Raw genomic sequence first — 57274 nt, 5'->3', positions numbered from 1 at the left:
TAATGTTCTTTCCTTTGTGTATTTTAGGGCAGTAAAGACCTCCTTTCCTTATGCTTTTTCTAGAAAGCTATTCTAGCAGCTAGTCTTAGCTTCTCTTATTGCGTGGAAGTATTGATTTTTAGCTTCTTTATATGCTTCTAGTCTAGAGCTTCTAGTAGGTTGTTCCTCTTAAAGTCTTCCTAGTTTTGCCATTTTTTGTCTTTTCTTTAGAAGCTCTTTATTCCACCAAGGTTTAAAGAATTCACAGGTTCTAGACCTAGGGATAGCTTTCTCTGCCGCTAGCTTTATACAGCTAGTAAGATCTATTACTAGATTATCTACTAGTGTGCTTAAGCTTTTATCCCTAGATCTATAGGAATCTTCTAAAGAGGCTAGGGGGCCTTTTTCTCCTATCTTTATATAGGGGTTTTCTCCTACTAGTTCTTCTAGTACTAAAAGTTTCGCTTCTAGTTCCAGTTCTAGAACTTGCTCTTTTAAAGAAGTAGAGAAAAGTTCCCAGTTTGCCTTTTTTATAGAGAAAGGAGTTTCTTAAAGGGGGTTTAGGTATCTTTGCGTCTCTCTAGTAAATAGAGAAAATGCTATAGTCTTATAATCAGATCCTATTTCCTCTATTATAGTCCAATTATCCTAGGTATTTTCTTGAAAGTTTCCTAAGTAGAAGGCTAGGTCTATAATAGACTTTCCCCTTATATTAGATCTATAAAAGGTCCCTTTCTATTCGTCTAAATTTAGTAGTTGGCAGTTGTATTTGTCCAGCCAGTTTACTAGTTCTTTAGCCTCTCTAGAAGGATTCCTAGCTAGCGCGTTCCACCGTGTATAGTGTAGGTTATAGTCTCCTATTAGTATAAAAGGGAGGTCTATTTCTAGTTCTAGAATGGTCCTAGAGATAGTAGTCGTACTACTTCTCTGGGTTCTAGAGTTCTTGTCTAGTTGTCTCTCGTTATAGATATTAAATAATAAAAATCTTTTAAATTGGCCATAGATTTCTAATGCTATAATGTCTGTATCTTTATAGATGTTCTCCCTAGTTCTATATTATAGGACACTAGAACTAGTTTTCCTTATATAGATAGCTACTCTAGGGCGAATAGCTAGGTTACTAGGGAGGAGAAGGTTAAATATAGGATATAGAATAGAGAAGTATGATCCTTTTTGTCTGTCTTTCCAGGTACTAGGTTCTTGTACTAGGATAATATCTATTTTTCTCCTAAATCCTATTTCTAGTAGGGTTTGTTATACTTTTTGTCTTTTTCCTACATTGTGTTATATAAAGGAGATTTCTCCTCTAGCTTTAGAAACTAGAGAGATCTCTTCTTCTTCTTGTATAGAACCTTCTAAGCTTATACTCATTGGTGTACTAGTTTAGCTGCTTTAAGAGACTCGCAGTCTTTACTATTAGTAAAGTGTTTTTCTTTACAATTACTGCAAAGAGGGGTAGTATGCTCGCAAGGTCTACCTATTATATTATAAGTAGGACAGGAGTGGTCTTTAGACAGATGTGCTGCTGCATAGAATTGATAGGCCCTAGTAGAGCATCTATCTCCTATATGGCCAAATTTTTGGCAACTTGTACACTGTATAGTAGGAGAGACTTTTAGGTATTTAACTACCTTAGCAGCTACCCCTGCAATTAAGATTTCCTTTTGCTTAAGGATTTCCTGTCTTTTCTCCTCGTTTTCTATAGCAAAAACTATAGAGCCGAACCTAGTTTGTGGATCGTATCTCTTTTCTCTAGATAAGATCCATCTAGGTAGTCCCTGTATTCTAATAGGATTAAAGGTCTCTATTTCTTCCTTTAGAAGCTTAGAGCCTCCTTCTCCTAGAAAAGGGGAGATAGGGACGCCGTGAGCTATTACCTGAGCCTAGGGCTCTAGTTTTCGTTCCCTTCTAAAAGAGAAGCAGTTAGACCAGATTTCCTTATATTTAACTAGAAACTCCGCATTAAATTCTTCCGTAGTTATAAGGAGAATGTTCTGCTTTTCTCTAGCTCTAGCTATAGTAGCTATTACTGGCTTCTTTACTTACAATTTTAATACAAATAGTTAATTGACTTTGTTTTGTATAGAGAAGGTATCTAAAGGTTGATCCTTTTGGTCTGTAACTAGGACTAGCCTTCTATCTTGTAGCTGTTTTTTTTTTACTTCTAGTAGAAGTAGAGGAGGAAGAGGGTATAGAGGTAGAAGGTAAGGAGGAGGAGAAGGAAGTAGAAGAAGGAGGAGAAGAAGAAGAAGGGGGGTTCTTCTTTAGTTTTTCTGCATAGGTTTCCTGAATAGGAGCTATCTTCTTGTAGAGAGTTCTTACTTCTTCTACTAGTCCTTTTAGGACATCTTCTTCCTTATTTTGTTTCTCTTTTATAAAGGGATTTTCTCCTAAAAGAATATGTTGTACGTAGTTCTCCAGTTCTTTAACTGCTTCTTTACTTTCTCTTTCTTCTAGCCCTATATATACCTGGTTTAGGCTTTCTAAGGCCTTTTATAGATGTTCTTTTGGAGAAAGAGAGGAGGGAGGCATACTAGCCTTACTAGCCTTGGTAGGCTTAGGCTTAGGCATTGGTTTTATTACCCTTATTGCAGGTTCTTTTTCTTTTTTAGGAGAAGATTGAGGTGAATATTGTCTCTTCCTCCCCTTCTTTAGAAATAGTTCAACGATTTCTCCCATTTCTACGTCTTTGTCTTTTCCAGATGGGCAAGGAGTAGGAGAGGGAGGAGAAGGGGTAGACTAAAGCTCCTCATTACTTGTCTCTATAGGTTCGTTACCTCTAGGGGGCTTTTTTCTTCTTCCGGGCTTAATAGGCTCTGCCATTTTATAGGGGGGTTTCCTAGTTTTTACAGTAGATAATAACCCCCTTGGGTCTCTTATCTCCTAGTCCCAGAGGTAAAAAACTAGGCAAAAAGCCTTACTAGTTTTTACTATCCTTTTCCACCTTTTCTCCTTACTAATCCTACTAGAGGATTTCTGGGGGGATTAGGCTAGAAGGTAGTAAAAAAACTAGCTAAAAAAGACTAGTGTAGTTATTTTCTTTTTCTATTAGAAGTAGAAAAAACTACTAAAAAAAGGACTTGTTAGGCTTTTACTAGCAGAAAAGCCCTAAAGGCAATCCTCCTCTTACTAAGGAAAATCTGACTAAAGGAGATATAGAAAAGTACCTACACCCCCTATTTTATTAGGCTTTTACTTTCTATAGAAGAAAAACCTAAGAAAAGTCTATGTTTTGTAGTTTTGGTGGTGGTAGTAGTAGTAGTAGTAGTTTTGGTATTCCTATTCGTGCTTCGCTTATAAGCTAGGACCCCTTTTGCCAAGGCCTCTACCGTAGAACAAAGGGGGTAACAAGGAGAATGAATCTACCTCTAGCTCGCTAAGTAGGCGGAATTAGGTCTTAGGAGTTAGGAAAATGATAGTTTTTGATGGTAAGATGGGTATGCGTAAGTTTGGAAGTGCGGCGCCACCTTTTGGTAAGGTTGCATGTGCGGTAAAGGTTTCTAGATTACAACCTATTAGTAAGTAATAGGTATATAACTTTATTAAACGCTATAAGGACTTATAATTAAAATAAAATTATAAGTATAACTATTAGCGTGCTAAATATAAAGATCCTATACTTATTTAAGCCTGGTTTAAACGCGTTTAAGACACCGTTATATAGTATAGAATTTTTAATAATAATATCTGGAATTTTAACAAAACCGGCTTTTAGATAGGTGTTATTGGAACTATAAAAGTTACTAAGACTAACCGTACTAGCCGGCCTAGAATAGTACAGCTAGGTAATTAAGAATGGGTTATAATTATTAAGTGCATTAACGCGTTAGGGGGTATAATTCCACTACTAGTTATCTTTAAGGCAGTAATATACTAGGCTGCCTAATATAACCTTATTCTACACAACTGGTTAATTAATATTAGTAAGAATAGCTAGATAATAAATAAGATTAGCCTAACCTAGCTATCTTTATTTTATAAGCATATAAATAATTATATAGTTAGTACGCATCGGCTACTAGTGCTAGATGGCTATAACAGCCATATATCGCCAGAATTTAATTAGTTCTGCCTAGATTACTAAATCGTCATCCTCTATATACTAGCGCATTTATTATATCTAATGCAGCCCCTAGATATAGGCTATTTTTTAGCCCTTAAGTAATTATACAGAGGGCTCGTTGGGCAGATTATAGCCTAGGGTGTTAACCATATTAATAAGCACAAATTTCTGCTACTATATAGGTAGGCTAGGTAGGCAGTACTATATCAGAATAATATATAGGCAGGATTCGCTACTACTGGCCTAGTCCCATATAGCCCTAATCGCGTACTAGAACAGCTGCATATTAAATATTAGATGCTATTACCCTAACGTTATCCGCAACTAAATACATCTTAGACAGCTAAAACGCCCCATAATATCACTAAACTATAATAGCAAACGGCCTCACTACAACGCTATCTTAAATAGCGTACGTGTAACCGACTACCGGTACTATGCCAAAACACCTGCGTATTACCTGCGTATTGACTGCGTATCGCCTGCGTATTACATACGTATCACGCTGTTTTAGTTACGTAGTAGTCTCCCCTTTTGTCTTATTACCAACACCTTCCTCATGTATTTATATCACTTGATTTCCATAGATTTACAATTAAGTCGCTTATTTATTTCCCACACACTGCAAAAGCTTACAGTTATAAGCCTAGATTACACTACCTGCTAACCAATTAATTGGATTAATCTACCTGTTGCACCATCTGTCAAGCAGTCAATTTGCTACCTTATTCAAGAAGTCACTACTTCTACTACCTTTACAAGTGTCTTAAGCTTCTTCATCTACTAAACGAACGGACGATCAACCTCAAATGACGACCGACCAATCAAATCAAAAGTTTGAAACGTCAAAATAAGGTTTTCGCCAAGCCACCAATTAGACCCTACCTGACCCCACAAATTCTAAAAATAACGACCATAAACGAATCAAAAGTTAACCTCATCCTCAACCAGCCATCTAACTGGATTTAATGGTTCTTCATTATCCAAGATACAGCCAAAACTAACAAGGTATAGAAGTATATCGACCCATCTAAGAAGAAAGATAAGCTCCCAAAGCTAGAACCACCGCATCGACCTATACCTGCGGACGTACTTCTTAATGCTACATCGATAGCTTAGCTAGACCAAATTAAGCTTACAGCCTACAATTAGCTCTACGCCAAATATAAAAACGACCTACGCGTACATTAAAGGCGAAAACAGGCTATATACGATATCAGCAACTATATCATTCGCTTAATATTAGTAGCCTACCTCCCCCTTATTAACGGCCTAGATACGGTATATAAACGGCTACAGGCACTAAAGACTGCTCTTACCCCTACTACCTTAGGTTAAAAGTATAACATCCTTAATTAATACACGGCTTTAAAAGCCTATAATAAAAAGCAGAGTATTAATAAATGGTTAAATAGTTGGCGGAACGTCTATAAACTTACGGAACAATTGGAGCTACCAGACGTATAGGGATTTAGGCCACACTACGATTTTGTTTAAGCTATTAAGCCTATCTCTTCTAGCTTTGTAGGAGCCCTAGAAGTAGACCTTATTTATAAGGAACGGAAGGGCGAAGATGCACCATCTATTATCGAACTGATTGAGGAATTTAAGGAGCACTACCGTATGCAGTAAGTGGCATCCTCTGCTACCACTGCTAATAGCTCTGCATTTATAACCCTATAAGGCAATTCGAATTCTAATTTAGATTCCAACGGCAATTCTAATTCTAATTCTAAGTGGAATAAGATATGTGTATGCGGCTTTATATATTAATTTAGCGACTGCTACTATATCGCTAAGTATAGGCGCCCTTAAGGATGGAAACTAAACCTAGATATTTAGAAGGAAGTAGATAAAAAGATTTTATCTATATCTTGGATTAAACGTATTGTCAAATAGATTAAAAAATAAAGGGTAAAGAAGGATAATTAAAAAAATATAGAATCTATAATTGATTTTAATTCTAAAACCCCACCTTCTAAGACACCGACTAGATATACTGCTATATTCAGTACTGGTTGAATTCCATTTAAACTCTAGAACACCTAGATACTTAACCCTAGCGCAGATATACACGTCTATAATAACAAAAAAGACTTCACCTTCTCGTACCTAGTAGCAGAAGACGACTACCTAATTACTAGCGGAAATTTTAAAAAGATTTAAGCTTACGGAACAGTAACCATTACTGTTAATACACATACTAGGAGCTTAAAGATAAAGCTATCCTATATAGCATTGGTACCTACTATATTTACAAATATTATAGCACTCTTAAGAGCTACTAATAACGATATTTATTTCGACTTAGGACGAAACTTGCTATACCGTCTAGCAACTGGCGAAACAGTATACTATGTAAAACGACTAGGGGGCCACTAGGCGCTGATATATAGAGATCCTACGCCCATAGATACCCTAGATTTAATAACTCAATTAACCTTTATTTGTATCAACTTAATAATACAATTAAGTCATATCCCGGGGCACGAAATACGTATAGTATCGTATGCTCTTTGGGATGGTAGTGACTGTCGATTGTATTGAAGCAGACTACGTAGTCTATATACTAATGCGACCTCCCCCTAATTAGTTAGTGCTTTAGGAGTGCACCAGACGCGTAAGCGGGTGGTTAGTGCACCGAACGCGTAAACGCGTAGTTAGTGTACCAACCGCGTAAGCACGCGGTTGGTACAACAGGTGCTATAATTATACAACCTTCTTAATAAGAAGATATTAACCAAGCAGAATGGCCCGTAAACTAGTTAGAGCTATAGCTATAAAATAGCATAAAATACTTGGTCATACAGGACCTAACGCTATTAAGCAGCTTCCTAAGCACGTTAATAGCGTAGAGCTTAAAGAGCTAATTAACGAACGAGCGCCGCTTAAAGTTAAATGTAAAGTTTGCTTATTAGCAAAGCATATATAGCAGATCTCTTAAAGATAAGAACATGAATTTCTAGCTACTTAACCATTTAAACGGCTAGCATTTAATATTATTACCCTTAGAGAACTAGGGTACAATAGCAATAAATACGTAATGTACTTCTATTACACGTATTCCAAATTAAATTTTGTGTTTACCTTAAGGAATAAGGATAAAGCTACTGTCCTACCTACTATTCGTAAGACTTACCGGCTAATTAAAATACAATTCTACTAAGACGTTGTCTTCTTCTAGAGCGATAATAAACGAGCTTTTAGATAGATAGGAGACACCCTATAAATATGGTGCGTAGACGAAGGCATTACTTTTAAATGCTGAGCCCTGTATACTAAAGAACAAAATAGTAGAGCTAAATAATCTAGACGAACCCTTATAGAACGATTAAGGGCTATATAGCTAGAAGCTTCCTTACTACTATCTCTAGGACTAGAAGCTTTCCTTACTACTAAATATACACTTAATTGAATACCAAATAAGCAACTAGGATGGAAAACTCCGTACGAGATAGCCTACGGAAAGCTGCGATTACTTACCTATATATATATATATGGCTGCAAAACCTATATACTTAACAAACGAATTAAAAGGGGAGATAAACTAGCTCCTTGTGTAGTGATTAGACATCTAGTTAGTTATAATTTAACTAATATTTACTGTATCTAAATTCTAAGCCTTTGCAAAGTTATTTAAACTAGAGATGTTATATTTAATAAGACCTTATTCTATAACCCTAAGGGTTAAGATATTAACTACCTACTAAGGGAAGTATTAGAAGATATCCTTTAGACAATTAGTCTACTAAAGCCTCTTAATAACAAATCTGAGGACGAATCTACCCTATATACAGTTTAATTAGTAATTCTTTAATTAACGTCTGATACGGATCCTACTGGCCCACGCAGACTACTCCGTCACAGGGGGAAAACTTATAATTTACATGAAGAAAAACCCTGCAGTTGGGGGAAGGAAAAACCCTATGAGCCACCTTAGTAGGATGAAAAACCCCAAATTGCCATGTTTGCACGTAGCAGCGGCCCTATAGGCCTACAGCACGTCCTCCTCCTTAGATGTTTTAAACTCCTTAGGAACCACTACTTCCTTCTCTAGCTTATTAAAGCTGGGGTTTACTACGTCCCAGCTAGGCCCTGCTGATCGATTGCTGTGTCTTATTATCTTATTCCGTATCTTACCCATCCCCTATATGCTATCTCTTATAGACTATTGCCATATACGCCTTACCTCCCCCCCCCCCTAGAGCCATTAAAGGCGTAAGGGGGATTTATCCGTTCTAACCACCGTAATACTAATAAGCGAGCGGGATATATTGTGTATTTAGGTATCTTTTATGCCTAGGCCCTAGCTAGGCCCTTTCTAAAGGCACTACTCCGTTAAAAGGAGACAGAGAAAACCGTAGGTCGCAATCCAGGCTGCTAGGTAGTATTTAGTAGTTAAAAACGGCGAGTGACCGCATACTCCACGGGCGATTGCCCTAGGGGTTAGGAGGGGCCGTATATTTACTCATTTATTCGTTCGCTCCGCGTTCGCTTATTCATTAATATAAAAGGTCGTTAATGCTTTCTATTAGGGGTTAGGGGATACTATTAAATGCTATACATCCATGTTGGATTATATAGGTGCCTTAGATAGAAGAATAATATAGTAGTCGTCGTATTATAGAGGGCCAACAGTAGTGGTTTTCAAGATCTTACCATCCGAAAATTTTTTACCACCGCCCTTAACGCCCACAACCACCACCAGGTCCTGTCCACACGCTATACGATATCTCTGCGTTGGCTCTGGATCTGAACTTCGAAGACTAGGTTCGTAGCCATCACCGCGTACAGGTACAGAGTCCGATTTCGACGGCCTATACAGTTTAATTAAAGATCTACCTTAAATATAGATTAAACGACTATACTAAAATCAAATGATTTAGTAGAGCCTCCTATAAAGGATACTAAGCAGTTACCAACTCCTAGTAGAATAGTATCTCTAGATCTACTAGAAATAAATACTATACCGGGAGGACTTTAAGACGATATCTTAGATATAATTGAAATAGGTCCTACTTAGCTAAGCAGTTTAATAGAACTGTTAAATATAGCTCTACGAGCTAATAAAGTCTTAGCTAAACCTTCTGCCGACCTTATCCTACTAAAAGGATTAAAAAGAATTTGACGTTAAGCGTATATAGTATCACTAGCCAATTTATCTACCTTATTTGGTTACTACGCTGGATTTGCTATAGGACTAGTAAAGGACATTAGCCGAACTAGATCCTTATCCTTATCTCTATATTAGGATAACCTTCCTCCTAAACTAAAAAACCTTAAGGAGCTAAAAAAACATCTATTAACTACTAGCTTTTAAAAGGCTATAGAAAAAGAATATAATGACCTAAAACGCCAAGGGATATTTAAAATTGTACTAAAAGAAGAAGTAAGTAATAAGCAGATTCTTTTACTAAAATAGGTCTTTAAATATAAGCTTAATAGTAACGGTTAATTTTAAAAGCTAAAAGCTTAACTATGTGTCCGCGGAGACCTATGCAGTAACCCTAGCTGCTTAAATATTCCGTGCCCTTATAGCTATAGCAGCCGTATTTAATTTGGAAATTTAATAGTATAACGCTATAAACGTATTTATAAGCGCCAAGCTTAATAAACCAGTCTACTGCTACTACCTAGAAGGATTTGGTTAAGATAGATATATCCTAGAGCTACTTATGGCGCTATACGGATTAAAAATATCACCGCTACTATAGTATAAAGAGCTTACTAGTATACTGGCCGAATTTGGATTAAAGCCTATTCTAGGTACTAACTGCCTATACACTAATAGACGACTTATTATCTTCTTCTACATAGATAATATTGCCGCTCTATTTGCCAAAAAGGACCTTTTAAGACTTAAAGAATTTGAAGCTAAGCTTCTATAATAATACAAGATCCGTGCACTAGGAGACTTATAGTGGTTCTTAGGAACTTAAATTAAACAAGATTAACTAAGTTAAAAGCTCTCATCAGGAAATTTTTTTTGTGGCTGGTTGTTGCGGTTTGCGGCAAATCGCCGCAAACTGTACGATCGCGGTGGTCGTATATGGTCCATAGCGATTCGCGTAAACCGTACGTTTTGCAACAAAATTGCAGCATCCGATAGCAAATTGCGGTAAAACGCTTAACTACTAAACAAATGCTAGCATTTTGCTACCTTATAAATAAATAGCGCGTAAACTATATAAACTGTACGAACTGTATAAATTATAACAACTGTATAAATCGTAACTATATCCCCACAGGTTGCTATAATATACTTTTAAATATATTTATATTATAACTATATAAAATACAGAGCTATCTACTTAGGAGGGGGAAGCCTTTCGCAAAAGCTCCAAATCGTCAATTGGCGGTGTTCCCGATAATCCGCCAGCCGTGTACTGATTTCCTAACTAGGCCTAGTGCCTGCCTGCCTGCCTGCCTGCCTATCTGTCTGCCTGCTTACCTATCTGTCTGTCTATCTGTCTATCTGTCTGTCTATACCTGCCTATGCCTACTGTCTATGCCTACTGTCTGTGCCTACCTGTCTGTGCCTACTGTCTGTGCCTACTGTCTGTGCCTACCTGTCTGTGCCTACCTGTCTGTAATTTGGGGGAAAGGTCGGCCTGATCGAAGGCTCCGCCTGATTCGATTGATCGATTAATCGTATTAATTTGAATCGTTCTCTACGGCCGTTCGCTGGCTGTATATTCGAACGGTGGTCGTCTGGTTCTGGCGACGGTCCTCAGCTGGCTGCCGTTCTGGTGCCTCCCTAGGTAGGGAGGATGTAAGGAAGGAAGGGTAAAAAATAAGGTGGCTACCTAGGTATATAGATAAGGGGTACACTTGGCAGAGGCACGTGTAGAGGCTATCGGGAATATAGCGGGGACCCGATAGTAATGTGTCATGCGGAGCTTCGTGTAGAGCCTCCGTACGCAGAGCTTCGCGTAGAGCCTCGTGCAGAGCCTCTGTACGTAGAGCTTTGCGCAGAGTTTCGTGTAGAGCTTCGTGTAGAGCTTCGTGCAGAGCTTCGTGCAGAGCTTCGTGCGGAGCTTCTGCGTATTTATAGCAATTTGCGGTAATTTACAGCAATTCGCACAGGCTACTTATAAGTAGCTGCGTATTTGTAGCAATTTGCACAGGCTACTTATAAGTAGCTGCGTATTTGTAGCAATTTGCATAGGCTACTTATATGTAGCTGCGTGTTTGTAGCAAATTGCTGCGAATCGCCGCAAATTGCGACTTACGCAGGTTTTGCAGACCCCGATTTTCGCTTGCAACAACGTGCCCAAAAAAAAATTTCCTGATGCCTAGCTCTGCCAAGATTTCTATATTAAAAGGATAGCTAATTAATTTAATATTTAACTACTAGGAAGATTTCCTAAGTTACTACTTCCTGCTAAAGAACTAATTCCGTCTAACCAGTAGACGAACCCTTAAAAAACACTAGCCTATTAGTAACGGGTTGGTTTTCTTATACACCTTGCCGTATTTAGAAGACCTAATATTACTAAGATATATTCTAAGCTAGCCGAATTCCTTACTAATCTAAATTAAAAGTACCTTAATATAGTAAACTAAGCAATTACCTACTACCTTAAAATAAAATCTACAGCTATTAAATACTCTAGCGAAGTATTTGGAGTATATATATACTTTAGAAACCCTAAAGGAGAAGACGTTACCTTTTATAGAGCATCTGACGCAGTATTTATGGACCATAAGGAGACTAGATAGAGCTCTTAAGGATATCTTTTTATACTATTTAGAGGTCTAATTAATTGGAAAGCGACCCTATAGCGATCTGTTACTCACTTAACTACTAAAGTAAAGCTTCTCTCCCTATCTACTACCGCAGTTAAAATTATCTAGTGGCAACGGTTCTTTAAGGCAATTAGCTTTAACTTAGAACGCGAATTTACCGTACTCTGCGATAATATGCAGACTATATAACTCCTAAAATAGGATATACCAAAACTTGATACCAAGCTTCGATATATTAACGTCTATTAGCACTAGCTAAAACAGGAAGTCTAAGACAAAAAGATTAACGTTTAATGGGTTCCTACGGCCAAAATGCCTACTAACGGTCTTATTAAAATCTTACCTCGTTAAAAGCATGAAGCATAGATAAAGCAGTTAAATTTAGTGGATATTTGATATTAGATTAATTAATTCGCAATATCCGTAATATCCGCGATATTCGCAATATCCATCACGGTTACCCCATTCTTTTACTACTCCTAAATTATATCTAAATTTTCTATTTTGGTATAGTTTTAACCTTTATTTTTTTATAGCTTTGACTACACCGTTAAATCTGAGGGGGTGTATAACTGACTACCGGTACTATGCCAAAACACCTGCGTATTACCTGCGTATTGACTACGTATCGCCTGCGTATTACATACGTATCACGCTGTTTTAGTTACGTAGTAGTCTCCCCTTTTGTCTTATTACCAACACCTTCCTCATGTATTTATATCACTTGATTTCCATAGATTTACAATTAAGTCGCTTATTCATTTCCCACACACTGCAAAAGCTTACAGTACGTATAGCCCACCAAGTCCAACAAAACAAGCCCTTAGCTAGCTTATTAAGGGTTGCGAAATAGCAATATTAAGCGCTGTGCTGCTTGCAAGCAAAAATAAGAAGCTACGCATAAAAAACCAGCGCTAGAAAAAGAAGAAGGCGCAGCGGCGCACGTATATAGCTAGGGGGGGTATTCTATTAGGAGCAGAAGGGGCCTCTCATACACAAGCTGCTCAAACTAGGCATGAGGAGGCTACGGTAGAGGCAGCGGCCGAGCGACCGCAACGAGCATTACCCAAGTGCAGCATGTGCGCATCAACAGAACATAATGCACGTACGTGCCCTAGACGTCAAATAAGTAGCTAGTAGATAGCTACACCAAATACAACTGTTCGTGGTTGAGTAATTTGCAATATTTGGCGTTGGTGGCTTGGTGGGGTGGCCACATGCTTGCAGTGGCCACTTGCTTGCCGAACACGTTAGAGGAGATCCCTCCCCAAATGTCTATCCACCTATATTAGCACATACTTTCCGGATACAGTTGCAGCTTATCAACTAGATTCTCCTTATCTCATTTCACCACCAACAGAACAATATACGTCCGATGGACCCAAGTGCACAATGTTCGCGTCAAACGACCGGCCATGACCATCACCAAGCTTCATTAAGCCAGGAGAAATGATAAGCTCCACCATGCCTTCCTCAGTTTCTGCATTGAATCCTTCGTTGCGGTCCTGGATGGATTTTCGTTGAGTTCTCTGAACTAGCTCACCTTTCCGAGGAGCAAATAATTGCACTCTGCAGCGTTCTCTCCCGCAATCCAAAGCCAGTGAACAGGCAATTTCTGCGATGTCTCCCGGAGTTGTCCCCATATCCTCAGGAGATATCCGTGAGAACTCTACCTTAAATGCCTCGGACACATCTTTTCGAGTGGCCATGTAACTACTAATAATACGATCATTGACCGAAGAACATCTTTCTTGCGCGGTAACTGCAGCCCGCAAAACCTCAAAGACAGACGATCTCCACCGTTCACAGCGTGTGTCCGGCGGAGGCCATGCTAATGCTGAAGTCAACCTGGTTTGACCTATTGATCATTAGCAGGGCCAAATTGATTAAGAGCAAGGATACGAACTGTTCGAGAAGAACTTGCACCAAGTAATGAACAACGATTCTCCGAGCTCACCGAAAACGTGGAATGGGTTAAGGAAGATCTTTTCGCGGAGAATCCTCCAAAATGAGGTTTCCAAAATAAGTTTCAAATGCCTCTCCTTGACCGCTCGAGCGAATGAGATCTGGTCAAAATCCGCTCCCAGTTTTTCCCTGTCGACATGAAGTTCGCACTTCGCCTTCTTTGCGAGAAGATACACGTTCTTTTGAAGTTTATCGAAAGTTGCCCGAAAACGGTCGTCCGGTTCTGGTTGGAAGTTGTCAGCATCAGTGATGAGAAGTCTGTTCAATTCCTGGATTTTCATGTGGGCCTCGACTCTCTGATCCTCCATATTCTTCTCTTTCGTCGATATCTCCTTCTCATGTGCAGCCTTCTGGTCCTTGAATTGTTGCTGATGTACAGTCTTCTGGCCCTCGAGTTGTTGCTGATGTGCAGCCTTCTGGTCCTCGAGTTGTTGCTGATGTGCAGCCTTCTGGTCCTCGAGTTGTTGCTGATGTGCAGTCTTCTGTTCCTCGAGTTGTTGCTGATATGCATACTTCAGGCCCTCGAGTCGATGCTGATATGCATACTCCTGGTCCTCGAGTTGTTGCTGATGCGCAGTCTTCTGATCCTTGAGTTTTTGCTGATGTGCAGTTTCCTGGTGTTTAATTTTTTGCTTGTAGTAACTTTCGCATGAATTCAGATCTAAGTCGCACTTGAGTTTTTCCTGGGAAAGCTGATTGCGCAGTTTTGTGATCTCCTGGTCTCGATCACTAATGATCTCATCTCTCCTTCGAATCGACTCGGCATATGCCTCAAACTGCTCTTTACCTTCTCGTTCAAGCTTGAGACAGTAATCGAGTCGGGTCTGATATTGCTCGAGGATAAATTTGAGAGCGTCCGGTTCGTCGATATTTTCATGGGGATGGTTTCTTTCTATCAAAGCGATCATATTTCGTTGCATCGACCCAATCTCTCTTCTAAGATAGGCCTCCGACTCGAGGGCCCTTTCGCATCCTCGGTCAAGAGCGTCCACATGTAGTACCACGTACGGGTAATACGGGTAACGCAACTGGAATTCCTCGGTCTGTTTTAGCCCGTCGAATAGACCGCGCAGTGTCCGCCCGTCAAATTCTGATTCGTTCTGCGATCCTAAGGCTAATGCTGTGGCGCCGTCTGAATTCAGTGCCCTAGGTCCGAGGCTCTCCCGCGGAAACTTGTGAGGTGGACGCGATCCCCTGACTGGTGAAGACTCAGATCCTCGTCTAGGCTCTTGACGCTCTGCCCGAATCATTTGCCCGTATGCTACTGTTTCTCCTGGCTTTCTTGGATCACGGCCTGATGGAATGGAATGATCACCGTATACGTGTGGTTGTGCTTTGCTAACCTTCTGGGGCTTGGATCGTGGCGAGTGATTCACTATATAAGGACGCTCTGGGTCATGAGTTTGTTCTCGTTGGTCCGAAATTTGCTGCGTCCGGTGTGTTGAATGGCTGTGGCTCCCCGTTAAAGAGCTGTTTAACTCTTCGAAACGGCTACTGGACCGTCTGTTCGGTGCTCGCATATCGCGGACATAATTTTCTGGAATTTGCGGAGCACCTGATGGAGATCGAGGAGCCTGAATTTGAGCGGGACTATAACGAGTTGTGCTCTGTGATGCTATTTCGTGGCCTTGCGGCCGCTTTCCGCCATCGCCGCTGCGTCTAGAGCATAACCAATCAACATGTGGATTGGATCTCTCACTGGAACCGAGAAAAACTTACCCTCCGATGAATCCTGAAGTACCCCATTTTATCTTATCCTTGATGAAGCTTGACATCTGAAACTCTCAAAGCCCGCCGTCCTAACATCCGAATGAAGGCGGAAGAATTCTCGTCTGACCTTTGATCAGACTGGATGAAGTGCTACAGTCGGGGGCTCGGGGTCTTCCAAGGTGGTTCTGGTACTGAGGGCCAAGCACAGGTAATCAAGGCCAGCAGCAAGGGCTTCGAGGTGGGGTTGGGTAGGTCTGGGGAGCTCAGACTGTCCTCGGGACGGGGTTCGGTAAGGAAAAATTTAACGCTGAGGCTCATAGACTGGAGATGTGGGAGGGATTCACACTAAATTGGAGCGAGAAGTGACCGAATCGGGGTAGTGGTACCGACGGGAAAACAAATCGCTCCTGTCTGGTTTAGCATATTGCAGTAGCTAGCGTGATTTTATTAGCAAGCCTCACCAAACGCGTCAATATTGCGATGCCAATGAAATACTACAGAAGACCACCACTAAATCACCTAACGTGAGCGATAGGGTTATGACGATTCCTAACAAATTTCGTCTGTGCGTGGTTTTGATGTTCCAAACCGTCACACCTATCCGCTTTATCCCTTAACCGGTTAGCGTCCATCTATTATCGTATTTTGTATTTACCCAACCTCTCCGATTGGCCTAATTCTTATCGATAAGAGAGTGATCAATTTTAGCGGGTTAAGGGATTATGCGTTCTTAACGTTAATAAGATTTAGGCGGCATAAGGACAATATTTTTATTAATAATTAAATAGATAGCGATAATATCAGCCAAAGCTTTTTATTAAACTATACTAAATATTATACGCTTCCTAGGCATGTCGCTGCTATTTACCGCAATATTTAAGAATCAAAAGGTCAATGAGGCGCCAGCCTTACTGCCGAGAGCAACCGCACTGACCAGAGGCTTCAACACCAAGCCCTTTCCTGCACAGAACCCTAGATTGGCTTATGAGGCGTGCATATACGAAAAGTCCAAGAAAACCTGCCACACGAAGGGACAAAGCCTTGCGCCTCCAATAATGCCCAGACAGAAGCCTCTGTGATTGCACCCTCTGCGGGTGAGCCACCAAATATTGCGGCTTCCATTGGCGGAGGCCCCTGCACACATCAGCTCACGCTGCCATTGCGAGAAGGCTGAAGGGCGCAGGTGTTGTCAAGCATCGAGCATGCGTTCGAAATACCCTTGCTGCGCAGCTTCGCCGGCCCAACTAGGCACCTCACGTACACGAGATATTACCGGGACAAGCCGGAGTTTAAAAGCTTCGCAACGCCAGCATTTTAGTCAAGGAGCTAGGCAGTGAGGATTAGCGGTCTTCTACAGTCGAGATGAATGCTCCATCAAATCGACTGATTATTGGTCTGGACTATGGAACCACATTTACGAGTATGTGAGAGTTACCTGCAACATGGTTTCGCAGGGCGGCTCCAATTTCCCGGAAATGGTCTAATAATGGTTTAGGTGTCGCCTATCAATTTGTGACATACGAGAAAGAACGGGCAGATATTCACGCGAGCACGATCATAACGAATTGGCCGGGAAAAGCGCATTACAAAGTCCCAAGTGAGATATCATATTCCGCAGCGGCCGAACATAATCACCAATGGGGCTTCGATATCCACGGTGGGAGCCAGAGGATGGTATGGACGAAGATGGAGCTAGACCAACAGGGGCGAAAGCAAGAGCTCAAGTCGATTCTGGACGCGTTGGTCGGCATGAAGAACCTTGATCTTGGTGAGATTAGAAAGGAAAACGGGCTGCCATCATATCCGGCCAAGGAGCCTGTCGACATCGTTGCTGATTACCTGAGCAAAGTCAGAGAGCACGTACTAAAGGAGCCTGGTCTGCAACCCGCCATGATTTCCGATATCATAACCGACCTTGTCGTGGCTGTACCTGCGGTGCGTAAAATTGGACAAACGACAGGGTGAAGACAGCTAACAGGGGAAAGATGTGGTCAGAAGAAGCCAAAAATTTGACCTTTCAAGCCGTCAACAAAGCTGGTTTCACGAAGCGATACTTCAGGGGTCTAAGAGATATCGTGTTCATGACAGCGCCTGAGGCCGCGGCTCTTTATTCAATCAGGTATTTTATGGCGGAGGAGGAAGAGAGCGAGATTCTGGGGGTATATTCCCTCTCTCAGATGGCATTTTCGATTGCTAACCGATAGCCCGGCGATTGCTTTGTTCAAGCAGATTTAGGAGGTAGTACGGCGGTAGGTCATGCTTCTCGGGTATTGGATATTGCTGACAGCATGAACCCAGGATCTCATATCCTACTGCGTCGAAGCAACTGCGCCGGATCTACAGCTCAGGCAGATAGGGCCCGCCACAAGTATATCGTCAAGGTTTCTGGCGTTGTACCAAAAACTAATCTCCCACTTCCAGGTGGTAAATGTGGAGCCATATTCGTCGACCTCGGCTTCATGAAATGGTTACACCAGAAATTAGGTGACATGAACTATCTAAAACTGTCACAAACCCTCCCCAGACATGACGTCGAATTGCACACCACAGTGGGTAGAGATCTAAAAGCTGTGATGAGGCAGTTCGAGTACGTGAAGAAGGCTTTCGAAGGACATTTGGATGAGGGTCAAGGAGACATCCGACTACTAGGTGATCTTGTTGACCTGAATCAGGTTATCTTATCACCGACTCAGCTGCCTCCCATTGACTCAGTCATTGACTCAATCATTGACTCGATCATTGACTCAGTCACCTACCCCTTATTTCCATTGCCACCCCCCTACCCCCTTCTCGTTCTCATTTCCTATACCTTTCCTATGTATATATAGAGGCTCTAGAGCCACCATTCAATAGACAGAGTTATTATTCTTTTCTTACAATTGGTGCACGGACTTCCGATTGACAGTTATGAGCCCGGGTTGCTTGCCGTATTGCCCCTATTTAACTATTTAATTTAATTAATCTATTTAATTAATATACCCCTTATTAAATTACTACTTATTACTAAATCTTTTAACCTTTTTGCAAGTACCTTTTTAAAATAACTTCTTAACTACCTACCTAAGCTATTACCACGACGGTGATATTATTGAGCTAAGCTGATTGGGACGAATGGATTAACCTTATTAGGCTCTGAGCCTAAATAGGAGATGTATAGGAATACGTTGACCCCTTAACCAAACGGGATAAGTTGCCTCTATTGGTTGAACCAGTCTTTCCTAGGCCTTAAGACGTGAAGTTAGGAACGACCTCCTATGCAGCTCTCTTTGAGGACAAGAAGGACGAGCTTTAAATTCTCCGTAAGAGGTATAAAACAGTAGAGAAGGAATATAAGAAGTAGAAGGCAGCTTCGACTTCTCTACAAAGCTATATTACCAGTATAGTGGCTAGACATCTAAACACCTATATACTGGGTATCGACTCGGTATACGATATACTAGTAACTCTTAAGGAGAGGGTTGCCCCTACCGATACTGTACGTTAGCTCTACCTATCCACTTAATATGCTAAGGTTAAAAAGGGCCCAAAGAATTAGAACTTTGAGGCCTAGTTATAGCAATAGGAGAAGACGTATAACGATTATAAAAAGATTAAATTACTAGACGTAGATGGCGACCAAGCGATTAGAGACTTTCTGTTAGTAGTAAAGCCAGTATTACTAAATTAGGCCTTGACGTAGAGGATTAAATTCAATAAATACGACTAGGCTAAGGACTACGTAATATCCATAAATCGACTGGTTAATATCTATTAAAACTATTAATAATTGGAGACTGCCTAGTAGAAGAATAGAGCTTAGCTTAGCGCCAATACAGTAAGCTTTTAGGGCAAGCCAATCGATAAGGCTTCTAAGGATGAGGCTCCTAAGGACAAGGCTCCTACTACTACCCCTTCCAGGACGGCACGGAAGAAAGATACCCCGATATACTACTATGGAGCTGTTTACTAGTTCCAGGACTGTCCTTATATTAACGAGTTGGTTTAATTAAAGGACTGGAAATTAGATAAAGTAACGGCTAAGAAGGTTAAGAAAAAGATTGCTAACGCCCTAAAATAGCACAAGCGAACACTAGAGAAGGTTAGGAAGTAATCTTTAAAAAAGGAAGCTCTACGGAGCCCAGATAAAAAGGAAGACGACAGTACCTTTTGTATATATTAAATAGGCGCCTATAAAGCAGGCACTAACTATAAGCTACGCGATAGTGTAATCCTTAACAACGGAACCACTATATACGTTATTAACGATTAATTAAGGTTTATTAATAAGCTCTAACTAAGTAATAACTTCGTATATACCGGGACGGGTATAGATCTAGTTAAGGGTATAGGGACGGCGGCAATTACTATCCGGACACTATTAGGTTCTAGAAAGATCTTCTTAGCTAATACAGCTTATATACTAGGTTTTTATACAAATTTAGCCTGCCTAAGAAAGTTCAATAATAGGGACATATAGTGGGACAACAAAAAGAACCTACTGTATAAAAACGATTATAAGACGTTTGTATATTGCGAGCGCCATTATAATTAATTAACCCTAGAGTATAACGAGCTATAATTAAGGACCCTAAGTAAGGCCTTATTCGCAATCTAATCGCAAAACCCCCTTCCTAATTAGGAAGTAGATGGCAGACTCTAGTATAAGAGACTAGGCCATGCAGGACCCAACGCGATTAAGCATTTACCCTAAAAAGTAGGTAGTGCAAAACTTTAAGGACCAGTGACGATTAACTATAAGACCTACGCTGTTAGCAAGGCTTACAAGATTATATTAAGAAGACTACCTACCAGTAAGGCAACTAGACACTTCTACTAAGTGTATATTAACTTATTTTAAGAGATCGTGGCGTATAACAGTTATATTTAGACAATATATTTCTATAACGAATTTCTGCATTTAAATAAGGTTGAGACCTTCGCCTATAAGTCGTTAACGACGCAAGCAATTATATAATACTTAAATAGGGTAGAACGTTAATATAACCTAAAGATCGTAATAATTTGAATTGATGGCAAAACGTCTTTAGGTGGCGAGTTTAACACCTAGAGGACCTAAAAAGAAATATTACTAGAATAGTCGGCCCTATATATAAAGTCTTAGAACGGTTCTGCCGAACGTTCTAAGGGGGTAATTATTATTAAGTTTTAATGTATGTGGATTAAAGCTCGATTACCAGAAGAGCTCTGGCTAGAAATTACTAGGGCTATAATATATCTAATTAATCGGACACCAAGCGCCTAGCTCGGCTAAATAACACCTTTTAAGAAGCTTTAGTTAGCACTAGGGCTCTTGCTATTAAAGCTAAATATAGCTTACCTATAAATATACGGCTGTAGAGCTTACCCGCTTAAATATAAAATCCTATATATATAAAAGCTTAAGCTAAGGGCTTATATTAGATACTTAGTGGGGTACTAGTTAATAAATATCTTTAGGGTCTATATACCTAGTGAAAAAAAGGTAATTTAAACAAGAGACGTAATATTTAATAAGCAATTGCTCTATAATAACAGTTAGCCAGATTTTACAAATCTGCTCCAGAAACGCGCGGATTAAATTTTAGAGGTAATTAATATGTTAAATATTAACAGGACGCTTCAGGAAGAGCTTAATAAGACGTTAAATAAGACATTAAATAAGGAGGACGAGGTAGATATTAGTGGAAGTTAATAGGTGGATACTAATAAAAATTAAAATTAAGCGATAGATTAGGACGATAATATAATCAGCTCACAAGCCTCTAAGGACGACTCTATACTAGGCCTCTTTACCCTAGCTAAGACGCTAGAACCTTAATTAAATACTATTAATATAGAGCTGTTAAGTGCCTTAATTAAGCGAAAACCCTAATTTAAACTCGTTTTTAGAGAATAAGCCTACCTAAATGTCACGGGACGGGGCAGTGGCTACAAGACGTATGTATTCGAGGAGTCTACAAGACGTTGCGCGATCGATCGTAAGGGTCGAGGGCGTAAGGAGGTAATATACCTACGCGTAGCTGACATAAGCTGTACGCGAGGTGTACGCGAGAGCACGGGGCTCTCCTATAGAGGCCCCTGCGGTGGGGTTCCGTAATACTACCCCCCCTCCTATAGAGGCGGAGCTCCGGCGACGCTGTGGTTACTATATACATGTAGAAGGGACACTTAGGGTATAGAAAAGAAGAAAAGGGGGGTATCGCTAAAGGCTTAAAACAACGTCATGTAATAAGGCTTGGCATCTAAGAATTTAACTAATTAGACAACTTCGACCGCCGGTTAAAGTTCCTGGACATCTTAATGATATTCCAGTTACGTAATCGCACTTTACTGTAATCTAACGGCAATCTAACGGCAATTTGCCCCTATATAGTAATGTATAACGGTTTAACTCTATAAGGGCTCCTATAGAGAATTAGGTATAAAATCTCTGCTTAGGCCTAGTTTCTATAGGTTCGCGTGGTAAAAGTCGCTGATTAGATCCTTTACATTTTTGAAGTCTTCCTATAGTTGCCATTCTGGCTAGTCTATGTCGAATCCTATATATATAGCTCTATAGTAGAGCCGTTGTCCTCTGCCTTTGCTAAAGTATTTAGAGTTGATAATTCGTTTAATGGTCCACTTCTTATAGTTCTTATCTTTGTTCTTATCTTAGATTAGTACTAGTAGGGGTTTAGGCTATATCTGCCCCGGTAAAGGGTTAGGCTAGTAAAGGTATAGTAGCTATAGGTAAAATATAGGCTATATCCTATGGGTGGCTAGGGTAGGCGGGAGCTCTAGCTTATATGCGGCTCCCCTGTTAATAACTTATTTAATTAGGTAGGGGCTAAGGTTCTTATAATTAAGTAACTTTATAGGCCTCTATATAGAGATATTACGTGTATCTAGCTATACCTAGTCGCCAACACGCATCTCCGGTGGTGGCGTTCTATAATAGTTGGCGAAGTAGGCCTACTTTGCTTAAGCCTAGGCCATTTCTCCCTTGTAGTAGTTGAGTAGATTTTTTATATAGTTTGCATGCTAGTTGGTAAGTAGCATCTTAAGGCGTTTTCTATATAGCAGTTTCTTATTAATAGGTTCTAGTGGTTCTATGCCGGATTAGGGGTAATATCCCTTGTTCGCGAAGAACGGGGTAAGTCCTGTAGTAGTTAAGACGTAGTTATTTGCTGCGAATTTACCTAGTAGGAGGTAATCTACCCAGTTATCTTAACTATAGGCGACTACCTGTCGTAGGTACGCTTTTATGCTAGTATTAGCGTTTTCCGGTTACCTAGCAGTTTCGTAGTAGAAGGATATAGATATCTTAATAGAGATGCTAAGGCGTTAGCAGATTCGTCTCTATATATTAGAGCCGAACTATATACCTTAGTCGGACGTAATCGAGTTAGGTAACCCATATAATCGGTAAATTTTGCGGAGAAAGGCGTTAGTAACGTTGCTAATAGCTATACCTTTAGTTGGGACGTAGTGGCGCTCTTTTGTAAGTCGGTATATTATTATAAGAATGTTCTTATAGGTACGGCCATGTCGCTTATAGGGTAGTAGGTTAATAATAAAATCTATAGCGATATCTGCCCATTGTTGTATGGGTACTGGTAGAGGGTGCAGTAGTCCTTGGTACTTTATATTAAAGGCCTTAGCGCGCTTATAACTGTGGCAGGCGCCTATAAAGCGTTTAACTAAGTCTATTATTTTAGGCTAGAAGTAGTATTGGCTAAGAAGCTTATAGGTTCCTNNTTTGCCTAGGTNGCCGCTTAATNNGAGGTNGTAGGCNATTTNGATTAGTTGCCGTTATAGATTTTTTAAGTTGGGGATAAATAGACGGCCTCTATAATAGAGCCTATTCTCTTTTACTTCTAAGGCTGCTATATTAATCTGGCCTAAGCTTTAGAGTTTAGTTGGTAGCGTATAGGCGCTAGCGGTCTTTGCGGTAATAAGTTAATATAGTAATGGGTTAACAGAGGTGTTATATGCCGTGGTAATAAGCTTGTTAATTTCAGGAGGTAATTCTAGTTCTATGGTGTGGAGCTAAGGTATAGTTGGCTCTATTATAGGTAGCATACCTAGGGCTAAATTCCGTGCTTTTAGGATCGTCTATTATTGGAACTAGTTGTAGGGGTTATTTTTGGACTAAGGAAGGTCTTATAAGCGGCGTGTTAGGCTATTAGGCTTAGTACCTTATACTCCTAGCCTGTATGCAATTTTAAAGTTAAAACTAGAGAGGAACTCGTTCTAGCGTGCTTGGCGTTAGTTTAGCTATTTTATAGTTATAAAGTACTTAAGGTTGCGATGATCCGTAAGGACTTTAGTTGGCTAGTTAGGTTCTGCTAAGGAGAGTTCTAGTTAGAATTCCTTAAACGCTTATATAATTGCGAGAAGTTCCTTATTATAGATCTTGTAGTTATATTCTTATAGTATAAACTTAGATAAATAGAATGTAACTAGGTGGAGGAGACTGTTATTGCCTATCTGGGAGAGGACGCCTGCGTTGACGTGGTCTAAGGAGTTAGTCTTAAGATAGAGTTGTCGTCCTAGTATAAAGTGAGCTAGGATAGGTGCTTTGGTAAAAGTATCTTTAAGGTCTTAGAACGCCTTCTTATATTTAGGCGTCTAGATAAAACGTAAATATATTTTTCTTCCTTTTACGGAAAGGCCCTTTGTTCGTATTATTGCTATAAGTGGTGCTATAATACCCAAGAAGTTGTATATAAATTTTTGATAGAAGTTAGCGAAACCGAGGAAAGCTTATACGTCTTTAATACAGTTAAGGGTTTGCTATTTGGTAATTATGCGTACCTTCTTGGGGTCCATATGGACACCCTTAGTAGTAATGATTAGTTTAAGGTATTTTACTTCTATAACTAAGAATTCGCACTTCTTTAAATTAATATAAAGTCCTGCGTCCCTAAGGCGCTGTAGGACCTTTTAAACGTGCTTAGTATGCTTAGAAGGGTTATTGCTGTAAATAAGTATATTGTCCAGGTACGCAGAGCAGAAGTCGTTAAGGTAGTCCTGTAAGGCGTTATTAATATAGCTTTAGAAGCTGCCTGGGCCGTTATATACGCTAAAGGGCATAATAGTATATTTGAATTGGCTAAAGCGCGATGCGAATACGGTTTTCTATTTATTACCTTCTTATATTCGGAGGCAGTTAAAGGCGGCAATAATATTAAGCTTGGTATAGATTTTAGCTTAGCTAAGCCGCTTAAGAGTCTTACGTATAAGCGGTATAGGGTATCGGTTCTTAATTGTAATAGTGTTAAGTCCTCTATAGTTAACGTAGAATTAAATACCTCCTTTTGGCTTTTTAGTAAGGAGGATAGGGGCGGCTACTAGGGACATGCTAGGGCAAATAAACCCTTTATTAAGGTGTTCGTTAATATACTTTTTAATAACTAGAAGTTCGTCTTTTAATATTGGGTAGGGTCTCTTATAGGGTGGCGTTTTTCCTTATTTAATATTAATAGTATAGTTATTAGGTTAATGTAGGGGGAGTATATCTACGCTCTTTTGTGAGCACACGTCAATAAAGTTATAGTACCTCTTGGGGAGGAGCTTGCGGAGTTCCTCGTTAGTAAGTCCTTTTTTAAGCTTTATAAACTTCTTAAAGTCTAAAGGTGAAAGTCTGTAGAGTTCTGCGGGGGTATCGTTTTCTAAAAGGTTAACTATATCTATCCTGTTACTATAGAGGACGTAGTCCTGTTCTTTATTAAGCTTATATAGTTATAATTAGGAGGCTATAGTAACGGTTTAGCCTTTTTTACGTGCTATACGGTAGAAGGCCGTGGCACTTATATAGTAGTAGTTAGTTATAGGTAGGGTAATAAGGGGTTCCTTAGGTTAGTATCCTAGGGAGTAGATAGAGGTGGCTAGGCTATGTCCTAGGCAGGTCTTTCTATAGTATTTAAAGTTAAAGGTTACTTCTCTCTTTTTCTAATTAATGGCGGGGTTGTATTGTTTGAGCTAGTTTATTCCGAGGATAATAGGGTAGTTAGTAAGTGGTGTAATATAGGCCTAGAGTTCTTTTTAGTGCCTATTTATGTCTAGGTAGAGTTATGCTATATAGGTAATCTTCTATGCGGTATAACTACCGTTGGCGAGTTATAGGGCGCGGGCTTTAGTAAGGGGTAAGGTAGGTAGGTTATAAGTGTATATAAATTAGGTATCTATAAATTTATTAGTAGCTCCGCAATTAATTATAGAATAGCTTTTATATTGTTTTTTGGTAGTAGTTCCTATTACGGGTAAAACTATCTATTTCCGTCTATTTATCTTTACTAAGTTATCTATTAAGCAGGCTAATATATAGATCCCCTTATTATTAGGGCGTCCCAACCTACGACTTAGGGCTAGGACTTGGCGTTTTCCGTTTCCGTATCTAACTCTACCGCTATTGCTATATCTTCGTCTTATACGGTAGTGGCATATAGCAATATATTTGGTATTCGAGGTACTAGGTTAGGTATTAGGCGGCGGCTGCTAAACCTAGCTATTAGGTAGTTTAGGCTATAGCTATAACAGCCTTCTTAACAACATTTATAGCAACGCTTTAGCTTTTAGAGTAGCTTATATTCTCTATCTAGTAGCTTCTACGGGAAGGTTAGTATAGAAAGGTTAATATTAGGACCAGTAGTGTTGCTTAGGGTAGTAGGCGTTGGTGGTTTAGTAGGTCCGGAGGGCTTCTATAGGGAGGTCTTTAGGTGGGGGTTTACAGTAATAATTTAATTTAGTCGTCGTTTAATCTTCTGTATGGCTGCTACCATATTATAAATATTATTGTAGTTATGGCTGGCGGCTGCGTAACTAAGGCGATAAGTGACTTTTTTAAGGAAATCTTTTTAGTCTTTAGTATTGTCTTAGGCGAGGGCTCCGGTATATTCCTGGAATTTAACATAGAACTTGTTAAATAATTTAATAGGGCTTATCTTTAGGGCACGTAGTTTAGCTTAGTTGGTGGCCAGTAAGTTATAGTCGCGGTATATTAGGTTAAGATTATTAAGGACTTTTTAGTAGGACTACCACTTCTAAGGGCTATTAGTCTCCTATTAGGCGAAGAGTCTGTTAAATAATGTACCCTTTATTCGCCCGATAATATAGCCAATTTTAGTATCTTCTATAGGAAAAAGATAGGCGCTCTAAGTTAGTTTCTTGCGGATTTATATCTTTTAGTGGCTGTATTCTTTATAGTCTCCCTAAAAAACTAGGGGATTAGGGTAACGTGCATTAGACCCTATAGTAGCAGCTTAGGTTTGGTTATTATAGCTTTTATTATCGCTTTAGTAGGGGTTCCCGTTAGGTAAGGCTGCTTAGCGCTAACTCTCCGTTAAGCGTTAAGTAGGTAAAGTTGCTAGGGGCGTAGAGACTTAAGTGGTGTTATATGCAGTAAAGAGGTGTCTAGCGTTGTTACGAATGTGCTTATTAAGCTAAGATTATAGGTATTTAATTATGCCTTCTCTTTTAGTAACTGTAGCAATAAGTGTAATCTTAGCCTTCTTTAACTGTTAGACGTCGCGTTTAGATACGCGGAGGTTATCTTTAGTTTCTTAACGCGTGTTGTCGGCGAGCGCCTTGCGAGCTTATAGGTCTTGGATAATATCGCGATCTTAGGCAGTACGCATCTCGGCTCGTATAAGCTTTAGGTAGTAGTTTTATAGAAGGCGGTAGTATTTATTGGGTTCTCGTGCTATTATTTTTATAAACGTCTCGGCGTCTTATATTTTAATTTTAATAGGTAGTAGCCCTTCTGCTTGCTTATCCGTAGTTATATAGTTAATAAAAGATAAGATATTATTAGTGTCCATTTCCTTAGGGGTTAAGGCTAGGGCTAATAAATCGAATTCTCCTGGGATTAATTGGCGTCGTAGGTTAAGTGTAGGTATTAGATTGTTCTTTAGGTTTAATATAGTAGCTAGTAAGAAATATCGTCTTACTATTATAGGTTCCTTAGAAGTATAAAGTAAGGTAACTCGTAGGCATGCTACTTCTGGCAGCGCCTATAGTATTGCAAAGACGTAGAATTGGTTATAGGCTAGGTATTAGTGGTAAAAAGGCATAACGTAATGTTACGGAACAGGGTAGTGGCTACAAGACGTATGTATTCGAGGAGTCTATAAGACGTTGCGCGATCGATCGTAAGGGTCGAGGGCGTAAGGAGGTGATATACCTACGCGTAGCTGACATAAGCTGTATGCGAGGTATACGCGAGAGCACGGGGCTCTCCTATGGAGGCCCCTGCGGTAGGGTTCCGTGACACTAAAATAGGAGATCTGCGGTAATATAGGTGATATTAATATTATAATAAGTAGAAGAACTAAGAAGCCCTTAACGCGTTAAGAAGCTTACCTTATAGATATTAAGTAATTAGATACCCTTCCTGCCTTCTATAGAGCTTTTGCTACCAGAATTAAATATTACTAAAAGCGATTACACTATAATAAGCTTCTATTACCACCTTACAGCTAAAAGGAGCTTTAAGCTTACCTATATAAAGATGGCTTTGCGGAAGCCGCCAATAAGGAATTCAGTAATCTTAAGTAGTAAGGGACATTTAAGACCGTTATACGGATAGTGTCGCTTAACATCTTACCTATTACCTAGGTGTTTACTTATAAGTTTAACACTAATAGATATCTAATTAAATTTAAAACCCGTCTTTATATATAAGGTGACTTATAATAACCTAGCGAAAAGGATATATATATAGCAACCCTTACAGCAAAAATATTTAGGGCTATAATAGCAATTGTTGCTACATGCAATTTAGAAACTTGGCAATATAATATAGTTTATAACTAACTACCAACACTGCGTTGAGACACAAGATCACCGCTTGGAAGGCTCCGAGATGGCGTTAACGCCACCCAATATAGTGGTTGTAGATCAATATTGGTGGCAGATTACCGTTCCTATTTTAGCTATCTATTACCCTATTACTTCTACCTTCTTCGTGTATATATAGAGCCTCTAGAGCTACATTCACAATTAAGTTGTTTATTTAATTCTTCGCACTGTAAAGCTCATAGTTATAAGCCCGGATCGCACTACCTGCTAACCAATCAATCTACTACCTTATTTAAGAAGTCACTACTTTTATTACCTTTGCAGTGTTTTGAGCTTCTTTACCTATTAAACGAATGGATAATTAACCCCAGTTAACGTACGTACCCAACCGACGAACGAACTAATGAATTAAATTAAAAGTTTGAAATGTTAAAATAAGGTTTTTGCTAAGATGCCAATTGGACCCTACCTAACCTATTAAATCCTAAAAATGACGACTATAAGCGAATCGAAAGTCAACCTAATCCTTAACCAGCCTTCTAATTGGATATAGTAGTTCTTTATTATCTAAGACACTGCTAAAACTAACAAGGTATAGGAGCACATTAACCTATCTAAAAAAGGCGAGCGTCTAAAGCTAGTATAACTAAGTCGTCCTATACCAAGGGATATACTACCTACGGCTATATTGATAGTAAAGCTAGACCTAAGTTAGCTTACCGCCTATAACCAGCTCTATACTAAATATAAAGACGATCTTCGTATATATAAGAAGCAAAAACGGGCTATAAATAATATTAGTAACTATATCGTTCGCACTATATTAGTAGCCTACCTTCCACTTATTAACGACCTCAATACGGTACATAAATGGCTTTAAGCACTTAAGACTGCACTAGCCCCTACTACCTTAGGTTGAAAACGAGACGTCCTAAATCAGTACACGGCTTTAAAAGTCTATAATAAAAATCAGAGCATTAATAAATGGTTAAATAACTAGCGGAATATCTACAAGCTTATAGAGTAATTAAAGCTACTAGATATACAAGGATTTAGGCCATACTATAACTTTATTTAAGCTATTAAATCTATCTCTTCTAGTTTTGTAGGAGCACTAAAAGTAAACCTCATTAAAAAAGAACGGAAGGATAAAGAGGCCCTATCTATTATTAATCTAATTAAGGAATTTAAGGAGCACTACTATATATAGTAAGCAGCATCCTCGGCTACCCCTACCAATAACTCTACTTTTATAACCCTAGGCAATTCCAATTTAGATTCCAATAACAATTCTAATTTAGATTTAAAATGGAATAAGGAATGTATATACGGCTTTAAATATTAATTTAGCAGCTACTACTATATTGTTAAGCAGAAGCGCCCTTAAGGATAGAAACTAAACCCAGATATCCAAAAAAAAGTAGAAAAAGCAATCTTATCTACGCCTTGGATTAAACGCATTATTAACCTTATCTTAAAAAAAGAATAGGAAGCAAAGAAGAACATAAAATCTATAATTAATTTTAATTCTAAAACCCTACCTTCTAAAACCCCAACTAGCTATACTGCTATGTTTAGTACTGGTTAAACTCCATTTAAACTCTAGAACACCTAGATACTTAACCCTAGTACAGATACCCACGTCTGCAATAACCAAGAAGACTTTACCTTTTCCTACCCAGCTATAGAAAACGACTACCTAATTGCTGGTGGAAATTGTGAAAAGATATAGGCTTATAGAACAGTAATAATTACTATCAATACACCTACTAGGAGCTTAAAAATGAAGCTATTCTATATAGTATTGGTACCTACCATATTTACAAATATCGTAGCACTATTAAGGGCTATAGATAACAATATCTATTTTAACTTAGGACGAAACTTACTATACCATCTAGCAACTAGCGAAATAGTATGCTATATAAAACAACTAGGGGGCCACTGGGTACTAATATATAAAGAGCCTACCCTAGATTTAATAACTCAATTAACCTTCTTAATAAAAAGACATTAACTAAGCAGAATGGCCCACAAATTAGTCGGAGCCATAGCTATAAAATAGCACAAAATACTTGGCCATGCAGGACCTAACGCTATTAAATAGCTTCCTAAGCACATCAATAGCGCAGAGCTTAAAAAGCTAATCAATAAACGAGCACCGCTCAAAATTAAATGCGAAGTCTGCTTAATATCAAAGCACACACAGCAGATCTCTCGAAGACAAGAACACGAATTTCCAGCCACTTAACCATTTGAGCGGGTAGCATTCAATATCATTACCCTTAGAGAACCAGGGTACAACGGCGATAGATATATAATACACTTCTATTACACGTATTCTAAATTCAATTTTATATTTACCGCCAAGAATAAGGACAAAGCTACCGTCCTACCTACTATCTGTAAAACCCACCGTTTAATTAAAATACAATTCCACTAAGACGTAATCTTCTTCTAGAGCGATAATAAACGAGCTTTTAGATAAATAGGAGACACCTTACATATATAGTGCGCAGACGAAGGCATTACTTTTAAATGCTAAGCCCCATATACAGAAGAACAAAATGGCGAAGCTGAACGATCTGGATAAACCCTTATAGATCAATTAAGGGCTATACAGCTAGAAGCATCCTTACCCCCGTTTTTAGAACTAGAGGCGTTCCTTACCGCAGGATACGCACTTAATTAAACCCCAAATAAGCAACTAGGATAGAAAACTCCATACGAGATCGCCTACGGCAAGCCGCTATTACTTACCCATATATATATATACGGCTGCAAAACCTATATACTGGACAAATAAATTAAAAAGGGAGATAAACTAGCTCCTCGTGCATTAATTAGACACCTAGTCGGCTACGATTTAACTAATATCTATTAAATCTGGATTCTAAGTCTCTACAAGGTCATTTAAACCAAAGACGTTATATTTAACAAGACCTCATTCTATAACCCCAAGGGTTAAAACATCGACTACCTACTAAGGGAAGTATTAGAAGACACCCTTTAGACGATTAGTCTACCAGAACCTCTATATAAGGACGAATCTAAGGACGAATTAATCCTATATATAGTTAATCTGGACCCTTAAAGATCTACCTTAGGTGTAGATCAAACGACTACATTTAAATTGAATAATTTAGCAAAGCTTCGTATAAAGGATACTAAGCAGTTACCGACACCTAGCAGAACGGTATCTTTAGATTTACTAGAATTAAACACCTTACTATAAGGACTTTAAGACGACATCCTAGATATAATTAAAACAATTTCAACTTAGCTAAGCTCTCTAGAACCATCTAATAAAGCAATTAATACAGCTCTATAAGCTAATAAAGTCTTAGCTAAACCTTCTGCCAACCTTATTCTACCAGAAGGATTAAAACGAATTCAACGTTAAGCGTATGCAGCAGCACTAACCAATCTATCTACCCTATTTGGTTACTACGCTAGATTTGCCATAGGACTAGTAAAGGACATTAACCGAACTAGATCCTTATCTCTACATCGGGACAACCTTCCTCCTAAACCAAAGAATCTCAAAAATCTAAAAAAGCATCCTTTGACTACTGGCTTTTAAAAGGCTATAGAAAAAGAATACAACGACCTAAAACGCTAAGGGACATTTAAGACTGTACCGAAAGCAGAAGCAGGCAATAAGCAGATCCTTCCACTAAAATAGGTCTTTAAATATAAGCTCGATAGTGACGGCTACCTATAGAAGCTTAAAGCTAAACTATACGTCCGCGGAGACCTGCAGATTATAGAGGAAGAGACCTATGCAGCAACCCTAGCTGCTCGAATATTCCGTGCTCTTATAGCTATAGCAGCCGCATTCGACCTGGAAATTCGACAGTATAACGCTGTAAACGCATTTACAAATGCTAAGCTTAGTAAACCAATCTACTGCTACTACCTAGAAGGTTTTAATTAAAACGGATATGTCCTAAAGCTACTTATAGCGCTATATAGATTAAAAATCTCACCACTACTTTAGTATAAAGAGCTTACTAATATACTAGCTAAATTCGGATTAGAACCAGTACTAGGCACTAACTACCTATTTACCGATAGACGACTTATTATCTTCTTCTATATAGACGATATAGCCGTCCTATTTGCCAAGAAGGACCTTTTAAGACTTAAAGAATTTAAAGCAAAATTGCTGCACCGATACGAGATCCGTGTATTAGGAGACCTACAGTAATTCCTAGGAATTTGAATCGAACAAGATTGACTAAATCAAAAGCTCTGGCTCTGCCAAGATTCCTACATCGAAAGGATAGCCAATCGATTCAATATTTAACCAGGAAGATTTCCTAAATCTCCACTACCTGCTAAACTAATTCCGTCTAACTAGTAGACGAACCCTTAAAGAACACTAGCCTATTAGCAACGGGTTGGTTCTCTTATACACCTAGCCATATTTAGAAGACCTGATATTGCTAAGACGCATTCTAAGCTGGCCGAATTCCTTACTAATCTAAATTAAGAACACCTTAATGCAGCAAACTAAGCTATTTCCTACTGCCTTGGAACAAAATCAACAGCTATCGAATACTCTAGCGAAGCCTTTGGAGCATACGTCTATTACAGAAACCCAGAAGGAAAAGACGTCACCTTTTACGGAGCATCCGATGCAGCATTTGCGGACGATAAAAAGACTAGACGGAGCTCTTAGGGGTACCTATTTATGCTATTCGGAGGACCAATTGATTGGAAAGCTACCTTACAACGATCGGTTACTCGTTCAACTACCGAAGCGGAGCTTCTCTCCCTATCTACTGCTACCGTTGAAATTATCTGGTGGCAACGATTCTTTAAGGCAATTGGCTTCAATTTAGAACGCGATTTTACCGTGCTCTGCGACAATATGCAGACCGTACGACTCCTAAGACAGGATACACCAAAGCTTGATACTAAGCTTCGACATATCGACGTCTATCAGCACTGGCTGAGACAGGAAGTCCAAGATAAAAAGATTGACGTCTAATGGGTCCCTACAGACAAGATGCCTGCCGACGGCCTTACCAAGATCTTACCCCGTCAAAAGCACGAGGCATGGATAAAGCAATTGAATTTGGTGGATATTCGACATCAGATCAATTGACTCCATTCGCAATGTCCGCGATATCCGCAATATCCGCGATATTCGCAATATTCGCAATATACCATTTTAATTACCCTACCCTTTGCTACTCTTAAAATGTATCTAAATTTCCTATTTTGGTATAGCTTCTGCCCTCATTTTATGTTCTACAGCTTTAACTACACCGTTAAATCTGGGGGGGTGTGTAACCGACTACCGACACTGCGTTGAGACACAAGATNACCGCTTGGAAGGCTCNNAGATGGCGTTAACGCNACCCAATATAGTGGTTGCAGATCAATATTGGTGGCAGATTACCGTTCCCATTTCAGCTATCTATTACCCCATTACTTCTACCTTCTTCGTGTATATATAGAGCCTCTAGAGCTACATTCACAATCAAGTTGTTTATTCAATTCTTCGCACTGCAAAGCTTATATAGTTAATACCTTTACCAACAGCCTTATTAATAAGACAGTCTATATTAAGTTTCCAGATAGCTTTTAATAAAAGGGTAGGTGTCTGCTCCTTTAAAGAGCCTTATACGGCCTTAGACGATTACTATTACTTTAGCTTAATGAGTTCTTAACTACCCTAACGACTCTAGGTTTAACGGCAGTTAATAAAGAATCGTGCCTATTTTATAACGACTAGCTAATTATATTCTTTTACGTTAATAATATTATAGCAGCCTGCCGCATAGAAGATATACTAAAGCTTTAACTCTTTAAGGAAGAGCTAATAAAGAAGTATAAAATTAAGAACCTTAAAGAACTGACCTGGTTCTTAGGAATTAGAATTCTCCGTAATTAACCTTAACAGAAGCTTTAGCTCTATTAAGATTCCTATATTAATAAGATCGCTAGCACCTTCTATCTAAAAGATTATTATCTAATATATACGCCAATAAGTACGGACGATCTCTTACCTAATCCAGAATAGGCCTCTAAGTAGTAGGTCTATATATATTAACGGAAGGTCGGCTTACTACTCTACGCCACCTGTATTACACGACCTAATGTCGCTTAAGCCTTAAGTAAGCTCGTAGAATTCCTTTATAATTCGTTGCCCCTATATAAAGCCGCAGTTAATTAAGCGATTGTATACCTCTATTAAACGAGAACCCTGGCGATTGAATACTCAAACAGGAATATTAGAAGTTAGATTGTCGTCTATATAAGCGATACTATATTTAGTAATAATCCTATTAGTTAAAAAAGCACTAAAGGCTTTATATTTTCACTATTTAGGGGAGTAATTAACTGGCGCTCCACTAAGCAGAAGATAGTTATAATATTAAGCACTAAAGCTAAGCTTAAGGCTCTATTAAATGCAGCTACCGAATTAATTTGGTAGCAGCGCTTCTTTTAAGCTATGCAACTCTATACGAATAAGGAATATATAATTAGCTATAACAACCTATAGACGATTTAACTGCTTACTAAGAACGGACCTTAGTTAAACACGAAGCTTCGTTATGTAGATATCTACCAGTATTAGCTTCGCTAAGAAGTTTAAAAGGGCTTAATTATAATTAAGTGGGTCCCTACTACTAATATGACGGCTAACGGCCTTACGAAGGCCCTGCTAAGGCAGAAGTATAAAAGCTTTATTTAACAACTAAATCTGATTGATATTAAGACTCTATTATAGTTAGATTTAACTATACTATTTAACTTATTTACACAATTTCCTTATTAAATTCTTGCTATTAGATGGTTTCTATTTAGTTTAACACTATGGATATTTCCTATTTAGGTATATCCAGCTAATCACCTACTAGTTAATCAGCTGGGGGGGTGTGTCGACCTAAATTAGGTTATCTTATCACCGACTCAGCTGCCTCCCATTGACTCAGTTATTGACTTAATCATTAACTCGATCATTGACTCAGTCACCTACCCCTTGTTTCCATTGCCACCCCCCTACCCCCTTCTCGTTCTTATTTCCTACACCTTTCCTATGTATATATAGAGGCTCTAGAGCCACCATTCAATAGACAGAGTCATCATTCTTTTCTTATAATCGGTGCACGGACTTCCGATTGACAGATCTCAATAATTTGCATAATCCAGCAAACGGGATTGAGGATGGTGAAGTCCGAATCACAGAGTTAGTACCTAAAGTCCCGTCGGCGTGACAAAGACTGACCTAAACAGTGATGATTTACGGCAGATGTTCCATTTCAGCATTAACAAGATTACGCAATTGATACAAGGCCAAATCGGACAAGTCGGAAGGGCTGGCTATCAAGTCAGAGTAAGTGGATAATAGATAGCCGGAGTGGTGTCTATGACTAAAGTGTGCAGTATATATTCTTGTCCGGCGGCTTTGCGGAGTCCAAGTATCTTTTTGATGAGGTCAGAGAGTTTGGACGTCAACTAAACATCAAAGTGAAACGTCCCGGAAATCCGTGAGTATTCCTCTTCGTTAGTCCTCTTCTTTGTTAATATCTTCCCAGTCAGGTGGCAGTTGTCAGAGGCGCAGTTGCCAAACGGCTAGAGCGGAGTGCCGAAGACCGCGTATATATGCGGAAGTGCTCCAAGAGCTATGGAATAGTCGTCTCCCAACCATACTCCACGTACCTTCATGCAGAAGAGGATCGTTACAGAGATGGGCTTGACAATGATTGGATAGCAAAAGAGCAAATGGCGTGGTTGCTCAAAAAGGGCGAGTTGATTCTCTCAAAAAAGCCCAAGCAGGCCTCGACCAGGTTCTGCCGCAGATTTGGTATCACAGATCCAAGGGAGTTCATAACAAACCTTGTTATTTATAATGGAGACGATGCACCGCAAAGTTTAGCGGGTATTCCTTCAGGTATACGAGGCTCGGATTGAACCAACATTACGGACATTAAGCGCTAACTTCACGATAGCTTTGAGAACCATCGTCCCAATTCATTACGACCTCAGTGATATCCAACAGAGCAGGTACGTATCCCAGCGTTCAGGAGCCCAGGGAAACCCATATTTTACTGCGTATCTCAAGGCAGATGCTTGTCTAGACCAACAGCTGAGTGTCTCCATATCATGTGGTAGCCAGGAGTTGGCGGCGATGGACTTGGAGTACGAGCAGGAAGAGTAGGCAGTATTCCCTCCGCCGCTAAAACATGCTGCACTGGGCAGGGGTCTGTGCTAGCGAATAGGACGCGGGAAAGCGCCATTTGCCTACTTCCTATTCGCTAGTGCTTAGTGCAACATATTTCAGCGGTGGAAGGGATAGATCTGCCGGTAATTCAGCCGACAATATGTGAGATACCGTGCCTGTCGCGAGATGAACGAATGACTCGACTAGATTTAGAACGAAGCTTATTTGTGTTTTTCAGTAGTAGTCTTTAGCAGCATTTTATCGGCATCGCAATGTTAAGGTGTTTTAGTGATTTAATTTAGGCTAAATTATCCAATCGTTATCACTCCTTATGAATGAATATATCGTTAAGAAGCAATGGATAAAATGATCATTGCGAACACTGGCATATGCACATCATTGTGGGACACTGCTGGCAGTCGACTCTGATCGCGTGCTGGCAGGCGGCATGTATTTGACCAGGTCATCAATCAGCAACTGATAGAGTAGAACAACGAATGTGTCGCGGCATGGGTGGCTTGGAAAGTCCCCAAGGCCCTGGGAAGGCTTTATTTCACGTCATGGTCAGAGAACTCGACGAATAAAGAGGCGCTGATTCCAAGTCGCGACGTGTTTTGCGGTGACTCAACCAAGAGATGCGGCGGTTCTTGGAATCCTGAGTTCTATAGGGAGCTGGCAGAGAGCCATGGTTAAGTTGACATCGGAGATGTGTCGTTGTCTGTAGTTGCTTCGGGGAGGATGGTTTTGCGGAGCACATGGAATGAGGAAATTCGTGGTTTCGGTGCGCCGTTTCGTACCACTTTGAATGTGTTAATGTTTGATGAATTTCTTGCGTTTTGCTGAAGCTTCGAGCATAGTATAGGCTGTACAGCTGATTTTGACAATGAAAGAAAGGAATTGTAAGGTTGATTTTGCAATTTCTAGGTAAGAGTGTTGACGTGACTTCTAGTCCGGGACCTAAAGTGACGAAGGTAATAGTGTGTGGAGTAAAATCATACCGTTCAAGTGCGTAGCTAGCAATGTGGCTTCCTTCCAGATCCGCACTTCACCTAGGTTCTCGTTTGGACCAATTATCGGCCTCGTTAGCCGAGTGCTTTGAGCAGCTCATTCCGAGGAAGATGTCTGCAATCATATCAGCACTTGCATCTTCGGTCAAGCTTCTCATTGAAATATGGTATGATTTTGGAAGAGACATACAATTTTTTTTTTTTTTTTTTTTATCCGTTGTATTATACTATGTACAATACTGCGCATGCAGCCTCTAGGCTATGGCGCTATAGTTCTATATACATGAATCCTTTCTAGGCAGCTTAACATGTACTAGTAGCTAAATGGACACTCCGGACCGTTTTTAAAATGCTAGGGGAGCTCTAGCGACTGGTGATTTTTCGTTCTAGTATTTTGCTCATTATGGTCCAGTTCGCACCAAGAAAACTAAGGAAATCCTGGCTCTTTTATCTATTTCTGCCGTATTCTGCCGTTCCTAGAGTAGAAAAAGCGCTCTAAAAGATAGATTTAGTAATATTTTTGCATATAAAAACAAAGGGTCCTAGATAGTTTGCCAGCTTAGAGACAACTACCAGTTATTTCTATAGATGGTGTGGATGCGACTGTGGCCCGTGCACGACGTCAAAGAACATCAACTTCTTCAACACTAATGTAAACAATTAACTTTATTAATTGAATAAACCACCACAATGATCCGAAATCGTGCATCTAATAATAAGGACTTTATTCCACCTACCCAATATCCTAAACTGCCGCGTTAGATGAAGAAAAAATGACCGCTAGAGCCCAAACCAGCGCCTCCTTTTAATCCTCTCCCTATCCTTAATAAAAACACCTATAGCACCCCCAATCTTCCTTCCCATATTAACCCTAGCGATCCCTATTAAATATTTAAGCTATTTTAGACGGATAAGTTGCTAGATTAGCTTGTGGAGTATACAAATAGGAACGCGGAGCTAAACCTAATATCTAAAGAGAAGAAATAAAAGAACTGTCCGAGGCCATGAAAACCAACATATAGGCTTAAGCTTTATGCGTACTTGGTAGTACTTATTTATATAGGCTTATACATAGAACCAACTGTTACGGCACTGGCAGAACCTCACACCGGCAAGTTGCCACAGATTGCCGCATATTGCGGTCACGTGACGCGAAGATTGTATAAAACATCGAACGGCGCTGCTCTTCTTCTCCTTTCCTTTTCCTAGCTTTAGATTCGTTTATAGACAATCCAATCGTACAGGCTTGCGCGACCCTTTTGCCGTGCTTATATCTCGATTGACTGAGTTGCTAATATTATCTAAAGCTTACTCTACTCTTTCTTCCTAAGAAGGAACTTAAATATATTTATAAGACTATAAATAGGATAAGAACACAGAATAGGACCCTAAGGATATTACCAGGACTATAAGGACCCTAAAGAAAAGAATAGAACCCTAAGAAAAGGATATATAAGACACGCATAGACTAGAACCCCTAAAGAAATTACCCGGAATTACCTAATACCCCTACCACTATGCTATGAACTATAGTAGTGGGTAAAGCAGCTATAGGACCCTTAAATACTTTAGACGAAGAAATAATTAACGTTTTCACCCCCTAGGCGGAGCTTGCGGCTGCTAATACTAAAATTAAATAATTATGAGAGCTGCTTAAAGCCAGAGATACCCCTATATCTAATAATAAGTCATTATTAAATAACTAAAGACTTACTATAGTCCTTTAGGCCCTATCCTAGCGCCTTAGTAGATCTATTAAGACCTATATAGTACTAAAGCAGTTAGTAAAGGTTGCGGACCCCTTACTACTTATAGACGGAACCAACCCTATATTTAATAATTGGAAGCTTTAATTACAAGATAAGCTTAAAGTTAATATAAATTACTTCCCTAACGCCTAAGCCAGAATGGCCTATATCTTTAGCTGTACTAGCGGAGATGCCTAGATATATTTACGCCTATAATACACTAAAGACTTAGTAGACCCCTTTATCTCTAAAGAAGAAATAATTAAACACTTATCTTCTATTTATAAAAACCCTTTTAAAGTATAAAACGCCTACCTTAGCTATAAAAGCCTAAACATAAAAATAACGGAGACCTTTTTAGCCTTTTAAACCCGCTTTCTATACCTAGCTAGACAGGCCTAGATCCCCTAGGAAGACCTACTACTAGACCTCTTTAATAAGCTTACCCTAAACCTATAGCGGGCCGTATTACTAGCTTATACTACGGTATAAATGTTAAAGGAACTTATAGACTATTGCCTAGCTATTAACTAAGGCCTCTATTAAATTAAGGCACGCGCTAATTAGCTAAAAATTAGAAACCTTATAAACTAAGCCGTAAGTACTGCGAGTACAGCCTATAGTACCCTAGTATAATTAGCAACTCCTATAATTAACCCGGTAGTTAGCTACGCAGCTACCCCTGCTATAGGCCCTATATATACCCAGCCTATATATAGCGACCCCTATATATAGGCCCTTAGCGATTAAAGAGCTTGCTTCTTATACGGTTAAATAGGCTACCCTATAAGGAACTGCCTAATAAAGGTAAAGATAAATAAGGTCCTGTTAATTTAGGAGGATAGTACAGAGCTAGAAAAAGAGGAACCTTAAAGGAAGACTCCTCTCTAGGGTTAAAAGGGATTAATATATTATATATTAATCTGGGTTAGCTAGTTAGTAGAAGAAGCTGCACTATCCCTTATACTTTATTTTGTAATAGATATTAAGTTTTAACCTCTGCTTTAGCTGACTTAGGAGTAAATACCTTTACCTTAATTAACATAAAGTGCGCTGCAAAACTAGCTGACTTTTTAAATGTACCCCTTAAAGAACTGCCTAAACTAATCCCTATTTACAGTTATAACGGATAAATAGGGCTACCTATTATAACTATCTTGCGAACCTACCTCCGCGTTAACGGATAAAGGTAGTATAACGTCCCCTTTCTTATTACGGACTTAGAAAGCCACAATATAATCTTAGGAAGAAAATGGCTAGCCTATTTAGGCTTATAGCTTAAAGTATAGAGTAAACAGCTTATCTAGCCCAAAACTCTACCCTTAACCCCTTCCTTTATAAAAGAAATTAGCATTATAATGGAAACCCTTATACGGCCCTAGATTAATACCATTTACTAGGCCAATGCTATACGCAGAGACTAGGCCTTTAAGAAGGATATATAGCTTAACCTGTAACGGATCTGTATACTACGCCGCCCTTAGACTACCTATATTATGCCACCCGCACTAGAGACCTAGGAAGCCAGTAGTAACCTAACTAAGTCCCCTATAGAGAACCCTATAAAGCTATAAAGGAAAACTAGGGATATTGGATGCTATACTAAACTAATAGATAGAAAGGATAACTTACGGAAAATGGAATGTAAGCTAAGGAAGACTATAAGCCCTATACTGTAAACTACGGCCTAATAGACGCCAAAGAAACCCACGGACCTCCTACTAGTTAATATCTGCTATATTAGCGCTATAGGATTCTACTAAAACCTAGTTTAGCCTAATACCGTTGCCTTTATAACTAGCCTATACGAAATTAACTAAATAATTAAGGAAAAGGAAAGTAAGCTTAGCGGATAGGAAAGCGGGCTTATAGATAAAGAACTAGTAGAATAAAAACTGCCTAATTAATACCGGAAATTTAAGGATATATTCTCTAAGGCAGTGTCTAATATACTTCTACCCTACTAATTATATAACTATAAGATCGAGATTAAGTAAGATAAGGGAAGCACCCTTAGCTTTAGCCCTCTCTACCTATAGTCTATTGCTAAATTATAGGCTATAAAGCAGTACTTTATTAATAACCTAAATAAGGGCTTTATTAAGCCTAGCTAAGCCCCTTTTAACTTACCTATTTTCTTTATTAAAAAGCTAAATAGAGGACTGCGCTTCTATATTAACTACCGTAAGCTAAATAATATAACCCGCAAGGACCGCTACCTGCTACCCTTACTTAATAAGACTTTTACCTAAATAAGTAGAGCTAAGGTTTTTATAAAGCTTAATATCCGCTAGGCCTTTTACCGAATTAGAATAAACCCTAGGTTTAAGGATCTTACTATATTTTAGACCTATTACGGGACGTATAAATATAAGGTACTTCCTTTTAGATTAACTAACGGACTAGCTACGTACTAGCGGTATATAAACAATATACTCTTTAACTACCTTAATAACTTTTATACGGCCTATCTAGATAATATTATAATCTACTTAGAGAACGAACTAGAACACGAGGAGTACGTCTATAAAGTCTTATAACGGCTCCGCGAAGCTAGCCTCTAGGCCGATATTAAGAAGTTAGAATTTAGTATTAAGCGTATAAAGTATTTAGGTTTTATTGTTAGTATAGACGGAATTAAGGCCGACCTAGAGAAAACGACCGCAATTAACTAGTGGACGCCCCTATGGACCGTAAAGGGGGTGTAATTGTTTTTAGGTTTCTATAACTTCTACTAACGCTTTATTAAGAACTACAGCAAAATCGCCCGGCCTCTTAACCGCCTTACTAGGAAAGACTAGCCCTTTTACTTTAACGCTATGTTTATACAGGCCTTTAATAAGCTTAAAAAACGGCTAGTAACGGCCCCCCTACTTGCCTACTATAACCTAGAACGGCCCTTAATGCTAGAAACTAATGCCTTAGACGGCGTAATAGCTAGTGTTTTTTCCCAAAAGCAACTAAACGGAGAATGGTACCCTATTATATACTATTTAAAGACTATAATAGATACTAAACTAAACTACTATATCCATAATAAAGAAATGCTAGCTATTATCTCTAGCTTTTAGCACTGGCGTGTACAGCTAGAGGGGACCCCTAAACCTATTAAAGTAGTATTAGATTATAAGGCCCTAGAATACTTTATAACAACTAAAGCCCTTACGGCCTAGTAGGCACGCTAGGCGGATATCCTATCTTAGTTTAACTTCTTAATTATATATAGACTAGGCGCTACAAACCGTGCGAATGCTTTTACTAGGCGCGAATAAGACCTAGGTAACTATACGCTATAAAGATCTTATTATGGACCTAAACGCTACTATAACTAGAGCACCTTAACCCCTAGATATAAGCAGAACTAAGTACAGACTCCTTAGGCGCTAAGATGTATTCTATTAACCCTTTAGGACTTAACTTAATTAATAAATTACTGTAGATAAACCGTATGGCCCCTTCTCTACAGGAGTACCGTAAAAAGGCAAAGAACGTTACCAGCCTATAGTCCCTTAAAAATAGATTACTTAAGCATTAGGAACGGCTGGTAGTAGTAAAGAAATAGAACCTACGGACTCGGCTTATTGCTAAAGTATATACCTAGGTCTCTACGGCCTACCCTGGAAAGAATAAGACCCGTAAAATTATTAGCGACCGCTACTACTAGCCTGGAATAGTTATAGATATTAACCGCTATGTACGGAACTATAACAACTGCCGTAGGTCTACAATTCTATAAGATAAAACCCCAGGACTATTAAAACCCCTTTTAATACCCAACCGCCCCTAGTAATATATCTCTATAGACTTTTATAAGCTACCTCTAGACCGTAACGGATATAATATAGTTATAATCCTAGTTAACCGCTTTAGTAAGCGCCCGTTCTTAATTCCCTATTATAAGAATATTAATACTAAAGAGGCAGCCTAACTGTATATCTACTATATCTACTAAATTTACGGATTACTAGATACTATTATATCTGACTATAGGCCGCAGTTTATATTAGTCTTTTAGAATAAGTTCACCCGGATCCTAGGCATTAAGCTAAAGCTTTTTATAGCATATTACCCCTAGACAGATAGTTAAATAGAGATTATAAATTAATACTTGGACTAGAGACTCCGGCCTTTTATTAACTACTTTTAGGATAACTAGGCTAAACTATTGCCCTTAATAGACTATGCCTAAGCGACCCTACCCTACAACTCTACTGGATTTGCCCCTATTTAACTAGAAATGGGTTACCTACCCTATATAAGCTTTAACTGGGAAAGACCAAAAGGGCCCTAGACTATACGCGAAAAACTATCTTATAAGGAAGCCTAGTAGTACGCTAAGCGCTTAGAAGAAGCCTAAAAAGTAGCCCATATAAACCTAGAAAAGGCCTAGAAATTAATANAANAGTAGNNNAATAAGNATAGGCGNNAGCCTNACTTTACTNNAGGNNATATNGTCTAGNTTATAANAAAGAACTAGAAGATAGAACGGCCTAGCCGTAAGCTAGACTATAAGATAGTAGGACCGTATAAGATTCTTAATAAAGTAGGTAACTTATATAAGGTTAAGCTCCTAGACTTAATTAAAGTTTACCCTATTTTCTTACCGGATAAGCTATAAAAAGCTGTAAATAACCTACTACCTAGATAAAAGAATAAACCTCCCCTACTAATTTAAGTTAATGGCGATAATAAGTGGGAAATTAAGGAAATACTGGCCTGTAAACTTGTAAAGGGAACGTTAAAGTATTGCGTTAGTTAGAAAGGATATAACCTAGACCCTACTTAGTACTCTATATAGAACCTTATAGGTAGTCCCTATAAGCTTTAGGAGTTTTATAGCCGTTACCCTAATAAACCCGGACCGCTAAAGTACCTAAATAAGTGGATAGAATGCTAGTATAATAAAGATAATAAGCTACTAGAAGAACATAAGGATAAAAACACCCTAAAAATTTCTTAATTATATAAGGTGTTAAAATGTCTAGGAACTTTAACTGGCGGTTAAAGTTATCTAATTAGTTAGATTCTTTTACTAAGACTTTTAGCAACAAAGCCTAAGGGTAGGCTTTTTTTAAAGGGGGGGGTAATGTTATAGTACTGGCAGAACCTCGCACCGGCAAGTTGCTACAGATTGCTGTATATTGCGGTCACGTGACGCGAAGATTGTATAAAACATCGAACGGCGCTACTCTTCTTCTCCTTTTCTTTCCCTAGCTTTAGATTCTCGTTTATAGATAATCCAATCGTATAGGCTTGCGCGACCCTTTTGCTATGCTTATGTCTCGATTAACTAAGTCGCTAATAATACATAGAACTAACTATTAAGGATTACTAGTATAAAGACTTTAGCTATAGAACGATGTATATTATTAGATAGTATATTTTATATAACTAGTGGCAGTAAATTAATTGCTACTTTTACTACACTAAACTAAGAGAATAAGATGATAAGGCCTTCTAAAATACCTTTAAGAGGATATAGGACCTTAGTAAGTACCTCCGCCTTTATTACCGGAAGTTTTATTAGCTAATAATTAACCTTACTATTAATAAAATAATTAAGCGCTTTACTAGCCGCGTATTTAAAATTGTTAATATTCCAACTAAGCTAATACCAGAAGGCTTTAAGATATAGGTATTAGGTAATTAGGGCTATATACTTAACTAGATATTTTACTTAAAAGGCAATAAGGGAGGCTTATATAATTTAGATCTATCCTAGTATAAGAAGGAAGGCTTTTTAAAGACGTAGGCAGTTATACTTAATTTTCTTACTTAGCGAGACAATACCACCGGCGAACTCCTTTACCCACCAAACATGCATATAGTTTGGCTTAATAACCTCTTTACATCTATTTATCTTCTTTAGAGACTCCGTAAGCTTAGAATTGGCGCTCTAGAAATAGTTAGGACAACTAAAATAAAGCGTAAAAAGCAGGAGGATTTAAGCGAGGAAAAAGAGGTTAAGAATAAGAAAATTAGCTCGTTGCTAGTGGGCCTTAAATTAATCTATAACAGCTAGATTTTATAGGGTACGCTATATACGGAGACTTTAGAGGATAGTACGGTGATAGAGTTTGCCTAAAAGGATGCTTAGGTGGTTTTGTTTATAAGTACTATTGCTAATAGTAAGTTAGTTTGATTTTAAAACATTAACACTATAAGCCTATTCTATCTCTCGCACGGCATAAATAGGTTATAGTCTATTTCAAATATATTGATTATAGGGGGTGTAGGCCTATAGGGCGGGATCTAGGCGATATCCTAGCGTTTATAAGGCTTTTTAGGCCTAAACTTCGGAGATCTGGCCTGAATCCTACCCAGTGCCCCTAATAGGATAGCCCGCCGCTAGACCTAAACAGGACTATAAGTAACTAATCTAATATATATTGTAAGGGGGGTAGGTAGGTAAAAATAACGACCTATTAAGTGTAGTTATAAGTGATAATGTTATTAACCGTGTTAAATATCTGGTTAAATACCTAAGTTATAGGGTTTTTGGCTAAGTAATATATAGATATATAATATCTATCTCTCGCACGGCACGAATAGGTTATAGTCTATTTTAAATATATTAATTATAGGGGGTATAGGCCTATAGGGCGGGATCTAGGCAATATCCTAGCGTTTATAAGGCTTTTTAGGCCTAAACTTTAGAGATCTGGCCTAAATCCTACTTAGTGCCCACTAGCGAAGCGCCTACTACCTATAAAGAATTAAGTTAAAACGGGAGCGATTTCCGTAGTATAAACTGTATAATAAAATTAAGACATTATATAAGGAAAGAAGGTAAGGAAGTAAGGAGAATAGGTATATATCGTTAACTTAATTGCTTAGTTAATAAGTTACCACAGTCCTAGCAGAATTTAGCAGACTTAGCAGAATTTAGCAGAATTTAGTAGATTTAGCAGAATTTAGCAGAATTCGGCAGATTTAGCAGAATTTTACAGAATTTAGTAAACTTAGTAGAATTTAGTAGAATTTAGCAGACTTAATAGAACTTAGTAGAGGTTATGGATATTACTAATATTGCGGGTATTGCGAATATAGGATAATCTTGCGGTGGTAGGCAGAATATAGCAAAATGCGGCAGATTGCGGCAAAATGCGATAAGTAGCGTGTGTAAGGTATTATAGGGTGGTCCTATAATAGAAAGTATAGAGTCCCTATATTAGGCTTCCCTAGCTAGTATAGGTATACTCCACTAGAAGTTCGAGTTTAATTAAAGTCGTTCGGTTTTTAAGGTATTATAGTAAAGTTTTACCGCATCTAATGTCTATTAACCTAACTGCGCCGTTTATAACTCTGCAAAGCCATAATTATATATATACTGCGCTGCACCCCTACGGAAAGAGTAGTTAGAGTAGCTATTAGGTAGAATGCCGCTGGCGGCTAGGTAGGTTAATAGAATCTTACGTACTACTAGCGCTGAAAATGCTTTATTATTAACGCTAAATAATAGATTTAATAGAGGCCGGGGGTTATAGTTAAATAACCGTATTATCACGGCTATAGGGTATAGACGATCTCCTAGCATAGCGGCGATCTGGATATTAACGCTACTATAGGTTTTATCTATCTTACTCCGTTTTAGGTAGAAAACTATTAAATAACTATTAGGGGCGATCCTAATATTATTACGGAGGGCCCTTATAGTGCTAAAGTCCTTAGCTTTCCTATTTAGGTACGTAATCTCTCCTATACGTAGAAAACCCATAAACGCCATTATAAATACCGCGTCTACATTTATATCCGCCTTATAGGGTCTAGAGGTAACAATCTTGTCTAAGATATCCTTTATAATCGGTAGTTTAGTCTTTTTAATAGATGGGAATAGTAATATAGCCCCCGCTAAGGCCCTTTTAATAGTATAGTTTTTAAAGGCGGCGATTAAGTAACCTAGGTTTATATAACGAGATTAGATTATAAAGATATAGTTAAAGAGGGTTTCTAGCTTAATCCTGCCTATTAGAGGGGCGGCTATACTAAACGCTTGTTAGGCAATCTATTCCCCTAAGTTTATCCTCTTAGCTAGATACGGTAATAAACTATTTAGGGCTAAGAAGGCCTCCTAGCTCTTAATAGCGGAGGAGTAGCCTTTCCTTATATTAGCTACTAAGCCATGCTATATAAGTAGTAAAAAGTAATAAAACCTACCAATCTCACTCTAGAAGGTTAGGGGGGGTTAATTAAACAACTTTAGGTTAACTATAAGAGTTAGTAGCCACCTAGAGGAGAGATATTATTTTTCTAGTAAGAAGCCTTTATTTATCCGGTAAGAAGCCGTTCTTTATTTAATAAAAAGCCGTTATTTATCTAGTAAGAAGCCATTATTTATTTGCCACTTAGGGCACAGTAATAATAATTTCTTATAGTTAAATCGTGAGAGAGTATTAGTAAGCCTATTATTGGCGCTAAAGACCCATATAGTTATTATAATAATATTATTTGTTATTAAGAATATAAGTATCTCTTAGAGTAATTAGTTTCCAAAACCTTTTATAACATTATTTTAGATACCGCTATAAGTAACTATATTATCTATATAAATATAAAGAGACCTATACCGCTAGACTAATAACTACTTTTTAAATGCCTTCGCAATAGTATATATCTCTTTTAGGTTAATATAGTTATCTACCTAGTTTAGTAGGATAATAGCTGAAGGCCTAGGCCTAGGGTAGGGAAGCCGCGTAATTAGGCTAGTGGCCGTTCTCTCTACTAAAGTAGAAGCCTTTATAGCCTTTAAGTAATAAGGCATTAGTAAACAAGTAAAACTACGGCCTCTCCTTATTATTAAAAAATAGTATACCATTACTTAATATAAGAACCTTAAGCTAGAGGTTAAGGTCTTTTTTTAGCTTTAGGGGGAGGCGCTAGGGCATATTTTTTAATAACCTAGTAGGCTATTTTATTATAAAGTTCTATAAGGAGTAAGAGTACAAGCGCCTAAGGCGGATAACTCTTACATACTATACTAGGCGGCCCACTAGTTATTATATCGATAAAATATAGTACCCTACCAATGGCCTCAATAGTTAGTGGTTAACGCAATTAGCGCGCAGTTAAGGGCATTTGGCAACTCGACCGACTAGCCTATGTTGTGTTTTTTTGACACGCAGCCTGCGCGTAGTCTGCACGTAACCTATATATAACCTACGCGAAACCTACTAGCAATTTGCGTATTTAGTAACCATAATTATATTTACCTCTTTTATACTAATAGCATATTTTAAATAAATAAAAGCTACTTTAAGGCTATTTATAAGGCTAGCAAAATAAATATTATTTTAGATAATTTAATATAATATAGCAATGGTTCTCTTCTACCTATCTACCTATTAACTTACCTACCTACCTATCTACCTACCTACCTATATCGCCTACCTGTCTACATTACCTACCTATCTACATCGCCTACCTATCTACATTGCCTACCTATCTATATCGCCTACCTATCTACATCGCCTACCTATCTGCATTACCTACCTATTTACATTGCCTACCTATCTACATCGCCTACCTATCTGCATTACCTACCTGTCTATATTACCTACCTATCTATATTGCCTACCTATTTACATCTACCTACTTATCTATATCTACCTACCCGTTAGCATTTACTTACCTATCTATATTTACTTACCTATCTGCATCTAATTACTAGTCTATATCTACCTACCTATTAGCATCTACCTACCCGTTAGTATCTCCCTGTTTATACCTACCTATCTATACTACCTTAATTTAATTAATCGATTAAATCGTTTATAGTGTTTGCTAGCTAGTCGTTATTATCTAGCTCTGGTGACGGTTATTTAGTTCTAGCGACGGTCATTTAGTTCTAGTAATAGTTGTCTAGTTCTAGCGACAATTGTCTAGTTCTAGTAACAGTCGTTTAGCTCTGGCGACGGTTGTCTAGCAACGGTTATATAGTTCTAGTAACGGTCGTCTAGCTAGTAACGGTTATCTAGTTCTAGCGACGGTCGTCTAGCGCTAGCAACGGTTGTCTAGTTCTGGCGACAGTCGTCTAGCTTTGGCAACGGTTGTCTAGCGCTAGTAACGGTCGTCTGGTTCTGGCGACGGTTGTCTAGCTTTGGCAACGGTCGTCTAGTTCTAGTAACGGTCGTCTGGCTAGCAACGGTTGTCTGGTTCTAGCGACGGTTGTCTAGTTCTGGCGATGGTCGTCTGGCTCTAGCAACGGTCGTCTGGTTCTGGTAACGGTTGTCTAGCTAGCGACGGTTGTCTGGTTCTAGCGACGGTTGTCTAGTTCTAGTGACGGTCGTTTAGTTCTAGCGACGGTTATCTAGCTCTAGCAATGGTTGTCTGGTTCTAGTAATGGTCGTCTAGCTAGCGACGGTCGTCTAGTTCTGGCGACGGTCGTCTAGCGCTGGCAACGGTTGTCTAGTTCTGGCGACGGTCGTCTAGCTCTAGTAACGGTTGTCTGGTTCTAGCGACGGTTATCTGGCTCTGGCAACGGTTATCTAGTTCTGGTAACGGTTGTCTAGCTAGCGACGGTCGTCTAGTTCTGGCGACAGTCGTCTAGTTCTGGCGACGGTCATCTAGCTAGCGATAGTCGTCTAGTTCTAGTAACGGTTATCTAGTTCTGGCGACGGTTGTCTAGTTCTAGCAACGGTCCTCTGCTAGCTGCTATTCTAGTACCTCCCTAGGTAGGGAGGATATAAAGAAGGAAGAAAGGGTAAAAAATAAGATAGTTATATAGGGTAGAGGCACGTATAGAGGCTATTGGGAATATAGCGGGGACCCGATACAGAGCTTCGTGTAGAGCCTCTATATATAGAGCTTCGCGCAGAGCCTTATGCAGAGCCTCTATATATAGAGCTTCTTGCAGAGCCTTGTGCAGAGCCTCTATACGTAAAGCTTTACATAGAGCCTTACGTAGAGCCTTATGCAGAGCCTTATATAGAGCTTTGTATAGAGCTTTATACAGAGCTTTATATAAAGCTTCGTGCAGAGCTTCGTGTAGAGCTTCGTGCAAAGCCTTTATATATAGAGCTTTATATAGAGCCTCATAAAAAGCCTTATGTAAAGCTTTGTGCAGAGCTTTATATAGAGCCTCTATGCGCAGAGCTTTATACAGAGCCTCTATACGCAGAGCTTTATATAGAGCCTCATGCAGAGCCTCTAAGTAATAAGACTATAAGATTATATAAGATTGTATAAGATTGTATAAGATTATATAGGATTATATATAATAGTTAAATATATAGTATATAACTTTACCTTAATCGCACGTTAAGAAATATACAGTTAGCTTTTAAAGTTGTTAAGTAGGTTAACTATATATTAAGTTAGTTAAATTATATATTAAGTAGGTCAATTGCGTGTTAAGTTAGTTAAATTATATATTAAGTAGGTTAACTGCGTGTTAAGTTAGTTAAATTATATATTAAGTAGGTCAACTACGTATCGAGTTAGTTAAATTGCATATTAAGTAGGTTAACTGCGTGTTGAGTTAGTTAAATTATATGTTAAGTAGGTCAACTACGTGTTAAGTTAGTTAAATTATATATTAAGTAGGTTAACTGCGTATTAAGTTAGTTAAATTACATGTTAAGTAGGTCAACTGCGTGTTAAGTTAGTTAAATTATATATTAAGTTGGTTAATTGCGTGTTAAGTTAGTTAATTGCGTATTAAGTTAGTTAAATTGCATGTTAATTACGCGAAACGCGAAAACCAAAGTCTACTTAAATCTCATCCTGCGAATATTTTCCCAATATAGGCTTGCTGTAATAATAGCCAGCCCTTTTAAAGGGCTTTAGTTACTTAATTAATAGCTTTTTATTACTTAGCTAGTAAGAGTTTTATCTTTATTACTATAGTATTAATAGTATAACCTAATACTTCCGCCTCCGTACCTTTAATATTCTTTATATTATTTTAGGGTACCCCTAGCTGGTTAGTAACTAAGAGGTATACCTCCCTTAGTAACGGCAGTATAGTTAAACACTTAACCACGAATATAAAATTATTAAGGTAGTGCTTAATAGTGGAGTTAATATATTATACTAGGATTTAGTAAAGACCTTTAGCAAATAAGTTAAAAAGGAATGGGGCTGTTTATAAGCTAAATAGTAGATAGCATTTAATATATATAACTCCCTTCTAGATAAAGCCGAGTAGGTAACGCGACCGCACTAAAACGGGCACTATCCGGAAGGTATCTTTAATATCTCGTTTAACTAGGTAGTAGCCTCTACTAGCTATAATTACGTATACTAGTATAGTCTTTATTTAGGTATAGTGTAGTACTACCTAGGTTAGGTTAATAGAGTTATTAACTAAGAAGCCCTTAGGTAAAGAGAGGTTATAAATACAGCGAAAGCCGCCATCTACCTTAGGCACTAGGCCTAGGGGTAAGGTAACTATAGAGTTAGTAGCCTATATACGGCCTAGGGCTAAGTTAGTAACGATCTTTTTAAAGATAAGATCTTCATTATTATATAAGGAGAGGTAGTTTTTATAAATATTAGGTAGTATAGGTAAGGATATCTTATAAAATTGCTAGGAGATTTCTAGGGTACCTATAAAGGAGCGTGCTCCAAGCAAGAGGTCTTAGAGGTAATAGTAAGTTAGCTAGAAAAGTTATTTATAAGTAAGTTTTAAAAAGAGGTACTAAATTAGGCCTGCCTTAGAGCCTTAGCGTCTATAGCAGGTCTATCTAAATAGTTAAATCTAGGAAGATGTCTTTATCTACTATTAAATCCTAGGTTTAACTACTTACGGCGGTAAGCTACCTAGGGTATAACTTTAATAGGTGGTTTTTGTTACATTTAGAGTATACGTAGCGGTAATAATATGGATCTTCTTTATAAGCCTACTAGTTATTCTAGCTATAATAGGGCTTACTAGAGGGGAGGGAAGGGGAGGTATTCTTTCGCGATTTTTTTAATACTATACTACGGACTTTAAGTCCCTGGCTCTATACCTTTATATTAGCTACCTAGTAGTATAGGGCCTTAAACTGGGTAGGTATATCCCAGTTACTAGGCTTAAACTAATTGCGATCTATAATATACCTATAGTAGTTAAGTATAAGGTCTACATTAGAAAAACGGGAGGGTAGTAAGAGCTAGCTAGGGGCTAGCCCGGGGCTGGCCCGGGGTCATTTTAGCTGGATCCGCTAATCTGCTTATATATACTTATTTATAATAGCCCGGGGCTAGCCCGGGGCCATATTAGCAACATTAACACATTTTATACGTTTTATACGTTTTATACATTTTATACGTTTTATACATTTTATACGTTTTATACATTTTATATAATATTTCCTATAGCTGCAATATGTATAATTATAATAAAATTCAAAATTCAAAATTCAAAATTCAAAATTCAAAATTTAAAAATTTAAAATTAATAGTAGCTATAAGGGATATCTCTCGCAGAGTCTCCAAATCGTCAATTAGCGGCGTTCCCGATAATCCGCCGGCCATATACTAATTTCCTAACTAGGCCTAGTGCCTGTCCTGCCTGTCCTACCTATCCTACCTATCCTACCTGTCCTACCTGTCCTACCTATCCTACCTATCCTACCTATCCTACCTGTCCTACCGTCTAACCGTCCTACTTATTCATGCCTACCTGTCTATGCCTGCCGGTCGTGCCTACTTATCTATGCCTACCTATCTGTATCTGTAATTCGGGGGAGAGGTCGGCCCGATCGAAGGCTCTGCTTGATTTGATTGCGATTAATTATATTGATTCGAATCGTTCTCTCTAGGCGTTCGCTAGCTGTACGTTTAAACAGTGGTCGTCTGGGGTGCCTCCCTAAGAGGCCTTAATTCGATTTGATTTGGTAATAGAATGATATCGAGGCTCTAGTTCGATTCGATCGATCGATTAAATTAATCGTGGTGTTTGCTGGCTGGTCGTTTAAACGATTATTGTCTAGTTTTAGCGACGGTCGTCTAGTTCTAGTCACAGTCCTCTAGCTACCGTTCTAGTGCCTCCCTAAGTAGGGAGGATGTAAGGAAGGAAGGAAGGGTAAAGGTGGCATTTAGGTGTACAAGGGGTATGCAAAGGCACGTATAGAGGCTGTCGGGAATATAGCGGGGACCCGATGGTACTTCGGACNATTTAGATNATAAGGAAAATNAAAGTCCTNCTAGGAGCCTACTAGGAAGCCTACTAAAAGCCTACCCGGAGGCCTTTAGGATTTTAATACCCTAATAGCAATAAATATAATAATAGTAATAATATTTATTTTATAGCTATAAGCTAGNATAGTGCTAGCGTATAGCTCTAGGGCTTAGCTAATATNGCTAAAAGCTAGCCCTAGGCTAGGGGGGGTTAGCTAATATAGCTAAAAGCTAGCCCTAGGCTAGGGGGGGTCAGCTAATATGGCTAAAAGCTAGCCCTAGACTAGGGGGGGTTAGCTAATATAGCGGAAAGCTAGCCCCGGGCCCTAAAAACACTTTTAGCAAAACCAAATTTCCTATACCACTTCCCGTTTTCCTGACGTAGGATAGAGGTCTAGTTATAGGTCGCGGAGTAGTCGCGGATCTTATTTATCTAGAGTAATATTCTTATATAGAGGTTGGTTAGGCATATATAGAGAGTGCTTATAATTACTACATAGTTCGTAAATCTAGTAAACTAGACCTCCTTATTCTCGTAGACCTTACAGCTAGTAGTAGGTCTCTTTAAAATAAGCTTTCCGTTTTTAATAGTAGCTATATTAGAAAGGTCTAGGCGGCTANAGTATACCTATANANNGGCTAGGTTCTNTAGGCGGAAGGATCCTTTTTATATATTATAGAGGTCTCTTCTAGCTAGGCTAGGGAGGTTAAGCTTAAGCGTACCTAAGCCTTCTAGTAGGTTATAGGACTTACCTAGTTTATCTACCTTAGTAGTAGAGGTATACTCTAGTAGAGCAGGCTACTTTAGAGCGGCTAGCCTTACCTAGTAAAACTCCTCTTTCTATTCCGTCTTTTAGATCCATGCCTATTCCTCCTACTCTCTCTTTTAGATCTCTAGGTTATAGAGTTATTAGGCCCTCTTATCTTATTTTTTAGCTCTTTCTTCTTCTAAAGATAAAACTATAGTATATTTGGTAGATAGGATAGTCGTAAATAAGGAGGTAGATAATAGGGTAGTTAAGCAAGGAGTTTTTAAACAGGTGTTATTAGCTAGAAAGTCGGTTATAGGCCTTAATAATTATCGCCACTATAAATACTAATCGCAAGCAATCTATAATGAAAAGAATAACCTATTAAGTGCAGTTGCAAGCAATAATGTTATTAACCGTGTTAAACATCTAGTTGAATACCTAAGTTGCAGGGTTTTCGTTATCTTAGCATGCTCAGACCACAATGGGAGGCCGGATAAATCCGGCCCGATGGCGCTAAACCAGTTTAGGCCATCTGTCCCGTTATAGTCTAAGACACTTTAGCAGACGTTTATAAAGCACGTCGCTAAATCTACATTGCTAATATTACAGATATTCACTTCTTATTATTACAACAAGTTTAGGCAGCTTAAAAAATCCATTAATTATACATTAAGCTCTAGCGAATCGAATGGTCTACATAAGAAGTCTCCCCACTTTCCCGTTCCTAACATTAATTTCAAAATAGCCGTAACACGGTTTGCCAAAGTGTACAATATAAGAATTCTGCCTTTACTGCCCTGCTACTGCCCTGATACTGCCCTACTACTACCCTACTACTAACCTGCTATTGACCTGCTATTGACCTGCTATTGACCTGCTACTGACCTACTACTACCCTACTGCTCCCACTACTGCCATTACTGCTACTACTGCCATACCATCCCCCGCTCTAGCTGCTTTGGCCGCTACCGTCTAGGCTATAAGCAACCGTCCTAGCCGTTATTAGCTATATAACTGCGTCCGCTTAAACCTTTAGTATAGAGCTTTTTTATTGGTTATGGCAGATCTCGCAAGTCTTAAACCGGCCAAGTTGGAAGGGTTGGCGCAGCAGCGCGGAGGCTACTGCGGAGACTGCGGAGACCGCTGCGGAGATTGCTGCGGAGATTGCTGTGGAGATTGCTGCGGAGGCTGTTGCGAAGGCTGTTACGGAGGCTACTGTGGAGGCTGCTTCAGAGGTTACTATAGAGGCTGCTGCCGAGGTCGCTGTTAGGCCTACTTCTCCTTCCGCCTATACTGGTAATAAACACATATAGTAAGGTGGAGGCTATATAAATCCATCGCAGCTACAATACTGCTGTTACTAGAGAAGTAGTGCAAAGCTACTATGTAACGCTTGTGGATATTAACAAAGACCGCTTATACGTCAAATACGCGCGCCTAACGTCTTAAATTTAAATTCTAGTTGCACTAGATGTACTAACACACAGTGTAGATATCCTAGATATCTACCATTCAATCGAAAGCTTAAGAAGACTAGCTCCTGCTAGACGGAATAGGGGTTTCTTTAACACCTTTTAGATGCACTATAGCTAGCAGTTAGTTCTAGAAGATCCATCAATTAAAGAGCTGATTAAGGCGATTTTAATACAGGTATTAACAGGATAATAGACGTGGTAGTTACTTACATTAATTTCGTTAAAGTTAATAATTTACCTCATATAAACAAAGCGGCTCGGCTTTTAAAAGCTTACCAAAGTGGCTTAGACTAAGAAACAGATAGATCGATTGAATAGGTTAGCTTGCGGATATTCGATAATCCGCGCAGCGGATATTCATCGGTTTCTTAGTCTAAGCATACTAAGTCAAGGGTTTTCGGCCAAGCAATGTATAGACACGTGACAACTAATAATGTCATATATTATTAGTTTCTAAAAGGGTGGGGCGGCTTTAAAAACGCCCAGCCATAACGTCTACTAGCGCTGTATCCCTTATATAGATAAACACGCCCTATAAAATAGGGCCCGTGCGCACCAATCAATAGGGTGCATATATAGGCGGTAAGTCGTTCTGCCGCATCACCAAACCAAAACTCTTAAAAGTTTTTGATGTTCTGCGCACGGGCCACAGAATATAGCACCCTATCCGTGCAAGGGATAGACTCGGAAGGTGTTCGGCGATAAGGTAAGGAAGTAGTTATAGATTTTAGCGTTTATTAACTACTACAATCGCTTTATAAAAGGCGTTAATACCGCCGACTAGATAAGATCCTATTACACTTCCCTTAAGCATCACCAAAAGACCTGGAAACCGCTACTTTACTTCCTACTTAATATAGTTGTTACCAACTACTTTAAGCTATCCTCCTTTGCTAATTAAGGCTAGCCGAACAAGGCTGGCCATAAAGCCTTTATTAAATGCCTTATTAACTCCCTCTTCTAAAACTTAATCCGCGTCGCCAAAATATATAAACCTTATATTCCTATAAGCCGAATTAAACGGTACTTGGTGGTGGAGCATGGATATAAACCAGAGAGAATAAATAGCAAGGCAGTTGCTTGCTCGGCATGCTTTAAGGCAGGAAAACGAGGTATGGTTAAGAGGCTATCGCGAAGGAAGCCTCTAGTAGAGCTTTCTGATAATATAGTGCGGAAATCGCGCGACGATGGGAGTTGGAAGAGGCCTAAACAGGTGCCAAGAACTCGATTTGGCTGTAGGCTCTGTAAAATACCACTCTATAAAACAGGGTTGTGCTAGGAGACCCATATTAAGCAGGTCAACACCATAGATTAAATATAGATAGGCCTTTTCAATGTATATTTGAAGCTTCAGGCGAATATTTGGTATATGGCAGAAAGCCTCACCGAAGCAATATAATTGGCTGAGCACGGGCCACACTTTTGAGCACGAATCCATCTATGCAAGGGATACGACTTTTTTCCTATACCTCGTTCCTCCTTGCTAAAGAAATAGGTAGGGAATTAGTAATTAATAGCTACTCTCCCTAAAAGTAGACTATTAATCCTAGATTTACGTTCTAGAAAACGGGTATTTTATAAGGGCGAACCTCGTTACATAAACCCACTCCCATAGGAAAATTTTCACGAGGTTGTCTTGTATAGGGTATAAACACCAATTCGCCCATACACCTTATATTTAACGTAGTAATGGTAACACGGGCCGGTCCCCTTCCCCTATCCCCTACTATAGCTACCCTAGCAGTGCATCGTCTGCGGTACGCCTGCGGTCCTCTATAGCTTGAT

At 38.9% G+C, this 57274-nt stretch overlaps 3 protein-coding genes across 3 annotated transcripts; 2 read left to right on the top strand and 1 right to left on the bottom strand.

Moving 5' to 3' along the window:
• Positions 1 to 13588: 13588 nt before the first annotated feature.
• On the bottom strand, positions 13589 to 15969 carry K441DRAFT_357065 (uncharacterized protein). The gene is made up of 2 exons (XM_067641353.1): positions 15476 to 15969; positions 13589 to 15346 (listed from the first exon to the last, which is right to left on the bottom strand). The coding sequence occupies exons 1-2, from the start codon at positions 15529 to 15531 to the stop codon at positions 13678 to 13680; spliced, it is 1725 nt and encodes a 574-aa protein (XP_067496937.1). The 5' UTR covers positions 15532 to 15969; the 3' UTR covers positions 13589 to 13677.
• An 859-nt stretch (positions 15970 to 16828) lies between these two features.
• On the top strand, positions 16829 to 17670 carry K441DRAFT_682663 (uncharacterized protein; the record flags this gene model as incomplete). The annotated part of the gene is made up of 3 exons (XM_067651603.1): positions 16829 to 16890; positions 16921 to 17401; positions 17452 to 17670. The coding sequence occupies 3 exons, from the start codon at positions 16829 to 16831 to the stop codon at positions 17668 to 17670; spliced, it is 762 nt and encodes a 253-aa protein (XP_067496936.1).
• Positions 17671 to 35492: 17822 nt separating this feature from the next.
• Positions 35493 to 36401, top strand: K441DRAFT_742418 (uncharacterized protein; the record flags this gene model as incomplete). The annotated part of the gene is made up of 4 exons (XM_067654388.1): positions 35493 to 35576; positions 35627 to 35730; positions 35779 to 36134; positions 36193 to 36401. 4 exons carry the CDS (start codon positions 35493 to 35495, stop codon positions 36399 to 36401), a joined length of 753 nt encoding a protein of 250 aa, XP_067496935.1.
• Between the last annotated feature and the right edge of the window lie 20873 nt (positions 36402 to 57274).

This window comes from Cenococcum geophilum (genome assembly GCF_001692895.1).
Source record: "Cenococcum geophilum 1.58 unplaced genomic scaffold K441scaffold_86, whole genome shotgun sequence".
Classification (NCBI taxonomy): domain Eukaryota; kingdom Fungi; phylum Ascomycota; class Dothideomycetes; order Gloniales; family Gloniaceae; genus Cenococcum; species Cenococcum geophilum.
The sequence above is the reverse complement of the archived record's forward strand: the minus strand, read 5'-3'. Positions and strand labels throughout refer to the sequence as shown.

What these genes read in the sequence shown, in the direction of transcription:
- K441DRAFT_357065 (XM_067641353.1), bottom strand. Translation starts at nt 15,531, where the DNA reads ATGTCAAGCTTCATCAAGGATAAGATAAAATGGGGTACTTCAGGATTC. An exon ending in ACTTCAGGATTCATCGGAGG is followed by an intron (nt 15,347 to 15,475) that starts GTAAGTTTTTCT and finishes AACTCGTTATAG; the next exon opens with TCCCGCTCAAATTCAGGCTC.